The 72089-nt window shown below is 43.3% G+C and overlaps 2 protein-coding genes across 2 annotated transcripts; one reads left to right on the top strand and one right to left on the bottom strand.

The window, feature by feature from the left end:
- Positions 1-16168: 16168 nt before the first annotated feature.
- On the top strand, positions 16169-32703 carry LOC308268208 (cytochrome P450 2B4-like; the record flags this gene model as incomplete). The annotated part of the gene is made up of 9 exons (XM_080703314.1): positions 16169-16339; positions 22727-22889; positions 23030-23179; positions 26806-26966; positions 27731-27907; positions 28558-28699; positions 31363-31550; positions 31969-32110; positions 32522-32703. 9 exons carry the CDS (start codon positions 16169-16171, stop codon positions 32701-32703), a joined length of 1476 nt encoding a protein of 491 aa, XP_080559440.1.
- Positions 32704-49903: 17200 nt separating this feature from the next.
- LOC308268474 (putative inactive cytochrome P450 2G1) lies at positions 49904-70157 on the bottom strand (the record flags this gene model as incomplete). Its single annotated transcript, XM_080703598.1, has 5 exons — positions 49904-50085; positions 54114-54255; positions 54448-54635; positions 60476-60527; positions 69987-70157. 5 exons carry the CDS (start codon positions 70155-70157, stop codon positions 49904-49906), a joined length of 735 nt encoding a protein of 244 aa, XP_080559724.1.
- Positions 70158-72089: the final 1932 nt, after the last annotated feature.

Here is a 72089-nt window from a genome sequence, read left to right as displayed (position 1 = left end):
TGAGACTGTCTGCGAACCACAATCCTCCTGTCCTGTCTCAGCCTCTCAAATGCTGGGATTACAAGTGTGCGCCACCACGCCCGGCTCATACTGACTTCTGTAGTGGCTACACTAATAGACAGTCTCATCAACAGTGCATAGGAGTCCTCTGTTCTCCTTCATCCTTGCCAACATTTATTGTTATTTATTTATTATTTATTTATTGGTTACTGGTGACTGAAGCCAGGAGTGCCACCACTGCTCCATTTACTTTTTTATTTTGAGACAGCGTCTTGCTAAGTTGCTCGGGCTGGCCTCAGATTCGACCCTCTGGCCTCAGCCTCCAGGGTTGCTGGGATTACAGGCAGGCACCACCGTGCCCGGCTTATTATTTTTACTGTTGGTGATTGCCATTTTCTCATATGTGGAAGGCGGGGGGCGGGGAAGGGACTCATGAAAATGGAAGGGAAACCATTCGGATAGAGGAAAGAAATGGGGGGGGGGGGAGGAAAGGAAGATAGGAGTTACTGGGGAGGGAAATGGATGAAATAATGTTATGTGCATGTACCAGTACATCACACTGAAAACTACTCTTCTGTACAATGATATGTACCAACAAAACAAAACTAAACTAAACCGAGAGTTGCTGTTGCCTGGATGGCAGTTTTTGTTTTTTTGTTTTTGGCACCAGGGATGGATCCCAGAAGTATTTTACCTCCAAGCTACACCCCCAACCTAATTATTTTTTATTTAGAAACGGAGTCTCACTAAGTTGCTGAAGGTCTTGCTAAGTTGCTGAGACGGGACTCAAAATGATGATCCTCCTGTCTTAGCCTCCCAAGTACTGGGATTATAGGTGAGAGCCACCATGTCTGGCTCCAGCTCAATTTTTTTTTTTTTTTTTTGCACTCCTAGGGATGGAACCCAGGGGCATTCTACCTCCGAGGTATACCCTCCTCTTCTATATTTTATTCTTTATTTTGAAGCAGGGTCTCACTGAGTTGCAAACAGCCTCGCCTAAGTAGCTGAGGCTGGCCATGAAAATGAATCCTCTTGTCTCAGCCTCCCAAATGCTGGGATTACAAGTGTGCGCCACTGTGCCTGGTTTTCCAGCTCAATTTTTAAAATTAAATTTACGCAGGGTGTGGTAGCGCACATGTGTAATCTTAGTACTTGGGTGGCTGAGACCACAGGATCTGGGTTCACGGCCAGCCTCAGCTACTTAGAGAGGCCCTCTGCAACTAAAGTGAGGCCCTGTTTCAAAATAAAGAATGAGACTTTCAGGAAGATGGCGACGGAGAAAAGCGGGTCTTACGAGCCCCGCTAACAACCAATCTCTATTACCACAAAATCAGCACCTTTCATAGCCAGAAAACACCATCAGCAGAGAAACAAAAAAGGTAAATACAAGGGACAGAGAAAAAGAGGGCTGAAGAAACGAGACACCAGAAAGAAACCAGACCGCAGTGCTGCAGCCGGAGCCACGGCGCAGAGCCACGTGGACGCCATCTTTCCTTCTAGCACCAGGCTCCAGAGAGGAGGGGACTTAGAATGGAGCTCAGAGCCAGAGAGGAGATATGCCGGCCTCATGGCTGAGGATGCAGCAGCAGTGCCATACTGCCGGCGGCAGCGGTGACTTCACCGGATGGCACCAGACCAACGAATTCAACAGCCCACCAGGCTCCAGAGAGGAGCGGCGGACAGCAAGCCGAGGTGAGCCGCTGCGGATCAGCCGGGAGGAATTCAGCAGATTTCTCGGCGCAGGGAGCATCTAAAGCTCCCAGGGGCTGGGCTCAGCGCGCCCTGCAGGGACTCAGAACGGAGCTCAAAAATAGAGAAGAAATAAGCCAGCCTCATGGCCAAGGGCGTGGCAGCGGCACCATATTGCCACCAGGGTGGCAGCAGCGAATTCACCAAGTCCACTACAGCTTCATCAGTGCACTCAGCAACAGTGAGTCAAATTGCGGCCCCTAGAGGAGAAATCCCAGTACTGACTCCCAGGGACTTGACCCAGTGGGGGAGTGGCAGTGGCAGAGATATCACACTATAGTCACAGCTCCATGCAGGAGAACGCCCAGCCTGGCACCCCCCATGGTCTAAAGCAGCCTCTATTGACTCCCTGGGTCTGAGACTTTGTGATACAACCCAGTAAAGGAGTAGTGGTGACTGAGATACCACAGACTCAAGATCCAGAGCACCTTAAGTGAAGTCATAGTGACCCAGGGAAGAACCCAGAGAAGGCACAAACTTCCAAAATCATGGGAAAGAGAAATAACAATGGAGCAGTGAATGCTCACAACCGAACAACATCAGAACCTGATAAAACAGAAATTCAGAGATTTCTAGAAGATCAAATCAGGAAAATAACTGCAGAAATAATAGAGGTGTTTCGAAAAGAATTCAGAGGGAGCCAAAAGGAGATAAATGATTTAATTAATGAAGTAAAGGCCTCAATTCAAAGTATAAACAACCGATTAGACCACATGGAGAACAGAATCTCGCTCTTAGAAGATGATCATTCCAAAAATGAACGCATAGTTTCTAATCTAGAAAAAAATATCTGATAGCAGGAATCTGACATTGAAGAAATATGGGCCCATTTTAATAGAGCTAACCTAAGAATAATTGGAATAGAGGAGGGAAAAGAAGGTGAAACCAAAGGGATCAACAATCTCTTCAAGGAAGTAATAGCAGAAAATTTCCCAAACATAGAGCAAGAGGTTGATACACAGGTCCAGGAAACTTATAGAACTCCATTTAGACAGGATTGGAGAAGAGGATCCGCACGCCACATAATTGTCAAAATGACCAATGTGGAAGCCAAGCAGAGAAACTTAAAGGCAAAAGGCCAAGTGACATTCAGAGGCAAACCAATTAGAATCACTCCAGACTTCCCAAACCAAGTCATGAGAGCCAGAAGGGCTTGGAGTAACATATTCCAAACTCTGAAAGAAAACAACTTCCAGCCAAAAATTTCCTACCCAGCAAAACTTTCTATCATATTAGATGGGGAAATAAGAAGCTTCCATGACAAACAGAAACTGAAGGAATTGATGTCTTCAAAACCAGCGCTAGAGAAAATACTCAAAGAGATTAACTACAAAGAAGAAAGAGGTAACACGCACCAGAACCAGAGAAACAAGATTTTCAATCCAACAGACAACTAAGATTGGTTATCTGTGGAGATTCATTATTTATGTTAGTCTTTTACCTATCTCTAAATTGTATTGTTTGCTTTTATTGTTGCTAATTTTTAGGATTTCTATTTGTAATATTAATATACCTTCAGATATAGCATTTGGAAATATTTTATCCCATTCTATCAGTTACTTTTAACTCTGTTTACATTGTCTTTGGATATACAATATTTTTTTATTTTCTAGGGAGTTTGTTTACCCTTCTGTGGCCAGTGCCATTGAAATCATATCCAAGAAAACAGTGCCAATTTCAATGTCATGAGGTTTTATGACCCAGATTTTCTTCTAAAAGTTTATAGTCTTAAGATTTATATTTAGGTCTTTTATCTATTTTGAGTTAATATTTGTATATGGTGTTAGGTAAGGGTCCAATTTATTCTTCTCATGTAATTATTATTTTTCAACAATATTTAGTTAAAAGATTATTATTTCCTCCACCAAATGTCTGTGGAAACTTTGTCAAAAATACCTTGACAATATATGGAAGAATTTATCTATAGGCTTTTATTTTTTTTTTTTTTATTTTTTGGTGGTACTGGGGTTCCTGGAAGCCCTTCTACTTCCGGGCTACACTCCCAGACCTATTTTTACATTTTTATTTGGAAACAGGGTCTCCTAAGCCAGTGCACGCGGCTGGCTTCGAACCTGCGCGATCCTCCTGTCTCTGCCTCCCAAGCGCGGGGATTACAAGCGTGTGCCACCACGCCCGGCTATCTATAGGCTTTTATTTAACTCCAATGGTTTATATATCTGCCTTTATAACAGTACTACACTGTTTCAACTATTGTAGCTTTATAACATTTGAAATTAGAAAATATACATCTTCTAGCTTTGTTCTTTTTCGAGATCGTTTTGTGTATCTAGAGTCCATATTCCATATTAGGATAGATTTTTTGTGAAAAATAAATAAATAAATGTGTGATAGTTTCACCTAAAAAAAGAAAAAGAAAAAAATATTCTCTGGTAAGAAAGAAAGCAAAAAGAAATATTGAAATGTTATCTTTAAGTCATCAAAAGCTTGGTATCAGACAAATGAAACTGTTATGTGAGATTATCATTGTTAATTTTAGATAAATTGCTATAATACTAGATGTCAAACACTAAGCCAAGCATGGGAAGGAGGGATGGGGAGGGAACGGGGTGGGGATCGGGTAGGGGCTAACTGGGTGATATGTGCATGCATGTCTACAAAAGTTTTTTTTTATACCATTATGATGTATGAATACAGTGCACCAATAAAAAAAAAGTAAAAAAAAAAGAAAGAAACAAGAGCAGATAACCACTAAAAAAACAAAAAACAAAAAATAATAAAAAATAAAAAAAGAATGAAAAATCAGGCACAAAATAAATAAAATAAATAAATAAAATTAAATTTAAGTTTGATAGATTACACTACATTTAAGTGTTTAATGGCCATGTGTGGCAAATACCTATCAGATTGGAAAATATAGTCTTACGTGCTATGTGACCTTGGATAAGACTCTCAAGCTCTCCGTGCCTCACTCTCGCCATCTGTTCAATGGGGATTACAACAATACCTCCCTTGAAGGACGAGGACTCAGTTAATTTCTCTGTGGAAACCACCTCATCCTCCCATCAGTGCTTCCCAGGGTTAAATGGGACCCAGGCTCAGGGGCAGCTGACCCAGTGCAGAGGGAGCAAGGTCCCGTGTCAGGATCGTTCATGGTGGCAGCTCGCCAAGGTCAGCAGCGAACAGGGTGAACTTTGTTGCTCCCGTTCTCCTGGGTCAGAGGATGGCAGGGTGAGGCTGGGCCTGGCAGCTTGACTTTCATTCAGATAGAGCGTTGCCTTCACCTCTCCCTTGTGCGTGTCGGGTACTAAGCTCCCCTGTCCCCTAAATCGGGATCTTTGATGGTGACATGTGGTTTATTTAGTTTTGCAAGCAAGATGCTGGCTCCACTTTTTTTTTTTTTTGTGGTACTGGGGGTGGAACCCAGGGGCTTTTCTACCTCAGGGCTACACTCCCAGACCTATTTTATATTTTTATTTGGAAACAGGGTTTCTTAAGCCAGCGAGGTTGGCTTCGAAGCTGCGCGATCCTCCTGTCTCCGCCTCCCAAGGGCGGGGATGACAAGCGTGCGCCACCACGCCCTGCCTCTCTCAGACCTTTTTTATACTTTATATGGAAACAGTATTTTATACTTTATACTTTATTTGGAACAGGGTCCTCAGCTACTAAGTGAGATCCTCACTTAGTAGCTGAGGCTGGCTTTGGACCTGTGCGATCCTCCTGTCGCAGCCTCCAAGCACTGGGATTAGAAGCATACACCACCAGACTCAGACAGATGTGAACACATTAAAGCCTGACCCCTGCTGGGGGCAGGGCGGGTGCCAGCTCACAGTGATAGTGGGGACAGACCTGAGCCTGGTGAACATCAGTAACATTCAACAAAACTCTGTTCCCAGAGCTCAGAGACTAGAAAAACACAATGCACACAAAGAAGGAGGGAGGACAGAGAGAGAGAAAGAGAAAGGGGGGGATGAATGGGAGAGAATAAAAAGCACTTAGGGAGAGACACAGACAGAAAACGACAGGGAGACAAGTGTCCAGCTCGATCAGAGAGACGCAGAGGAATCCAGGAGACACAGGACTCTCTACCACTGTGTCCTGACTTCCCCAGATCACAGCCTTACTGCCGTCAGTCATCTGTAATACTCCTGCCTCCGAGTCTCAGCAGTTATATTTTCTCATCCTTTCTGTTTCTGAAAAAAATGGATGGAGAAGAAAGACGCTGAACATCTTCAGGTCACACAAAGGTAGAGACCAGGACACACACATACACATGTACAGGCAGGAGTAGACACATGCAAGGGGCAACACAGCTTACCACCACACAAATACAAACACCCTTCACATATAAACCAGGTAGGCACATATAGATACATATTAACTAATGTACTAGGTACGATGTACATCACCACCATCACACAGGACTGTACATCACCACCATCACACAGGACGTGTACGGCCAAGATGGAGTCATTGTGACCAGACCAGTCTTCCCACAGAAACAACCACAAAATAGAGAATATGTAAAGAAATACAGTTTTCAAGGTGCAGAGCAGCAGGCGGTGAAGGACAGTGACCCCTGAGAGATGGGAAACAAGAGAGGAGCCTGCAGTGGCCTCAGTCAGTGGCCTCAGGAGGGTTCCAGGCTGCAGGGTAGAGAGGAGGAAGCCAGCGGAACCCACTGTTCTTCCTGAATTGAGAGAACATGGAAGAGTCTTCAGGGACCAAGGCAGCCAGAGTTCTCAGGACAGAGTGCAGCTTTGGAGCTGCACAGGAGGGAATTTGTGAGCTCTTCAGAGCATCCCTTGGAGTGGGCAGCTGGATACTGTCAGTGCAGGTGTGTGAGGAAATCTCCTGAGGCCTGGGAAAGACTCCTCTGAAAGGATTTTAGGAAACAGGGCCAGTTGATCTCATAGGGCCAAGAATAATGCCGGTTGCCTCCATCCACACTGCACAAAGTTCACAATTCATGGGGCGCTGGGAATCAGGAGTGTCTTGCCTAGTGGTTGGGAATAATTAGCTATAGGCTGAACACTCTCAAAACTCACTGAACAAGCCGAGACAGGAAGATCATGGTTCGAGGGGGGCCCTCTACAAGTTAGTGAGATCCTGTTTCAAAATAAAGAATAAAAAAGAGTAGGGCTGGGGGTGTAGCTCAGAGGTAGAATGTCCCTGGGTTCTATCCCCAGTACTGCAAAAAAACCAACCCCCTCAAAAAAACCCAGCCCCCCCCCTCCAAACTCACCGAACAAATATTAAAAACAAGAAGCGAAAGGAGGTTACCGAATAACCAGCAATATTTATATGTCTACAAAAATCCAGCAGGGCGTGGTGGCGCACGCTTGTAATCCCAGTACTTGGGAGGCTGAGACAGGGGGATTGCAGATTCGTGGCCAGCCTCAGCTACTTAGTGAGGCCTTCTGCAACTTAGTGAGACCCTGTTTCAAAATAGAGAATGAGAAATAACACTGGGAGTATAGCTTGGAGGTAGAATATCCTGGGTTCGATCCCCAATACCACAAGAGACAAACAAATATATAACACCTAACAAATTCATCTTCCTGATGACTGGAATTCAACACAAAATTATCATGCATGCAAAAAAGCAGAAATATGTGATCCAGAATAATGAGGGAAAAATCGATCAAAACCGATAAATAGAGATGGGCATGGTGGTGCAAGCTTGAAATCCCAGTATTTGGGAGGCTGAGACAGGAGGAGGATTGCAGGTTAATGGCCAGCCTCAGCTACTTAGCGAGGCTCTCAGCAACTCAGTGAGACCTTGTTTAAAAAAAAAAGAATAAAAAATAGGGCTGGGGTGTAGCTCAGAGGTAGAATGCCCCTGGGTTCAATTTCCAGTACTGCAAAAAAAAAAAAAAAAAGATAATTTTAGAATTAGAAGAAAAGAGCATTAAAAAATTACAAGAGTCAGGCATGGTGGTGCACACCTGTAATTTCAGTACTAGGGTGGCTGAGACAGGAGGGTCACTGGTTTGAGGACAGCCTCAGCAATTAGCAATACCCTATTTAAAATATAAATAAAAAGGGCTCTGAGTGTAGGTTTGAGGTAAAATGCTCCTTGGCGTATGGATATGAAAATGTGGTGTATATGCATAATGGAACTTTACTCAGCCATAAAAGAGGAAAATTATGTCATTTGCAGGAAGATGAATGGAACCAGATAATATTATGCTAAGTATGATCATCCAGTCTCAGAAAGTCAAGGGTAGAATGTTTTCTCTCATGTGGAGGGAAGCTAGGGAGAAATAGAAAGCAAAAGGGACTTTTGATGATGGAGGAGAGAGACCAGAAGAATAGTGGAAGGGGATAGGAGGAGGGAAGACGGGGATTGGAAAAGAAAACAAAGAAACAATCCAAATTGTGCTGTGCCCGTATATGAAGGTATCACTACCAATACCACTATTATGGATGGGGAGGGAGGGAGGGGTAGCTTCATGGGACCTGACGGGAAACACAGGACCTGTGTGCATGTTTGTAAGACTTTGAACCTCAGTATAATGTATAATTACTATATACCAATAAAAGTACAAAAGGAGAGAAAGAAAAGAAAAAAAGTGAGGAAAAAACAATGCATCAACATCTTTAAAATACTGAAATAACAAATTAACTTAGAATTCTATGCCCAGCAAAGATTTCTTTAAAAAAACAAAACAAAACAATAATAATAAAATACAAAGGCAAAATAAATATTTTTCAGATATACAAAAATTTATGGAATTTATGGTAGCAGACCTACACTACAGGAAATGGTAAAAGAAGTCCTTTAGGTAGAATGCAAATGATAGTAGACGGAAATATAAATCTACACAAATGAATGAAGAGCATTGTAAATTATAACTAAATAGATAACTACATATGTTTTCCCCTATTTAACCTTTTTTTTTTTTTTTGCGGTACTGGGGATTGAACCCAGGGACATTTACCTCTGACCTATACCCTCAGCCCTAATTTTTATTTTTTATTTTGAAACAGGGTCTCACTGAGTTGCAAAGGGCCTCACTAAGTAGTGGAGGCTGTCCATGAATCATGATCCTTCTGTCTCAGCTTCCTAAATGCTGGGATTACACGCATGCACCACTACACCTGGCCCTATTTTTTAATTCTTTATTTTGAAACAGGGTCTCACTAAGTTGCAGAGAGCCTCACTAAGTAGTTGAGGCTGGCTGAGAATCTGTGATCCTCCTGTCTCAGCCTCCTAAATACTGGGATTACAAGAGTGTGCCACCACACCCAGTTTATTTAAACCTTTAAAAAAGATGTTGACTCTTGTTTTCTGAGTTACACTCCTGATCCTATATATATATATATATATATATTTTTTTTTAAATTTTGAAGCAGGGTCTTGTTAGGTTGATAAGAGTTTCACTATTTGCTGAGGCTGTCCTCACATGTGTGATCCTCCTATCTCAGCCTCTCAAGTACTGGGATTGTAGGTGTGGGCCACCATGCTGGTTTAGATGTTGACTGTTTAAGTAAAAATAGTAACAACTGAGGGTGAGGTTTATAGCATATGTATGAGTAATAGCGGTCCAAGTAGACTATAGTAACGTTCTTATATTTGTGTGATGTGGACTATTACTTAAAGTTAGACTGATAAGTAAGTTATGTATACTCTGAACCCTAAAGCAGCCACAAAAATACAAACCAGAGTTATAGTTCATAAGCCAATAAGGGAGATAAAATGGATCATAAAATATGTAATAAGTTAAATATGTATCGTGAGTATCGTAAAGTAATCACAAACAACAAAACAAAGACAAAATGAAACCATGAGAAAGATTTCATCTAAATGGAAGAAGCCGGGCATGGTGGCGCACGCTTGTAATCCTAGTACTTGAGGGGCTGAGACAGGAAGATCGAAGGTTTGCGGCCACCCTCAGCTACTTAGTGAGGTTCTCAGCAATTTAGTATGACTCTGTTTCAAAAGAAAGAATGGAAAACAGAGGTGGGGGTATAGTTCTAAGGTAGAGTGCCCCTGGGTTCAATCCCCAATTCTGAAAAAAAAAGAAGGCAAAAAGGGAAGTAAAATAAAATAAGGAAGAGAGAGGAGGAATAAATTACACATAGACTTAAACCTAACATCTAAGCCAGGTGTGGTGATGTACGCTTGTAATCCCAGTACTGGGGAGGCTGAGACAGGAGGATGGCAGGTTCATGACCAGCCTCAGCTACTTAGTGAGGCCCTCTGCAACTTGGTGAGACCTTGTTTCAGAATAAAAAATAAAAAACAGGGCTGGAGATATAGCTCAGATGTAGACTACCCCTGGGTTCACACTCCAGTATAGCAAAAGATAAAACAAAACAAGACAAAAACCTATAATCAAATTAGATGCAATTTTTTGTGGTACTGGGGATGGAACCCAGGGGCATTCTACCTACAAGCTATACCCCTAGCCCCATTTTTATTCTTTATTTTGAAACAAGGTCTTACTGAGTTGTAAAGGCCTCACTAAGTAGCTGAGACTATCCAAGAACTACGATCCTCCTGTCTCAGTCTCCCAAATGCTGGAATTACAAGCGTGCACCACCACACCCAGCTTTAGATGCAAATTTTCTAAGCTCCCTTAGGTTGGAGAAAAAGAAAAGCAGTTTTAGGTATATGTTACTTATGACAAACACACTTAAATTCAAAGACACAATAAGTTATTCAGCAAACTAGGAATAAAGAAATATTTTCAACCTGATAAAAGACATCAATCTATAAAAATCTTGCAGCTAGCTGGGCGTGGTGGCGCACGCTTGTAATCCTTGTGCTTGGGAGGTGGAGACAGGAGGATCGCTCAGGTTTGAAGCCAATCTTGCTGGCTTAATAGACCCTGTTTTCAAATAAAAATATAAAAATGGGTCTGGGAGTGTAGCCTGGAGGTAGAACGGTTTCCAGGAACCCCATTACCACCAAAAACAAAAAACAAAAAACAAAAAACAAAAACAAACAAACAAACAAAAAAACCCCAAAAATCTTGCAGCAAACATCATACTGAATTGTGAAAGCTTAGGAGCAAGTCAACATTGTCTAGTTGCTGGGTGTGGTAGTGCACGCTTGTAATCCCAGCATTCAGGAGGCTGAGACCAGAGGATCGTGGTTTGCGGACAGCCTCAGCTACTTAGTGAGACCCTTTGCAACTCAGTGAGACCCTGTTTCAAAGTAAAGAATTAAAAATAGGGCAGAATTTGACCTGATCGGAGGTCAAATTCCTCTGGGTTCCATCCCCAGATCCACCCACACACACACAAATAAGAATGTCTAGTTTACTATTCCTCTTCAAGACTGTACTGAGCCGAGTATAATGGAGCATGTCTGTAACCCCAGTATTTAGGAGACTGAGACAGCAGGGTCACAGGTTACAGCTAAGCCTCAGAAACTTGGACTGATCCTCAGCAACTTAGTAAGAACCTGTTTCAAAAATAAAAGATATGGCGAGGCCGGTACCAGGGCCAATGAGGTTGGAATCAGAGCCTGCCAGGAGGTGAGGCCAGTGCCGGTGCCAGCGAGGCCGGGATTGGAGCCTGCCTTGTGGTGAGGCCGGTGCCGGGGCCTGACAGGCTGGGATTGGAGCCTACAAGGTGGCGAGGCTCGTGCCGGGGCCAGGGAGGCCAGGATAGGAGCTTGCCATAAGGCCGGTGCTGGGGCCTCTGAGACCTGGATTGGAGCCTGCCATGTGGTGAAGCTGGTGCCAGGGCCAGGAAGCCCGGGATCGTAGTCTGCTGTAAGGCAAGGCTGGTATTGGGGCCTCCAAGGAACGGGATTGGAGCCTGCTGTGTTACGAGGCTGGTACTGAGGCCTGTGAGGCCAGGATAGGAGACTGCCATAAGGCAAGGCCGGTGCTGGGGCCTCTGAGGTTGGGATCGGAGCCTGCCATGTGGTGAGGCCGGTTCTGAGGCCAGAGAGGCCGGGATTGGAGCCTGCCATGAGACGAGGCGGTGCCGGGGCCTTCGAGAGTGGGATCAGAGCCCGCAATGCGGCATCCACAGGGAAATATCACAGAAAATAAAAAATCATATGCTTTCCCCAATATGCAAAAACTGGGAAGAAATGGGTGATAGGAGGAAATTAGTTGAAGAAAGGGCCCTTTGGAGGAGCAATTAAGGTGACCTATCAGAGGGGATGGGAGGGGGGAAGATGGAATCTCTTTAAAGCACATGATGTACTTAAACAGATATATCAAAGTCAATCACTAAATCAATCATGGGATTGAGGGAGGGGGAGGGAATGGGATGGGGATTGGATAAGGGCTAACTGGGTGATGTGTGCTTGTATATCCTCACAAATCTTGTATTCCATTGGATGTTTGCCTACAATGCATCAATGAAAATATATTTAAAATAAATTATAAAAATTATAGAATGCTAAAGAAATAAATTGAAAAAGATCTTAGAAAAAAAAGAAACCAATTAGTAATTAAAATTTTTTTTATTTATTTATGTTTTTTTGGTGGTACTGGGTTCCTGGAAACCCTTCTACCTTCGGGCTACACTCCCAGACCTATTTTATACTTTTTTATTTTTGGAAACAGGGTCTCTTAAGTCAGTGCAGCTGGCTTCGAACGTGCGTGATCCTCCTGTCTCCGCCTTCCAAGTGTGGGGATTACAAGCATGCACCACCAGGCCCGGCATACCAATTAGTAATTTGAGGATAAAAAAATAATAAAATAAAAGATAGTCAGGCATGGTGGCACATGCATGTAATCCCAGTGCTTGGGAGGTAGAAAAGCCTCTGGGTTCCACCCCAAGTACCACAAAAATAAAATAAAATAAAATAAAAATACATGGTGGTGCATGCTTGTAATCCCAGCATTTGGGAGAGTGAGACAGGATGATCGTGGCTTGAGGACAGCCTCAGCTACTACTTAGTGAGGTCTTTTGCAACTCAGTAAAACCCTGTTTCAAAAATAAAAGAGTAAAAAATAGGGCTGGGAGTGTAGCTCAGAGGTAGAATGCCCCTGGGTTCCATCCTCAGTACCGCAAAAAAAGAAAAAAAAATATAGAGCTGGGGTATAGCTTGGAGATAGAATGCCCTTAGATTCAATCCTCAATATCCAACAACCAAGCAACCAAGCAACCAAACAATCATCAAGAAACAAGCAAACAAAAAAACAAGAAAAGGAAAAAAAAAAAACCAAACAAACTCTCTGCAACTTAGTGAGACCTTGTTTCAAGATAAAGAGTGATATAGGGCCAGGCGTGGTGGCGCACGCTTGTAATCCCCGCACTTGGGAGGCGGAGACAGGAGGATCGCGCAGGTTCGAAGCCAGCCTTGCTGGTTTAAGAGACCCTGTTTCCAAATAAAGAATATAAAATAGGTCTGGGAGTGTAGCCTGGAGGTAGAAGGGTTCCATCCCTAGTACCACCACCAAAAAAAAAAAAAAAAAAAAAAAAAAAAAATTGCGGAGGCTGGCCTTGAAGGAGCAATCCTCCTGTTTTAGGCTCTCAAGTACTGGGATTACAGGAATGCACCACTGAACCCAGCTAGATCACTTTGTTTTGACAGACAAGGTATAATAAATACACTAGAGAATGCACAAGTGGTTGAGTCACTGAGAAATGTCAATGAGATCTTGAGGAAGGTAGGTAAATACAGAGTGCAGTAAAGGAGTGGACCTGCTGTGGACTGCTCAGGCTTTCCTGGTGCTGCCGTTTTTGTTTCCTCTTCATCAAACAGAGAAGTGCCAACATCCATGTTGTTGAGCAGGATAAGGAAAATAAAAACCATTCTACCATCACCAAGCATCTCCTTGGCCTGTCCAGCCTGCTGTTGATGAGCTGAACCTTGGCTGCAACGTAAGCTCAGGATCTAAAATCAAGAGGCTGGCCGGGCGTGGTTCATGGTCAGCCTTAGCTACTTAGTAAGGCCCTTTGCAACTCAGCGACACCCTGTTTCAAAATAAAAAATAAAAAGTAGTTCTGGGAGTGTATCTCAGAGGTAGAATACCCCTGGGTTCCATCCCAGTACTGCAAAAAAAAAAAAAAAAAAAAAAAAAGATCAAGAGGCTGATGTAAGAGGATCACAAGTGTGAGGCCAGTCTGGACAATTTAGCAAGACCCTGTCTCAAAATAAAATAAGAAGGGCTGGGGATGTAACCTAGGGAAGAGAACTTGCCTAGGCCCTGGGTTGAGTCCTCGGTGCCACCAAAACAAAAGAGAACAGCAGCCAAAAGAAGTCAAGGTCTCTTTTTTATTTTTTATTTTTATTTTTTGTGGAACTAGGGATTGAACCCAGGGGCATTCTACTTCTGGGTTACATTCCCACCCCATAAATAAATAAATAAATACTTTTTTTTGTTGTTGTTTTGACACAGGGCCTGGTTAAGTTGCTGTGGTCCTCTTATCTCAGCCTCCCAAATACTGCCGGCACCACCATGCCTGGCAATGTCCCTATACTTTTAACTCATGAGATTGTTCCTGTAGACATCATAACCTCCATAAGGGTGGTTTCTAAGGCTGCATTCTATGTAACACTGAATTCCATACTTTTGTCTTTTCATTGTGAAATACAAATGCAAATTTCTACTTTTTTTTATTTGCGGTACCCAGAGATGGAATCCAGGGGCATTGTACCTCCGAGCTACACCCCCAGACCTATTTTTTAGTCTTTTTAATTAATTAATTAATTAATTAATTTGTGGTACTGGGGATGGAACCCAGGGGCATTCTACCTCTGAGCTACACGTCCTGCCCTATTTTTTTTATTCTTTTATTTTGAAACAGGGTCTCACTGATTTGCAAAGGGCCTTACTAAGTAGTGGCTGACTCTGTCCGTGAACCGCGCTCTTCCTGTCTCAGCCCCCTTTTTGTAAATTTTTGCAACAGGGTCTCATTGAGTTGCGAAGGGCCTCTCTAAATAGCTGAGGCTGTCTTCGAACCACGATCTTCCAGTCTCCCCCTCCCGAATGCTGGGATTACAAGCATGCATCACCAGGCCAGGCTCAAACGCAAATTTAAGTAGTGTTCCCATTCCTCTTCAATTTCTTCTTGATTTCCCTCTCCCTCCATAGATGACTCAACAAAGTCTGGATGAGTCATGCCTTTTAAGTGATCCTCATTTGTAATGAAGAAGAGACTTTGGACTTTGGAGTTGGTGCTGACACCAGTTAAGACTTTGGGGTGATTGGGACAGAATGGGTATCTTCTGTATGTGAGAAAGGCATGATTTTTTGGGGGGTGGATGTGAAATACTATGTTTGTATGTCCCCTCCAGAACTCATGTTCAGATGTAACTGTCATTGCAGCAATATTAAGAGGAGAGAGATTTAGGAGACGATCAGATTAATATCATCATTGTGGGAGTGGGTTGGCATCCAGAGTGTTTGCCCCTGCCCCCTTTTCTCTCCCCTGTCTTAGGCATTCTCTCTTCCCCTTCCGTGGGGAAGAGAAATGTGATGACATATCACAAAGGACCTCACCAATGACAGTGCCAGTCTCTTGGACTACTCAGCCCTCAGAGACATGAACCAGACAAATTTCTGTTCATTATCAATTACCCAGACTTTGGCATTCAGTTACAGCAAAACAGATTAAGATACCATCTGCTTTTCTGGAGCTCAGAGTCTAAAGGGGGAAGCAGAGACCCTGAGTCCAGAGAGAGATAGCAAGAGAGAGTCAGAGAATTTTCTGCAGTGTGAAGACGGCCAAAGGTGGGGAGGGAACTTCCCAGCCCTGGTCCCAGATCAGAGGCCAAGAGGACCCAACGGCTTCACCCGCTGGATCTCGGCCTCCCTGTCGTTCTCCACCTGACCTCCTCCTCCTCATCATTTCTGCATCTCTTGCTCCTCCTTCTGACTCTCCATCACACCCATCTGTGGCTGTCACAGGGGAGAGAATGAAAGCCTTACAAAGACACGTCTGCAAGCCTTACAAAGGCAGGGTCTTGGAGATGCACAGACACACAAGCACAAACATAGCCAGCACACACAGACCACACGCAGGGACACACATCACTAGCACCTGCATGACTAGTGCAAACACAGCTTCACATATGCAGAGAGATCAACACGTAGAATCCCACGTGCAAAGAGAGACCCAGATCCAGAAACACTGGGAAATATCCCTTCACATACAAAAGCATGAAAGCAGGCCAGGAAAAATGCATGCCAGCACAAAGAGACAGGCAGACAAACCAAAGTAGCCAAGTGTATGCTTACACGTACCCACTAAAATAAACAGCACAGAAGCACACACAATCACACCCTCCAGCACACTTTGGTATCACTTTCACGGTCTCACTGCCAACACGTAGGGAGGGGTGAAGGGATAGGCAGGGGTGAGGAGGTGAAGAGGGGTTACCGTGAGGCTGCCCAAGCAGGAAGTGTAGGTGGCCAGCCCTTCTCTCCTCATAGTGATGGATGGGAGGCGGGGCATGGGTGAAGTTGCATAACTGGGTGGGGAGGCGGCTCAGGATAAAAGGTCCAGCTGGAGGCTGCAGCAGGTGGACGGCGGTCAGACCATGGAGCTCAGCGTCCTCCTCTTCCTTGCCCTCCTCATGGGCTTCTTGCTTCTCCTGGTCAGGGGGCGCCCGAAAACCCGTGGCTACCTCCCTCCTGGTCCCCGTCCTCTGCCCTTCTTGGGGAACCTTCTGCAGATGGGCAGAGGAGGCCTCCTCAAATTCTTCCTACAGGTGAGACACTGATGATGGGGCCCCAGGCTGGTCTCTGCCTTGTGAATTTGGGCTGACTCAGCAGAAACAGCCAGGCCTCCTTCCACAATCGGTGGTCATGAGGGGAAGGTTGGCGAGAGAAAGGCGTGGAGCTGAGAATGTGGTCATATTGTCAGAGCATCCTCACCCAGTTGGAATTGTGTGGGCATTGTCCATGAAGGGGGTGTGTGGCCTTGTGGAGAGGTGTGGGTGTGAGCCACAGAGGTAGAATTGCACTCTCCTCTACCACTCTCTGCCCTGTCCTTGGGTGCTTGCCTGTCTTGGAAAGAGCAGAAGCACCGAACAGATTTCGCTTCTGCCAAAGGCTGAAGAGAGCAAAGTCTGGCCTGAGTCAGCGCTGGGACAAAGGAGAGGAGAGGAGAGGGGAGGGCAGGGAAAGAGGCAAGCGGGGAGAGCTGATCAATAATAAATGTCATGCACCCCGTGGCAGCCGATGCTCCCCATTATTTACCAGGTTCTGTGACTCTGCTTTGGTGTAGAATTTTATGCTTAGTTGTCTGCTTATTTATTTATTTATTTATTTAATTTATTATTTTTATGGTACTGGGGATGGAACCCAGGGGCTTTCTACCTCAAAGCTACACTCCCAGATCTAGTTTATATTTTATTTGGAAACAGGGTCTCGCTATGTTTCAGAGAGCCTGGCTTTGAACCTGCGTAATCCTCATGTCTCAGCCTCCCAAGTACTGGGATTACAAGTGTGCACCACCAGGCCCGGCCTGTTTATTTATTAATAATGAAATAACATCCATAACCCCAATTCCCAGTGGAGAACTGGAACACCCACAGCCAGTTCTAGCTGCTCTGCCCCAGCCCTGCCATGGAGACCACGCTTGGGCTTATTATCCCTTCCTCCCTTTTAAAAAAATTTATTTGCAGTACTGGGGGTGGAACCCAGAGGCATTCTACCTCCGTGCTACATCCCCATCCCTATTTTTTATTCTTTATTTTGAAACAGGGTCTCACTGAGTTACAAAGGGCCTTACTGTGTAAATGAGACTGTCTGTGAACCGCGATCCTCCTGTCTCAGCCTCCCAAATGCTGGGATTACAAGCATGTACCACCATGCCCAGCGTTATCTCTTTCCTTTTAATAGATTGCTTTTTTCTGATCAATGGTCTTTGGTCACAATGTGTGTGTGTGTGTGTGTGTGTGTGTGTGTGTGTGTGTGTATGTGTGTGTGTGTGTTATACAAAGTCAAGTCAAAACACATGCACTTTGATTATTAGAGGTTGCTTGCTTTACTTGAGAAATACACTGTATTTAGATCACAGATTCCCACATTTTGGAACATTTTTTGATTTTTCAGAGGACTTAAAGAGAAAAAAGTCTTGTGATTCACTATGACGTTATTTGAGTTGTATCATAGCTAGGCGGTGCTCATAATCTTCTGCAGCGTGAGCAGTGATGAGCTTTGCTAAAGTGGGAATAACCTAAGTGGATTTAAATTCTAGACAAAGACATCCTCGGCTACAGTATTCACTGACCACCCCCTTTAATGGAGTCTCCCAAGCCCCGAAGAGCTGACCAGCCCCCACCATGCCTCCACCAACAGAATTTGCTGCCCCCTCAGCTCTTGGGGTCTTCCTGCCTCCTTTCTTCATGAGAGGTGGGGGAGGTAATTGTTAATCACAATACTTTACAAATTTGGAAACAAGTGCAATGAACATGAAATTCTAGTCTGCCTAAAGGGTTTCCAGTGGCCGTGTCACTAGATTGTACAAACCTGGGACTTATTGGGAAGCGTCTTAAAGAAACTTTTTTTTATTGAGCGGAGAAAAGTTGGAGGATCTCTGACGTCTATTTTCATCGCAAGCTTCTATGATTCTATGTATCCTGTGTATTTAATAAAAGCAGTCTGAAATTAGTTAATTAATATATGTATGTATTTATGTATTTATTTATTAGAACTAAGGATGGAAACCAGAGGCATTCTACCTCTGAGCTACACCCCTGGCCCTATTTTATTCTTATTTGGAAACAGGTCTCACTAGGTTGATGAGAGTCTCACTACTTGCTGAGACTATCCTATGGTCTGAATGCATCCCTCAAAATTCACATGTGGGCAAGTTAATCCCAATGCAACAGTGTTGAGATGTGGGACTTTGAGAGGTACTTAGGCCTGGAGGGTTCTGACTTGTGAATGAATTAGTGCCACTGTCATGAGATGAACCGGCTAGGGAAGTGAGTTTAGCCCCCTCCATTCTGTGCATTTTCTTTTGCCCTTCTGTCTTCTGCTATGGGGTGGGGGGCACGGCCAGAAGACACTGCCAGATGCAGACAGCCTTCACCTTGGGCTTCCGACCTGCAAGAACTGTAAGAAATCTCTGTTTTTCATAAATTATCCAATGTCCAGCATTGTTTTACAGCAGCACAAAACGGTGTAAGACAGATAAGGAGGCTCAGGCTAGGGAAGGCACCTATCCACAGGTGCACAGGTGGTAAGAAGGACGTTGACATCTAGCAGGTGGAGGTCTCTCATCTCCAAAATTTCCCTAGACTAATATCATTCAATAATCTAGGGGTCGCTTAATGTGAGAATTTGACTAAGATGTGGGTGACCCCTCTCCAATTAGGCGTACACACACTTTGCAGAACATTTTGAAGAGTCACAGGCCCTGAGAACTCTTTCATGGACCCTCCAAGGATCTTCTAGGTATCCATGATCCTCCACTTGATTTGTCTGCGTAACAGAGGGAGAGAGTGGGCATAAGGGTCATGATGGGAAGGGCAGGAGAGGGAGCCACTGCTTTTCTTCCATTTCCCAATATGTCCCCAAGTTCTTTTGCAGTCAAAGAGATGTGGTTATGTGTCAACGATTCAACTCCTCTTGAATCTCAGTTATTTCTTCTGTAAAATGAGAAGTTGATTATAAAAATCTGTGGCTCTTAGCCATGTGTGGTGGTACACACTGGTGAGCCCAGTACTGGGGAGGCTGAGACAGGATGATGACAGGTTTGAGGACAGCCTTAGCAATGTAGCTAGACTTTCACAACCTAGTGAGACTCTATTTCAAAACAAAAAACAAAGCCGGGCATGGTGGCGCACGCTTGTAATCCCCGCGCTTGGGAGGCGGAGGCTAGAGGATCGTGCTGGTTCAGAGCCAGCCTTGTTGGCTTAAGAGATCCTGTTTCCACATAAAAAGTAAAAATAATGGGTCTGGGAGTGTAGCCCGTGGGAGTGTAGCCCGGAGGTAGAAGGGCTTCCAGGAACTCCAGTACCACCACAAAAAAAAAAGAAAAAAAAATGGGGCTGACATTACATAGAGAGAGCTGGCGTATAGTAAGTGCTCATTCAGTAACTGCTACTGTGACATCTATTCATCAGCTCATCAACTCAGATATTCATAAATTCAATACTAATTCATTAGGCACCATTTATGTGCTGGGGATTATTCTAGGTACTGATGATATGGCATCTTGGACAGGCATCAAGTTCACCTTGCTCATGGACATTCCATTGGGAAAGACAAGTGGACAAAAGAAAATAAACAGATAGGGCAATGTTAGGTAGACTAGAATTATGATTAAAATAAAGCTGTATAGGCCGGGCGTGGTGGCGCACGCTTGTAATCCCCGCGCGTGGGAGGCAGAGACAGGAGGATCGCGTAGGTTTGAAGCCAGCCACGCTGGCTTAAGAGACCCTGTTTCCAAAAATAAAATAGGTCTGGGAGTGTAGCCCGGAGATAGACGGGCTTCCAGGAACCCCAGTACCACCAAAAAAAAAAATAAAAAAAATAAATAAATAAAGCTGTATATCTGGGTGTGGTGGCATACACTTGTAATCCCAGTTCTTGAGAGGTTGAGAGGAGAGAAGAAATACCACAAAAGTAAAAAAAAGTCTCTAAAATAAGCGGTGTGATACTTTATTTACTAATTTTTTTGTGATACTGAGGATTAAACCCCTATTCTCACCCTCCCACCCCTGTCAATGGTGTCTGTTGGTATTGGACATATAATGCTTTCTCTTTGGTTTTATTCCCTAAACAATACAGTACAACTTTTACCCAGTGTTCACATTTCATTGGGTATGTAAGTAATCTAGAGATGATGGACTCAGGAGGATGAATGTATAGGCAAATGCTAATTCTTTGCCTTATTTTGGTTGTTGTACTAGGGACTGAACCCAGGAGCATTCTACATCGAGCTACCCCTCTGCTCTTTTTTTTTTTTTTTTTTTTTTTTTTTTTTTTGGTGGTACTGTGGGGTGGAACCCAGAGGCTTTCTACCTCCAGGCTATACTCCCAGACCTATTTTATATTTTATTTGGAAACGGGGTTTCACTAAGTTGCTGAGAGCCTCACTAAGTAGCTGAGGCTGGCTTCTAACCTGTGTGATCCTCCTGTCTCAGCTTCCCAAGCACGGGGATTACAAGCGTGTGCCACCATGCTTTACCCCTCTGCTCTTTTTAATTTTTTTTTATATGGTACTGGGGGTGGGACCCAGGGCTTTTCTACCTCCAGGCTATACTCCCAGCCCTATTTTTTTGGGGGGGTGTTTGGGGATGGAATCTAGGGGCATTTGACCTCTGAGCTACACCCCCTGCTCTATTTTTTATTCTTTATTTTGAAACCGGGTCTCACTGAGTTGCAGAGGGCCTCACTAAGTAGCTGAGGCTGTCCACAAACCGCAGTCCTCTAGGTCTCAGCCTTCCGAATGCTGGGATTACAAGCGTGTGCCACCATGCCCGGCAACTCCCAGCCCTATTTTACATTATATTTGGAAATAGGGTCTCACTAAGTTTCTGAGAGCCTCACTAAGTAGCTGGGGCTGGCTTCGAAACCTGTGATCCTGCTATCTCAGCCTCTCAAGTACTGGGATGACAAGCTTGCACCACCACGCCCCGCTTAATTTTTTGTTTTATTATTAATTTTTGTGGGTTAGGGGATGAAACCCAAGGGTATTTGACCTCCTAGCTATACCCCTTGACCTATTTTTTATTCTTTATTTTATTTTTTATTTTTGGTGGTACTGGGGTTCCTAGAAACCTTTCTAACTCCGGGCTACACTTCCAGACCTATTTTTTAAATATATCTTTTTATTTGGAAACAGGGTCTCTTAAGCCAGCGAGGCTGGCTCTGAACCTGCGCGATCCTCCTGTCTCCGCCTCCCAAGCGTGGGGATTACAAGCATGCACCACCACGCCCGGCTATTCTTTATTTTTGAAACAGGGTCTCACTAAGTTACAGAGAACTGCGATCCTCCCGTCTCAGCCTCCCGAATGCTGGGACTACAAGTGTGCGCCACCACGCCTGGCTAATTTTTTTGTTTTAAAACAGGGTCTTACTGGTTGCCAAGAGTCTCGCTAAGTTGCTGCCTTAATCTCACAAGCATTGGGATTACAGGTGTGTGCCACCATGCCGGGCTTACTTTGCCATTTTAAATAATGAAGTAGAGCCGGGCGTGGTGGCGCACGCTTGTAATCCCCGCGCTTGGGAGGCTGAGACAGGAGGATTGCACAGATTTGAAGCCAGCCTCAGCTACTTAGTGAGGCTCTCAGTAACTTAGTGAGATCCTGTTTCCAAAAATAGGTCTGGGAGTATAGTCCGGAGGTAGAAAGCCTCTGGGTTCCACCCCCAGTACCACACACACACAAAAATAATGAAGTAGAGTATCTGAGGGTTTTGGTATCTGAGGGGGTCCTTGAACCAGTTCCCACAGATGCCATCTGGTGACTGTAGTGCCTGGAAGTTTACCAAGTGGCTGGACTGATATGCTGGTCTTTCACTTTTCATGGTCACCTCTAGACAGCCATCACTGTCCCTTCATATCGACCAACTGGGTGGTGGGTCCAAGTCATCTTAGGAAATGGTCAGGAAGCTGAGAACATACTGAAGCTGGGTCACAAGAAAGATTCATTGGTTGAGATGCCAGGAAGATGAAGCCAGATCCAAGAGTATGAGAGGGAACAATATTAAAAATATTTTACCATCTGTACTGCTTAGGGTTCAGCAAATCAGCGCAGATCTTGACTGGCCCATGGGTTAACTCACTCTTTCGTTCTTTTTTTTTGTGTGGTACTGGTGATTGAACCCTTGGGCTTTCTACCTCCAAGCTATACCCCCCAGCCCCATTTTTTATTCTTTTTTTTTTTTTTGAAATAGGGCTTCACTAAGTTGTGGAGGGCCTCACTAAGAAGCTGAGGCTGGCCCTGAACCTGTGATCCTCCTGTCTCAGCCCAGATGGGTTAACCTTTTAGTTGCTGAGTCCTGGGAAGTGGGATGGACAGCCTAGGGAGGAGGGTCTTGTGGGAGGTACCTAATTACCAGTCTGCATTTAAGCATTTTAATGGTTTAACAACTGAGGTATACATTGAATAATATCAGTGTATATTGTGTGTGCTTGGCAGCAACGAGAGAAATATGGGGACGTGTTCACAGTGTACCTTGGATCAAAGCCTGTGGTCATGCTGTGTGGTACAGAAACCATCCGGGAGGCTCTGGTGGATCAAGCTGAGGTTTTCTCTGGACGGGGGAAAATTGCAATCGTCGACCCAGTCTTCCAGGGATATGGTGAGGGCCTCAAAGGCATTGGGCTGGTCAGGATGGAGTGTGGGACTGGGAAGATGGGTCTAAGAGAGGGACAAGCAGTGGGAAGGGACCCAGCCTTCTTCAAACATCTCCAGCAACCCAGCCTTCTTCTATACCCTCAGGTGTGATCTTTGCTTCTGGGGAACGCTGGAAAGCCCTTCGTCGATTCTCTGTGACCACCATGAGGGACTTTGGGATGGGCAAGCGAAGTGTGGAGGAGCGGATTCAGGAGGAGGCTCAGTTCCTGGTGGAGGAGCTGCGGAAGTCCCAGGGTGAGCTCCGGGAATAAGAAAGAAAGAAAGAAAGAAGGAAAGAAAGAAAGAAAGAAAGAAAGAAAGAAAGAAAGAGAAAGAGAGAAAGAGAGAAAGAAAGAGAGAAAGAGAAAGAGAGAAAGAGAGAAAGAGAGAAAGAAAGAACCAAAACAGTGAAACAAGGACACACCCAGAGTACACAGCAATAGAAAGACAGAAAGGTGTACATGGACAGAGAAAGATAGAGAACACAGAGCTGGTCTTGTTAACTCCTTATTGCATGTGGCCCTACCATAGCACACAAGCATCTGGTAGTCTCAGACCCATGAATGTGCCCTCTCTGAGCTCCATAATCTCCTCTGTAAAAACAGAGATGAAATAAGATGGTTGGAGCTGAGCAAGGTGGTGCATGCCTGTAATCACAGTACTTGGGAGGTTGAGACAGGAGGATCCTGGTTCGCAGACAGCCTCAGCTACTTAGGGAGGCCCTCCTCCTCAATTTAGTGAGACCCTGTTTCAAAATAAAGAATAAAAAATAAGGCTGGGGGTGTAGCTTGAAGGTAGAATACCCCTGGGTTTCATCCCCAGTATTGCCAAAAAAAAAAAAAAAAAAAGACAGAGAACACAGAAATTTTGCGACAGGCAGAGAGATGGGAGTGGAGATCAACAGAGATGTGTAGAAGAGAAACATAGAGAGCTAAAGAGAGAGGGGCAAGGTTTACAGTGTCCAAGAATGACTCAGAGACATAAACTATTTCCTTGTGTCCATTGAAATAAATTCGTGGATTAATTGTATGGGTCGAGGGCAGAAACTGGACTCATGTAACAGGAAGCAAAGAGGAAGGATGGCAGGCATCTGGACAGTAAGGACTGGTATTTTCCTATCCTTGGATGGAATGCCAATGAACAGGCGGTGAGCAAAGGGCAGGTGGGGTGTTCTGCACTTTGGGTTCTTTTGGATTCTCCATGAGGGGGCATAGAGGAACCGGGCCCTTTGTTAGCCTGTCCCTCTCACTGAAGCCAGGTCTTTTTTTTTTTTTGGTGGTACTAGGGTTCCTGGAAGCCCTTCTACCTCCGGGATACACTCCCAGACACCTATTTTATACTTTTTACTTGGAAACAGGGTCTCTTAAACCAGCATGGCTGGCTTCGAACCTGCACGATCCTCCTGTCTCCGCCTTCCAAGCGTGGGGATTACAAGCGTGCGCCACCACGCCCGGCTGAAGCCAGGTTTTTAAACCATGTCTTTTAGTAACATTTCTCAGGAGACTCTGAGAAGCCAAGGTAGAGTCTGGGAGGGAGTGATAGGAACAGAGACAGAAAGCAGGGCACAATGAGGGAGGAAAGAAGAAAGAGAAGAAGAGATCAAATCAAAGAGGAGAGAGAGAGAGAGGGAGGGAGGGAGAGAGAGAGAAAGAGGGAGGGAGAGAGAGAGAGGGAGAGAGAGAGGGAGAGAGAAAGAGGGAGGGAGAGAAAGAGGGAGGGAGAGAAAGAGGGAGGGAGAGAGAGAAAGAGGGAGGGAGAGAGAGAAAGAGAGAGAGTGAGAGAGAAAGAGGGAGGGAGAGAGAGAGAGGGAGGAAGAGAGGGAGGGAGGGAGGGAGAGAGAGAAAGAGGGAGGGAGAGAGAGAAAGAGGGAGGGAGAGAGAGAGGAAGAGAGAGGGAGAGAGAGAGAAAGAGGGAGGGAGAGAGAGAGGGAGAGAGAAAGAGAGAGGGAGATAGAGATAGATTGAGACAACAGTTGGGCAGACAGACTAGGCTCAGAGATGGGACGGCAGAGCAGATGGACAGGGAGGCCCAGAGAGGGGGGCAGAAGCTGCCTGATGCTTGTGGGCTCACAGCCTCCTCTTCTGTACACTCAGGGACCAGGCTTGAGCCTGGCATACACAAGTGGCAACGAACAAGTGAAGAACGTATTTAAAAATATGCTTTTAGCCGGGCGTGGTGGCGCGCGCTTGTAATCCCCGTGCTTGGGAGGCGGAGACAGGAGGATCGCGCAGGTTCGAAGCCAGTCTTGCTGACTTAAGAGACCCTGTTTCCAAAAATAAAAATAAAAATAGGTCTGGGAGTGTAGCCCGGAGGTAGAAGGGCTTCCAGGAACCCCAGTATCACACACACAAAAAATATCCTTTTAGTGGTGCATTGTCATTATACATCAGAGTGAGGTTCGACGTTGCACAAGCATACGTGTACGCAGCAGCCCTTGCGTGCTTCTCTCCAGATCCCACTCTGTTCCCGCCCCTCACATGTCAGTGAGATTGGTAGTGAGACCTCCATGTGTGGACATAGCATTATTGGAACTGTTTCCCTTACCAAGCCTCCGTTCCCCCTTCCCACCTCCCTCTCCCAACCCCCTTCCATTACTTTACTGGTCTCCTCGTCTCTCTGAAGTTCTTTTTGTTTCCTATTTCCTCTCTAGCTTCCACATATGAGAAAAAAAACACACCACCCTTGGCTTTCTGAGACTGGCTGATCTCCTTTAGCATAAATTCTCTAGTTCCTAATATCTAGAATATACAAAGAACTTAAAAAACTTATCTCCACCAAAATAAGTAAGCCAATTAAAAAAAAAACTGGCAATTCAACTGACAGACACTTCTCAAGAGAAGAAGTAGAAATGTTCAGCTTGAGAGGAGGAGACAGGATCACGCTGGTTCGAAGCCAGCCTTGCTGGCTTAAGAGACCCTGTTTCCAAATAAAAAATATAAAATGGGTCTGGGAGTATAGCCCGGAGGAAGAAGGGTTTCCAGGAACCCCAGTACCACCAAATAAAAAAAAAAAAAAGAAATGTCCAGTAAGTATATATATAATGTTGGATATCATTAACAGTCAGCAGAATGCAAATTAAAACTCCACTGAGATTCCATTTAACTCCAGGACTGGAGACAGGGCTCAGAGGTAGAGCTCTTGATAGCACGCGCAAGGCCTTGAGTTCAATCCCCAGCACTGCAAACAAAACAAAACAAAACAAAACCATGGCTAGGAATAGAACCACATGGCCCAGCCATACTATTCTGAACTGTCTTTTCAAAAGAATGTTTTGATTCCAAGAAGGCCAGACAGCCCTAGAGATGGAGAGAGGAGAGGAAGCAGGAATGACAGATAGGGATGGAGCCATCTGGGCTTTTAAATTTTTACAAGCAATTGATTTGAGTAAATCAATTTTTAAACTGGTGCAAGCTCTGCTCTGCACCTGCCCTGCCTTGGGGTCATGGCTGTTCCATCTCGCAGAGTCAAAGCTGGGGCCCCAGAGGAGATGCAGCGTAGGGAACAGCTGCAGCAGCTCTGTCTCTGGGCTGCCTGGGTCTGAATCCTGACCTCAGGAATGAGTGACTGTGTAACCTCGGTCAAATTACTTAACATGTCTCTCTGCACATCCTTGTGTGTGTGTGTGTGCGTGTGTGTGTGAGGTAGCTGTTAATAGAATTGCATCTTCTTTACAATGCTGCCATAAAATTAAGTGAAATAACACGTGGAGTGCTTGGAATAGGCCTGGTACATAACATGGGCTGCTGAGGGTGAGTTGTCATTGCTCTTCTCTTTGATTACTGAGTGGTGGTGGAAAGTCACACAGAGATGGGACAGCAGCCAGACATTCCCAGACTCCTGAGTTTGTGCCGTGACCTGTTGCCTCCTCCTCCTCATCCCAGGAGCCCTCCTGGACCCCGCCTTCCTCCTCCAGGCCATCACTGCCAACATCATCTGCTCCATTGTCTTTGGACAACGCTTTGACTACAAAGATCGCCAGTTCCTGCGGCTGCTGGAATTGTTCTATAAGAGCTTTGGGCTCATCAGCTCCTTCTACAGCCAGGTAAGAGAGAGGGAGGGGGCGGTCTGCCTTGGAAAACCAGAAATGCACTCAGGGTTGGAAGAGAGGAAGAGATCACATAGTCAGACAGGTGGGGTGCTGAGACCTGGAGGGAGGGAGGGAGGGAGGGAGGGAGGGAGGGAGAGAGAACAGGAAAAAGAAACTGAAAGAAATAAGGGGGAGATGTGGGGGAGAGAGAGAGAATGTGAGAATGAACATACTCAAAGGAGAGAACAAGAGAGGAAAGAAGAGAAATGAGAGTGAGGGTGGCCTGGTGTGGTGGTCACATCTGTAATTCCAGTACTTGAGAGGCCAAGAGGGAAAAGTCTCTGGTTTGAGGACAGCTTTACCAACATAGCAAGACTCTCAGCAACCTAGTGAGGTCCATTTTCAGCAACCATGGCTGGGGGTGTAGCTCTGAGGTGGAATGCCATTGTGTTCAACACCCATTACCAAAATAAGTAAGTAAGTAAGTAAGTAAATACATAAATAAACAAAGGCTTGGGAGAGGGAAGTGAGGAAAAGAGAAAACAGGTCAAAGGACGAAGATAGAGTTTGATAAAACTGTGTGTATAAGAGAGGGATATAGAGAGTGAGAGAGGGAGGAAAGGACACACACACACACACACACACACACACACACGCGCGCGCGCGTGCGTGCGCGCGCACTCCCCACAGAAGTACAGAAGGACCGGGGCCCAGGGTAGCTGCCTCCTGTGACACTTGGTCAATCTCAGGGTCCCTCACTATCCTCTTCCCTCTTGCAGGTGTTCGAGTTCTTCTCAGGCTTCCTGAAGCACTTTCCTGGCACACACAGGCAAATCTACAACAACCTTCAGGAAATCATCACCTTCTGCAAACACTGTGTGGAGAAGCACCGGGAAACCCTGGACCCCAGCGCCCCCAGGGACTTCATTGATACCTACCTGCTCCGCATGGACAAAGTGCGCGGTGTGGGAGAGGAAGGGAAGGGTGGGAGGGGACGGGGCAGAAGGGAAGAGAAGGGAACAGAAGGGGAAGGAGGGGAGGGAAGAGCAGTAGCGGAGGACAGAAGAGGGAAGGGGACGGGAGAAGATGCAAAGGGAGAGGAAGATGGAGTGAAATGAAGAAGAAAGAGGAACCAAAATGGGGAGGAGAGAGAGTAGGGCAGCTGGCCGAGGAAGAAATAGAGGGTGGGGACAAAAGGCAGCCACAGGAGAAAAGACCCACAGAAGCAGAAAGAGAATGGGTGACAGAAAGCCAGAAAGGAGAGAGAGAGAGAGAGAGAGAGAGAGAGAGAGAGAGAGAGAGAGAGAGAGAGAGAGAGAGAGAGAGAAAAGAAGAAGAAGAAGAAGAAGAAGGAGGAGGAGGAGGAGGAGGAGGAGGAGGAGGAGGAGGAAAGAGAAGAGGGGAGGGGAGGGGAGGGGAGGGAAAGAGAAGAGAAGAGAAGAGAAGAGAAGAGAGAGAGAAACAGAGGGAGAGGGAGAGAGGGATTGAGGGAGGGAGAGAGAGACAGAGACAGAGACAGAAAATAAACACACAGTGAACCAGGTAGTGCGAGACCCAGAAGCAGAAGGAGGTGCTTCCGCTGACCCTCCCTCCCTCTGCTGACCAGGAGAAGTCCAACCCGCACAGCGAGTTCCACCACAAGAACCTCAGTGTGACTTTGCTGTCACTCTTCTTTGCTGGCACGGAGACCACCAGCACCACCCTCCGCTATGGCTTCCTGATCATGCTCAAATACCCCCACATCGTAGGTGAGCCAGAGGCTGACAGTAAGGAGGGTCTTCAGATCCCTGTGTGGAGGTGGGGTTAGGGTCTGGCATGGGGGAGACAGGCAACACTAGCCTCGTATTCCAGGGGATCTGCAGCTTTGCACTAGCTCCCCACTAAGCCATGCTGTTGGTGGATGGTGGGCGAAGGGACTGACCACCTGGAATTCCAGTTCTCTCCCCTCCCTCCATTTATTTATTGTCGATTAATTCACCCGCATACTTCATAATTCTTTCATGTATGATTCATCCAAGAACATATCCTTTCATTCATTTATTTAGATTAATTTATTCATGAGTTGATCCTTAGAATAGTGATGGTGAATGAACTATGTGATTCATTGTCTCAGACATTTATTCATGCTTTCATCAGCCTATAAACCAGATATCTCTCTCTCTCTCTCTCTCTCTCTCTCTCTCTCTCTCTCCTCTCTCTCTCCTCTCTCTCTCTCTCTCTCTCTCTCTCTCTCTCTCTCTCTCTCTCTCTCTCTCCTCTCTCTGGTGAAACTAAGGATTTAGCTCAGCAGCAATCTATTTTTGAGCTACAACCCAGCCCTGATTTGAAATTAATCAATTAACTGATTGATTTTTTGCAGTATTGGGGATGGAACCCAGGGGCATTTTATCTCCAAGCTACACTCCCATCCCTTTTTTAAAAAAATTCTTTATTTTGAAAAAGGGTCTCATTGAGTTGCAAAGGGCCTCACTAAGTAGCTGAGGCTGGCCGCGAACCGCGATCCTTCCATCTCAGCCTCCCAAATGCTGGGATTACAAGCATGCACCACCATGCCCAGCTTCCTTATTTTATTTAATATTATTTATTTGTTTATTTATTTTTGTGGTGCTGGGGATTGAACCCAGGACCATTCTGCCCCCAAACTACACCCCCAACCTGAATTTTCATTCTTTGTTTTTGAAACAGGGTCTCACTAAGTTGCAGAGGGCCATACTAAGTAGCTGAGGCTGGCCATGAACCCGGATCCTATTTCAGCCTCCCATATACTGGGATTACAAGCGTGCACCACCATGCCTGGCTTACTTTTATTTTTAATCAGGGTCTCACTAGGTTGATGAGAATCTCTCTACTTTCTAAGGCTGTCCTCAAACCTTTGATCCACCTGTCTCAGCCTCCCAAGTACTGAGATAACAAGCGTGCACCACTACGCCCAGCTTAGATTCAAATTTTTAGCATTTCTCCCAACCAGTCTTCCAATTTATTCCTCATTCATCCATCTATTCATTCACTTATCTACTTAATAAATCAATAATTTTTAAATCCCTGATTTATCATTCAATCAACCAATCCATTTATTCTTTTATTTAATTTGGACTTCTTTTATTTGTCCATTTTTGTATTCCTATACCAATCTAGTATTTATATGATTATTGAATAATCAGCTTAATTAATTTATTTGTCTAAGAACCATTTATTGATTCATCTCTTGACTGACGAATTAAATACGTACGTTCACTAATTTGCTCATTTTATTCTTTCAAAAGTCATTTCATTTATGAATTGATATATTGATTGATTAATGTGTTCATTTCTTTATCCACTTGTTCATGGATTAATCTCTTGACCTATTCCACTGTTACTTCTGATAGCCTAGCACAACATTGCACCTGTAATGCACAAATAGGAAATATTAGCTAATTTTCTATTCTTCTTAGAGAAGAAGTTTTGACAGGTTCTTAGATTAAAGTTTTTTTTTTTTTTGGTACTGGGGATTGAACTCAGGGGTATTCTACCACTGAGCTACATCCCCTGCACCATTTGTTTATTTTTTATTTTGAAACAGGGTCTCACTAAGTAGCAGAGGGCCTCACTAAGTAGCTGAGGCTGTCTGCGAATCTGGATCCTCCTGTCTCAGCCTCCAAGTACTGGGATGACAAGTGTGTGCCACCATGCCTGGCTAAGATTGAAGTTTTAAAGCTAAAATTTCATGCAAGATTGAGTGTGTGTGTGTGTGTGTGTGTGTGTGTGTGTGTGTGTTACTGTGTGCCCATGGACTACCTGTGCATGTGAGAGACATTCATTGGATTTCAAAGGGTAGAATTCTCATTGCCTTCTCCCCACTTCCCTCATCACAAGCTGATTGCTCTGAGTGATAGCAATGATCTTGGCTATGGGTCTTCACTGAACTAGGATCCGGGTTCATGGCCAGCCTCAGCTACTTAGTATGGCCCTTTGCAACTTAGTGAGACCCTGTTTCAAAAACAAAGAATGAAAAAATTCAGGTTGGGGGTGTAGTTTGGGGGCAGAATGGTCCTGGGTTCAATCCCCAGCACCACAAAAATAAATAAACAAATAAATAATATTAAATAAAATAAGGAAGCTGGGCATGGTGGTACATGCTTGTAATCCCAGCATTTGGGAGGCTGAGACAGGAGGATCGTGCTTTGCGGCCAGCCTCAGCTACTTAGTGAAGCCCTTTGCAACTCAACGAGACCCTTTTTCAAAATAAAGAATTAAAAAAAAAAAAAGGATGGGAGTGTAGCTTGGAGATAAAATGCCCCTGGGTTCCATCCCCAGTACTGCAAAAAAAAAAAAAATCAATCAATCAATTAATTGATTGACCTATGGGAAACAGTGTTGCTGATGAAATGCCTCTGGGAAGTGGGGCTCATGGGTCCCCTTTTCTGTGCAGAGAGAGTCCAAAAGGAGATTGAGCAGGTGATTGGCTCACACCGCCCACCAGCCCTTGAGGACCGCACCAAAATGCCATACACTGATGCAGTACTCCACGAGATTCAGAGATTTGCGGACCTTATCCCTTTTGCTGTGCCCCACGTGGTCACCAAAGACACTCATTTCCAAGGATATATCATCCCCAAGGTGAGACCAGCTGGGGTCCCACAACTCTTTTGTGTGTGTGCCCTCAGTTCTCTTAACCCCCAATCTCAACCTCTCATGGATTTTTCTTTTCTTTTTTGTGGCACTAAGGATTGAACCCAGAGGTATTTTATCTCTGAGCTAAACCTCCAGCCCAATTTTATTTTTTATTTGAAAACAGGATCCCACTAAATTGTGGAGGGGCTCGCTAAGTTGTCGAAGGTAGCTTTGAATCTGTGATCCTCCTGTCTCAGCCTCCCAAGTACTGGGATTACAAGCATCTGCCACCCCACCAGCCTTCTCATGGATTTTTCAATGGGGCTCCCTTTTTTTTTCTTTTGTGTTTTACCTACTTATTATTTTTTTTGTACATGGGGAACTGGAAATAGAAATAGCTTTTGATCATGTAACCTTTCCTCAGAACACTGAAGTATACCCTATCCTGAGCTCTGCTCTCCACGATCCACGTTACTTTGAAAAACCAGATGCCTTCAATCCTGACCACTTTCTGGATGCCAATGGGGCATTCAAGAAGAATGAAGCTTTTATTCCCTTCTCCATAGGTAAGCTAGACCTGCAATCCCTTCCCCAGATATCAGAGGGCAGGGCCTGTCCTTTCCTTGACAGAAAACAATGATAAGTCTTTCTTTCTTGAACCCTTGGTATATGCCGGGTGAACTGACCGACCTTATACACATATTTACCTACATACACCATCACACTAAGCACACCTTTTTTTCCTAACAGAAGCTACAAACTCTCTCCTAAAAATTGAGCATAGGACACTACATGCTCAAAGATCTTCATAGTTTCAGAGGGTTTGGGAACTCCCTAACGGTCCACCCTGAATTGCTGGCTAAAAGTCAAGCCATGCAAATACGTTGCAGTGGGTGCAGCTGCCTGGCATAGGGCTGTGGCAGGGCAGAGCAAGTGCCCTGGCCCAGAGCCCACACAGTCATCGTCTGTGCCCACAGGGAAGCGCATTTGTCTTGGAGAAGGCATCGCCCGCAACGAACTGTTCCTCTTCTTCACCACCGTCCTCCAGAACTTCTCCGTGGCCAGCCCTGTGGATCCTGCGGACATCGACCTCACGCCCAAGGAGAGTGGTGTGGGCAAAGTAGCCCCAACTTATCAAATCCGCTTCTTGCCCCGCTGAATGGGCTGAAGGAAGAGGTCAGAGGAGCCCGGGCCATTAAGTGCCCCCACCTCTGTAGGGAATGGCCCCTGGCTTCATTCCCCTCTTCCTGCCTCAGAGAAACTTGCTGGAAACTCCGTCCTTCCCACTCTTTCTTGCTGCTCCATGGGAAAGCCCTTCTAGTAGCCTCACGCCTTCCATTAAGTGACATCAAGCTCTTCCAAAGCTCTCAGACACGTCCTTTTCCTTTTTTAATAGACTTGCAGGGGTTAGAAGCGAATATATATTCACTATATTTTTAGTGAATATACAGAGGAGGCTAAAGGGAAACTTGGCTCGAGATCCTGCAGTTCTGTCTCCCAGGCCACAGCTCACGCTGAGTGACTCTCGATTGCTCAGAACAGCCGCAGTCTCCATGAATCAACTCATGTTATGTGCATAGGATCTGCCTGAATCCTCCCCAGTTGCCCCTGGAGTGTGTGTGGCAATCATCCCGTTTCACAGATGAGTGGCAGGGGCCAGAGATGGCATCAGCTGCCTGAGGCCACAGAGCCAGTGAGTGCAGGAGCAGGACCACACTGGTGCTAGAACCCAGACTCTCCCTGTATGAATTCATATTCAGAGGAAACTCACAAAACATTGGCCATTTTAAAGTTCACGATTCAGTGCTATTTAGTTCATTTACAATGTTGAACAACTGCCACCACCTCTTTCCAGACTTTTTGTCATCCCCCCATTTCTAGATGGCCCTCTCCAGTGCTGCTGTCCATGAAGTGGCCTCCTCAGCCCACATCTCCTGAGGGGTATGACTTCCTTCTCCCACCTTGGATTCCCCGAAATTTCCTTCTGAATATCTTGAGAATCACATGAACATCCAAAGTCTGTGTGACCTTCAGGCTCAGGAGGGGTCCCCACCTTTTGTCAGGTATCTCTTCAGAAGGCATGTTGGGGAGAACTCACCCTAACTGGGTTGCCAGCTCTGTGAAAGGCCAACAACTTTCTCATTCACTGCTGTAATCTCAGTGCCTGGAGCAGTGTGTGGCTTTGACAGGTTAGCAAAATCCCTATTAAGAAATGAGTGAATAAGTGAAAGAATGTTTAAGTCAGCCACCTCTTAGTCCCACCCCAAATGGAACCAGACATCTTTCATCAGACCATGTCAGCTTCTCCATATGTCACTTTCTTCAGGTGCCCAGAGTAAACTCCTGCCCACAAAGGGCACAGGAATCCCCCTGCCTGCTGACTATTCCTGATCTCTTGTGCTGATCCATGGCATCCTATGGCAAAACTGGCTGAGAGCCACTTTACAGTGGGAACACTTGAAACCAGCCCACACGTCTCACCTGTCAACACCGCCACTCTTTCATGTGGGATGTGCTGCCCATACAAGGGCTTCTCTAGGAAGACATATCCAGCCAGCCTGTGGCCAATGGGAAGCAGGCTCTGGGACTCAATCCTGAGACTATAAACATCTGTCCTCTGCAGTGCCTGTAGCCTCTTGAGAGTTACCAGAAGCTCTGACAGGGCAGATTCATGGCACACCCTCTTCCACCAACCACAGAAATAAAGCAACAAACAGAGCAGCCTGACTTGCAAGAGGGAAAAAGAGTGGATCACGGGTAGAGAGAGGACGGACCGGATGGTGGGGATGTCTTCACCGTCTTCATTGTTCTCCCCAGCCTCTTGCTACTCTGGATCTGGGGCCACCCCACCTCCAAGGATGGCCTCCCTCTCTCCCTCCCCCCTCGCTGCCTCTCTTCCTGGCCTCTGCCCTTCCTGGGGAACATGTTGCAAATAGACCCCAAGGGCTTTCTCAAGTTCTTCCAGGAGCTGAGATTGGTTGGGGAAGGGTGGAAGCTTGGAAAGGATGTCAGTACTTTTCTCTGGCAGAAAGTAGGTAGTGAGTGGAGGGGAAATAGAACCCACAGTCTGGACCAATGTGTCCACTAGAGAAGCTTCTGGAACTCCTATGGAATTCATGGAAGGAGGGTAGACTGCAGGGAGAAATCCTGACAGAACTGAGGCTTTGAGTTTTGTCAGCTGTGGGGAAGAGGGGACCTAGAGATGGGATATGTGTGAGTCAGCACAATTCATACTGTGACACTGTGCCCACTGAACAAAATTTCTTTGTGTTAAATCTGTGTAACTGCGGAGTCATTCCTTTGTTCCCCAAACCCAAGAAACAAGTCCAGCATGGTGGTGCAAATTTATAATCCCCATGCTTGGGAGGATGAGACAGGAAGATTGCACAGGTTCAAAGCCAGCCTCAGCTACTTAGTGAGGCTCTCAGCAACTTAGTGAAACCCTTTTTTCAAAGAAATTATAAAATAGGGCTGGGGGTGTAGCCTGGAGGTAGAAAGCCACTGGGTTCCACCTCCAGTACCACAAAAAATAAAATAAAATAAAAAAATAAAAAAAGGCCAAGAAACAGAAAGGCTGGTCTACTCTTTCTCCTGCTTCCAAAAAAAAAAAAAAAGAAAAGAAAAGAAAAAAGAAAAAAAGAAAACATTTCTGTGATTGGTTAGTTTAAAAACACCCTGTGAAATCTTGCTCCCATACATAGCTCACACCATAAAAGAGGGTCTGTGAGTTGATGCAACTTACTGTCATTTTCTGCCTAGCTCAGAGGACGGCAGTCGCCGTGTGGCTAATTAAAGCCTCTTGCCGTAACCATTTGGTGGTCTTGATTTCTTTGTTCTGTGCTCATGGTATAACAATGCAGTTAGTTCAAAGCTGGGAAGGTTCTTGGGAAAGGACACCTGGGGAAGGACGTGTGTGAGAGGCTTGGACAAAGCCACCAAATTCAAGATCAGTTCTTCCCTGATGGGTTGCAGCCAAGGGGGCTCAGGTGACACTGGAAGGTGTGATGTAGGCGTGAGAACAGGAGACTCTCCTCCTGGGTTAGACAGTGAGACAAAGACTCTTTCTCCACAGATGTGTGGGAAATGTGGGGATGTCTTCACCGTCTACCTGGGGCCCCGCCTGCCATCCTGCTGTGTGGAGGATACAAGGCCATGCGAGAGGCTCTGTTGGATCAAGGTGAGGCTTTCTCTGGCTGAAGGCCCATTACCATGATGAGCTCCATCTCCCAGAGAAATGATGAGTGAGGGCTGAGGAGGAGGAGTAGGAGTAGGAGGAGGAGGGAGGACTATCCATGAATTCTCACAACCTTCCCGCCATGCCTTGTCAGTCAGGTGTGGCCTTTGCCAATGAAAGAGTTGAAAAGCCCTTCACTAGCTCAGTCTGACCATCCTGAAGGACATAGGGACAGGGAAGTGGAGCATATAAGAGAGAATCAGGGCTGGGTGTGGTGGCACTCGTTTGTAATCCTAGTACTTGGGAGGCTGAGATGGTAGGATCACAAGTTGTGGCCAGCCTCAGCTACTTAGTGATGCCCTCCGCAACTTAATGAGACTCTGACTCAAAATAAAGAATAAAAAATAGGGCTGGGGGTGTAGCTCGGAGGTAGAATGCCCTGGAGTTCCATACCTATTCACACACACACACACACACACACACACACACACACACACACATAAAAAAAAGGAGAAGAAGAATCAAGGAGGAGGCACAGAACTTGGTGGCACATGCCTGTAATCCCAGTACTTGGGAGGCTGAGACAAGAGGATCACAAGCTTGAGGCCCCGTGTGGTAATTAGTGAGATCCTGTTTCAAAATAAAAAAGGGCTGAGGGTATAGCTCAGTGGTACCATGCCCTTGGGTTCAATTCCCAGTACACACACACACACACACACACACACAGTCAGGGGAGACACTAAATGTCAGTAATGTAATGACCTAGAGGAGAAGGGCACATAAAGACAAAGAATATAAAAAAGATATAAAATAAAATAGGCAGAGTCTTAGAGAAAAAGAGACAAGAACAGAGACAGACAAGGATGCACAAAGAAAGTCAGGCCAAGACAGACACCTAGAGACCAGGAGACACAGAAAGATACATGCGAAGAAATAAAAAAGCTTAGATGCAAAGGCCTTGTGAAAGATAGGCTGGCCAAGATACAGAAACACCAACCACACAAGTGAAGATGGCACCAGTCAGGTCAGAGTCACCCACAAGGACAATGTGGGGAGCACAGACCTCCATGATGGCCCCTCATTCCCAGGGAATTATCTGGACCCAACCATCTCTTCTAGTCCATCACAGCCAACATCATCTGATCCATTGCCTTTGGGTAGAGCTTATTATCAGGACTCCAAATACTTACATCCGCTAAATTTATTCAGTAAAATCCTCAGTAGACATAGAGAGGAACACCATGGCTGATAGACACTTAGAGACAGAGACAGATGAAAAGACAAGTTCAGGGAGAGATAAGAGAGGGAAGCAGAGACATAAAAAGGAAGGCGCGCACGCACACACACACACACACACACACACAGAATGGAGTGACAGAGGGATAGAGATGGAAAGTAAGATAGAGAAAACCTCTGAGTACAGACCATTGTTGGCTTTAGAAACAGGAATTTCAAGGTCACATTTGTGCGGTGTTGTGGGTTGCACAACCACGAGGTTCCCAGGGGGAAGATTCTGGCCCTCAGCTGTAGACCAGACAGAGTAGAACAGGTTCTGGGCTTTTCCCTGCCTCCCCTAGGTGTTTGAGCTTCTCTTGGGAATCCTGAAACACCTTCCTGGCCCCCATTCTTGCATGTGGAGCAACATTCAAGAACTGAAAGATTTTATCACTGAGAACATCAAGAGGGACCAGGAGAGATTGGACTCCACACCTCCCCCTCCCCAAACTTCATTGACTCCTTCCTGCTCTGCATGGACAAGGCAAGGGTCAGCCTGGATGGGGGTGGTATGAATAAGAGTGCCGGGCACAGTACTGACACTGAGATAGTACGTTTGAATACAGGTGTGTACGTTCAGTATTGAATACTCCTTTATAGATTGGTAAGAGAGCTACTTGCCCTGCCTTATCTCCCACCTTATTGCTTGCTCAGCCTCCCCAGGAATGTCTGCTAAGATATAATAACTAAAGAGTTACCCTCTGGTCCTGAGGCACTTTTCTCTCCCCTTCCTGTCATTCACTGGTCAGAGACCCTTCTGCTGTGTCCTTACAGGTCCCAGCCCTTATCTGATCTGACTGGTCTGGCAAGTGCCTTAACAGTTGTTAATTATTTTCATTATCATCTCTGAATAGATAGATTCCAGGGTCAACCAAGAAAGTAAAGACACCTTAGGACAGGATAGGTAACAATATTTTCTTGAGTACTCAAATTACTACTATTAAAACAACACAAGATGATCAATTCAGGCAAAGAGTAGTTAAATCCTTGCCCCCAAACCCACAGCTCTAGGAGAGGGTAGGACTGACTTTGAATCCAGGAATTGTGACTTCACAGCTGGCCCTATTGCCTCTCTGTTGACCCTGAGTAAAGAGGAAATAAGGAAAAGGAAAAACTGGTATAATGGTATAGAGTAACTTGGGGGTGGGAGGGTAGAGAAGACTCCAATCTGGATTTTTTTTTTTTTGCAAGAAGAGATGTTAATGACTGTCCACCATCATCCACGGGAGTGGTGCCTTCCTGGCAGTGAGTTTCACCTTATGAATCTCATCCACACCGTGCTGTCACTGTTTTCTACTGGCACAGAGACCTCTGGCACCACCCTCTGCTACTGCTCTTACTGCTTCTTAGGAACCCAGATGTAGCCAGGCATGGTGGCACAGGCTTGTAATCCTAGTACTTGGGAGGCTGAGAGAGGAGTTCATGTCCAGCTTCAGCTACTTAGTGAGCTCCTCCACAAATTAGTGAGACCCTGTTTCAAAATAAAGAATAAAAATAAGTCTGAGGGTGTAGCTCAGAGGTAGAATACCCCTGGGTCCAATCTCCAGTACCAAAGGGGAGGGAAAAAAAAAAGAACCCAAATGTCCTGGGTGAGCCAGGCTTAAGGTGTGTGGGGGCGAGGGAGGAGGCCCAGGATGCATGCGCCTCTGGTGGAAGGTGATTGGTTGATGGGTAAGAACAGACAACTTCTGTTCTGACCAACCAGGAATAAAGAAAAATCCACCAACAGATGTTTATTACTTATAATAAAGTTTAACTGCCAAAAGCACTCTTCAAAGTTGACAAGGTACTTTATAAAATATTTTCATTCAAATGTGGTTTAGAATGTGCTTTTGTTATAACATGAGTCTTGTGAGAAAGCTCTGAGAAGAAGGATAAAGGTCTTTTACTCAGTGTGCCTTAGATGAAGATATGGCTTTGGCTGTGTTCTTGTGCTTCCCACCAAATCAGTATGTTTTAGTCTGATAGCCCTAGAAACACATATACTTACCAAATCAGTATGTTTTAGTCTAATAGCCCTAGAAACACATATACTTACCAAATCAGTATGTTTTAATCTAACAGCCCTAGAAACATATATACTACACATATATTACTTGTAACCAGATATAATTTTTTGCAGAAGACTTTGACTTGGCTATTTCTGAGACTGTAATCTTTTGTGCCATGTGTCTTTTGCTGTCATGTAGTCTTTAACCTCTAATAACCTCCTGGGTCCCAATAAGCTATAAGAGCCTCTCAGGTTGTAGAATAATGACTATTACTTTAAGACTTATTCCTCTCATCTATCCGGCTTCGCAGTCCAGGTTCAACACTGACTTAGAGAGTAATGGTCTATAATGACACATCCCGGCAGGTGGCACAACGGGTACAGAAAAGGTCTCAAAAAGTTTATAAGAATAACCCTGAGAATACTTAACTGCCTTAACATCAAACTTTTATAAAAATTTCTGTTTGTCCATCACATGACTATATAACTTTATAGTGAGAGGTGAGATGCAATTTTGACTGGTGCCTGCAGAGGGGAGGATGGGAATATTGATAATTAGCACAGGTTCTACACAATCTCTGGGAGAAGTTCATCTGAGAAAGCAAGAGAACCATACTTTCACCCTCTTTCTGTGAATAAACAGCACCAGTCTCTCTCTCTCTCTCTCTCTCTCTCTCTCTCTCTCTCTCTCTCTCTCTCTCTCTCTCTCTCTCTCTGTTACCTCTCTTCCACAGGTGGGTGGGGCTGTTGGGTATCAGGATTTATCTTTGACCAGGGTGGCTTTTCAGGTCTTAGGGTGAGGGAGGAAGGGAATGCTATTCTAATATGCCATTAAAATTGTAAGGTCTTTTGGAATGGCTGGCACATTGAAAAGACTGCTGCCTGCAAAAACACCTGGTTGTCATACTATCTCATGAGATACGAATTACTGGCACATTGGAAAGACTTTGCCACCTGCAAAAACACTTGGTTTTCATACTATCTCATGGGTTACACACTACTTTGGAGTTTACAGATCACATTTTTTAATTCTTTATTTTAAACAGGGTTTTGCTAAATTGTGAAGGGTTTCACTAAGAGGTTGAGGCTGGCCACAAACCTGAGATTCTCCTGTCTCAGCCTCTCAAGTACTGGAATTACAAGTGTGTGCACCATGCCTGGCAGCAAATCACATTTTTTTTTTTTTGTGGTACTAGGGATGGAACCCAGGGGCATTCTACCTCTAGCTACACCCCCAGCCCTATTTCATTTTCTTTCTTTCTTTCTTTCTTTCTTTCTTTCTTTCTTTCTTTCTTTCTTTCTTTCTTTCTTTCTTTCTTTCCTTCCTTCCTTCCTTTCTTTCCTTCCCTCCTTCCTTCCTTCCTTTCTCTTTCTTTCTTTCTTTCTTTCTTTCTTTCTTTCTTTCTTTCGTACGGGGGTTCCTGGAAACCCTTCTGCTTCCGGGCTACACTCCCAGATCTATATTCTTTATTTTATTTTATTTTTTCAATCTTCCAAATTTTATAAAAATAAAGAGATGCAAAATAATATGCAAATTATAAATCTGTTCATACAAAGTTCAAAACCAATTCTTAACACTTATTTTCAAATGGTTCAGCAAATTAAATGCATGTATCCACTTATGAAGATATAAGAAGACAAAGTAAAATGTTAACAATTAGGAATTTAGGTGAAGAGACACAAAAGTTCATTGTATTACTTTGTTACTTTTATGTGGGGTTTGGGATTTTTGAAAATAAAAAGATAGGAAATAATTAAAAAATAAGACAGAAAAAAGCTAACATATTGTTTGAGAGTACAAATGTGGGTAGTACAATGATAAGGAAAATAGTTATCAAGCCAGGTGCAGAGTGCAGATCTGTAATCCCGTACTTAAGAGGGTGAGACTGGAGGATTGCGTGTTCAAGACCTATGTCTCATGACAGTTTTATAACTTTCCTCTTGTATATATAAGTCAGGCATGGTGGATTACGCTTGTAATCCCAGCATTTGGGAGGCTGAGACAGGAGGATTGCGAATCGACAGCCTCAGCTATTTAGTGAGGTTCCTTGCAACTCAGTGAGATCTTATTTCAAAATAAAGAATAAAAAAATAGATCTGGGGGTGTAGCTCAGAGTTAGAATGCCCCTGGGTTCCATCCCCAGTGCCACAAAAAAGAAAAAAAGAAAAAAAAGAAAAAATATATCCAGAAAAGTCCGTAGTTTTTAAATTAAATTTAATTAAAACATTTTTTTATTGGTGCACTGTATTCATACATTGTAATGGGGTAAAAAACTTCTGTAGACATACATGCACACATTGCCCAGTTAGCCCCTACCCAATCCTCACCCCATTCCCTCCCCATCCCTCCTTCCCATGCTTGGCTTAGTGGTTGATATCTATTATCATAGCAATTTATCCAAAATTAACAATGATAATCTCACATAACAGATTCATTTGTCTGACATCAAGCTTTTGATCACTTAGAGATAACATTTCAATATTTCTTTTTGTTTTCTTTCTTACCAGAGGATATTTTCTTTCTTTTTTTAAAGGTGAAACTATCATAAATTTACTTATTTCTTTTTCAGAGAAAATCTATCCTAACATGAAATATGAACTCTAAATACCCAAAATAATCTCGAAAAAGAACAAAGCTAGAAGATGTACATTTTCTGATTTCAAACCTTGTAAAGCTACAATAATTGAAACAGTGTAGTACTGCTATAAGGCAGATATATAAACCAGTGGACTAAAATAAAAAGCCTCGAAATAAATTCTTCCATATATGGTCAAGTTATTTTTGACAAGGTTTCCAAGAACATTTGGTGAAGGAAATAATAATCTTTTCACTAAATATTGTTGAAAAATAATAATTACATGAAAAAGAATAAAATTGGACCCTTACCTAACACCATATACAAATATTAACTCAAAGTAGATAAAACACCTAAATGTAAATCTTAAGACTATAAACTTTTAGAAGAAAACCTGGGTCAAAAAACTTCACAACACTGAAATTGGCAGTGATTTCTTGGATATGATTTCAAAGGAACAGGCAACAAAAGAATAAACAAACAAACTTTCTTTTTTTTTTTTTGGTGGTACTGGGGTTCCTGGAAGCCCTTGAACCTTCGGGCTACACTCCCAGACCTATTCTATCTATCTATCTATCTATCTATCTATCTATCTATCTATCTATCTCTCTCTCTCTCTCTCTCTCTATATATATATATATATATATATATATATATATATATATATATATATAATTTTTTTTTGGTGGTACTGGGGTTCCTGGAAGCCCTTCTATCTCCGGGCTACACTCCCAGACCTATTTTTCTACATTTTTATTTGGAAACAGGGTCTCCTAAGCCAACGCGCGCGGCTGGCTTCGAACCTGCGCGATCCTCCTGTCTCTGCCTCCCAAGCGTGGGGATTACAAGCGTGCGCCACCACGCCCGACTAACAAACTTTCTAAAAAATAAAAAATATTGTACATCCAAGGACAATGTAAACAGAGTTAAAAGTTACTTATAGAATGGGATAAAATATTTCCAAATGCTATATCTGAAGGTATATTAATAATCCAAATAGAAATCCTAAAAATTAGCTACAATAAAAGCAAACAATACAATTTAGAAATAGGTAAAAGACTAAAATAAATAATGAATTTCCAATGATAACCAATCTTAGTTGTCTGCTGGATGGAAAATCTTGTTTTCTGGTTCTGGTGTTTATTACCTATTTCTTCTTTGTAGTTAATCTCTTTGAGTATTTTCTCTAGCCCTGGTTTTGAAGACATAAATTCCTTCAGCTTCTGTTTGTCATGAAAGCTTCTTATTTCCCCCATCTAATTTGATAGAAAGTTTTGCTGGGTAGGAAATTTTTGGCTGGAAGTTGTTTTCTTTCAGAGTTTGGAATATGTTACTCCAAGCCCTTCTGGCTTTCATGACTTGGTTTGGGAAGTCTGTAGCGATTCTAATTGATTTGCCTGTGAATGTCACTTGGCCTTTTGTTTTTGTTGCTTTTAAGATTCTCTGCTTGGCTTCCACATTGGTCATTTTGACAATTATGTGGTGTGGGGATCCTCTTCTCTGATCCTGTCTAAAGGGAGTTCTATAAGTTTCCTGGAGCTGTGTATCAACCTCTTGCTCTATGTTTGGAAAATTTTCTACTATTACTTCCTTGAAGAGATTATTGATCCCTTTGGTTTCACCTTCTTTTCCCTCCTCTATTCTGATTATTCTTAGGTTAGCTCTTTTAAAATGGGCCCATATTTCTTCAATGTTAGATTCCTGCTGTCAGATTTTTTTTTCTATGTTATAAATTATGCGTTCATTTTTGGAGTGATCTTCTTCTAGGAGTGAAATTCTATTCTCCATTTGGTCTAATCGATTGTTTATACTTTGAATTAAGGCCTTTACCTCAATGATCACATCCTTTATTTCTTTTAGACTCTCTCTAAATTCTTTTTGAAGGTCCTGTATTATTTCTACAGTTATATTCCTGATTTGATCTTCTGAATTTCTGTGTTATCAGGTTCTGATGATATGGTGTTGTGGGCATTCATTGCTCTATTGTTCCTCTTTCCCATGATTTCAGAATTTTGTGCCTTCTCTGGGTCACTACGACTTCACTTAGGGTGCTCTGTATCTTGACTCTGTGGTAATCTCAGCCGCCACTATCTCCAAGGAGATTATCAAAGCTGCGCAAGTCCCTGGGAGTGCAGTACAGGTATTTCTCCTTTAGGGGGCGCAGTTTTACTCACGGTTATTGTGCACACTGATAAGGAGCTGTCGCAGGGTGCGGTGAACTCTCTGTAGCTGCTGGCAATATGGTGCCGCTGCCACACCCTTGGCTGTGAGGCTGGCACTGCTGGCAAAATGGCGCCACTGTCATGCCCTCGACCGTGAGGCTGGCATATTTTTTTTCTGGTTTTGAACTTCGTTCTGAGTCCCTGGAGGGCGTGATGAGCTTGGCCACTGGGAGGTTTAGACATTCTTTGTGCTGAAAGAACTGCTGAATTACAGTCGAATGATCCGCAGCTGCTCACTTCAGCTCCTTGTTTACCTTTCCTCTCTGGAGCCTGGTGCCATGAGGGAAGATGGTGCCGGCATGGCTCCACTACTGCATTGTGGGCTTGATTTCTTTTCTGGTTTCTGGTTGTTCTTCTAGTCTTTTTTTCTCTGTCCCTTGTGTTTACACCCCCCCCCCCTCTGTTGCTAGTGTTTTCTGGCTATGAAAAGTGCTGATTTTGTGGCAATAGAGATTGAGTTTTACAAAAGTGCATAGTTTGTATGTACAATTTAGTACATAATTTTAAGAGGCAGTTCATACATTTACACCTGGGTGAAGAATCTGACAGACCAGAAGCTCCCCAAGAGGCCTTTCCTCATCAGGAGTTCATCTTTCTCCCCAGAACTGTCACTCTCTTGGATTGGGCAATCATTTTATTGGTTTGTTTTTGTGTGCTTGTGTGTAGTACTAAGGATTGAAATCCTGAGCTATACTCCAGAACTATTTCACTTTTTATTTTGAAATGGGCTATTGCTATTCTTTATTTTTTGAAACAGGGTCTCACTGAGTTGCAAAGGGCCTCACTTAAGTAGCTGAGGCTGTCTGCAAACCGTGATCCTCCTATCTCAGCTTCCCAAATGCTGTGATTTTAAGTGTGCGCCATCATGCCCAGCTATAGCAAATCACACTTTTTAATATACAAAGTAATTTATAATTTATAAGAACTTTTGTTACAAGGTTTTTAATCTGTCCCAGATTCTTTTCAGTATTGCAAATATTTGAAAATGTTAACTATGTTATATTTTAAAATTTAATGTAGAACATAAGGAGGTAGAGGAAAACAGAAGCTGAGTCAGATTCTCTAATGAGCATCTCCCTAAAGACACTACTTTAAACCTCTATTTTCTTTTTTTTGGTATTGAGCATTGAACCAAGGGGGATTCTACTTCCCAGCTGCATCCCCAGCCCTTTGTGTTTTTTATTTTGAGACAAGGTCTTGCTAAGTAGCTGAGGGTCTCGCTAATTTGGTGAGGCAGCCCTCAAACGTGCAATTCTCCTATCTTAGCCTTCTAAGTACTGGAATTACATGTGCAGAACACTATGTTTCAGAATATTGTTATGGGCAAGGACTTTTTGGATAAGACCCCAAAAGCATAGGGAACAAATGGAAAAATAAATAAACAGGATTATATCAAGCTAACGATGTACTATACTGCAAAGGAAACAATTATTAGAGTGAAGAAACAATGGACAGGATGGGAGAAACTATATATGATGAGGATCAGATAAGTAGAATATATGCAAATCTCAGTAGCAGGCATTCTATCTCTGATCTACATCTCCAGCTGACTTTTTATTTTTTACTTGGAAACAGAACCTCACTGGGTTGCTGAGAGCCTCACTAAATTGCTGAAGCTGACACTGAACCTGTGATCCTCCTGTTTCAGGATTATAAGTGTGTGCTGCCAGGTCTGGCTGTAATCTGACTTTATAAAGGAAAAATAGAGCTGGGCATGGTGGCGCACGCTTGTAATCTCAGTACATTGGAGGCTAAAACAGAAAGATTGGAGCTTTGCAGCCAGCCTCAGCTACTTAATGAGACCCTCCAAAATTTAGTGAGACCTTGTTTCAGAAATAAAGAATAAGGCCAGGTGTGGTGGCACATGCTTATAATCCCAGTACTTGGGAGGCTGAGACAAGGATTGCGCAGGTTTGAAGCCAGCCTCAACTACTTAGTAAAGTTATCAGCAGCTTAGTGAGACCTTGTTTCCAAATTAAAAAAAAATAGGTCTGGGAGTGTAGCCTGGAGGTAGAAGGCCCCTGGGTTTTATCCCCAGCAACACACACACACACACACACACACACACACACACACACACACACCACGGAAATAGACCTCAATAGATATTCCTTAAAAGAAGGCATACAAATGGCCAATGGGTATATGAAAAAAAATTCCTCACCATCTCCAATCATTAGGAAAAATGCAAATTAAATATCTCGCTGCAGAGAAAGAATAACCATTCTAGGACAAAAAAAAAAAAGAAAGAAAAGAAAAAAATAGATGGACATAGTGGTGCTTTCCTATAGTCCCAGTACTTGGGAAGTCTGCCAGCCTCAGCAATTTAGCAAGACAAGTCCCTTAGAAAGTTAATGAGATTCTGTTAAAAAAAAAAAAGCCAGGATGAAGGGAAGATGGTGACGGCTGCAGTTGCAGCTACCACGGCTGCCAAAAAGGACATACATTCCTTGGAGAAGCCCTGGACACCAGATTTTGGTTTAATATCTGATTGGGACAACTTAAGGAGACATTTCTAGCTCTGACTTCCTATCTAGAATACAGGAGAGAGAGTGGGTAATGGTGAAATTAGAAGCAAGATGACAAGGAAGTGCCTGCCACGCAAACATACCTAGTAAGAAAAATGATACGGGCGTGGTGGAGGGAGCCCAGAATGCCAGGAAGGAAGCCCAGCTGCGCGACCCAGGGAGCTCAGCGCGCCTGGCTGCCATGCTCCTCTATGTTGTGTTGAGGGCCATGGTGTGCTCGGAACAGCCGATCCTGCTCTACGCAGTGAGGCTGTGGCTTCCACTCGTGGAGGGGAGATAAAATTCATTGCGGCTGAATGCTCGATCTCACAACCTCTTCAAAACACACATACTGTTTTCTCTTATTAAAAAATATTGAAGCTGGGAGTGGTGGCACATGCTTGTAATCCCCACGCTTGGGAGGCAGAGACAGGAGGATCATGCAGGTTTGAGGCCAGCCACACTGGCTTAAAATACCTATAAAATAGGTCTGAAAGTGTAGCCCAGAGGTAGACGGGCTTCCAGGAACCCCAGTACCACCAAAAACAAAACAAAACAAAACAAACAAACAAACAAAAAATGGAAGGATGCTGGGCATGGTGGCAAATGCTTATAATCCCCGTGCTTGGGAGGCAGAGACAGGAGGATCACGCAGGTGCGAAGCCAGCCTTGCTGGCTTAAGAGACCCTGTTTCCAAATAAAAATATATATAAAATATAGGTCTCCAGGAGTGTAGCCCGGAGATAGAAGGGTTTCCAGGAACCCCAGTAAGACCAAAAATAAAAAAAAAGAAAGGAAGACCAGTAGATGACCTGCTTGCTTGTAGTGATAGAGACCAGAGCCCGATGCACAGCAAGGCTGGTGCTGAGGCCCCTGAGGTTAGGATCGGAGCTTGCCATGAGGTGAGGCCTGTGCTGGGGCCAGTGAGGCCAGGATAGGAGCCTGCCATGAAGCAAGGCCAGTGCTGGACCTCCGAGGCTGGTATCAGAGCCTGCTGAAGGGTGAGGCCAGTGCCGGGGCCAGCGAGGCTGGGATCGGAGCCTGTCGTGAGGCAAGGCTAGTTCTGGGGCCTCCGATGCCGGTATTGGAGCTTTCTGAAGCGTGAGGCCAGTGCTGGGGCCAACAAGACCGGGATTGGAGCCTGCCATGCGGCGAGGCCAGTGCTGGAGTCAGCAAGGCCAGGATCTGAGTCTGCCATGTGATGAGGCCACTTCTGGAGCCAGCAAGGCTGGGATAGGAGCCTGCTTTAAGGCAAGGCCTGTGCTGGGGCCAGCAAGGCCGGGATTGGAGCCTGCCATGAGGCAAGGCCAGTGCTGGAGCCAGCTAGGCTGAGATCAGAGTCTGCCGTGTGGCCAGGCCAGTGCTGGGACCTTCAAGAGTGGGATTGGCACCTGCAATGCAGCATACACAGAGAAATATCACAGAAAATGAAAAATCAGATGCTTTCCCTAATATGCAAAAACTAGGAAGAAATGGGTAATAGGAGAAAATCTAGTTGAAGAAAGGGCCCTATGGAGGAGCAATTAAGGTGACCTATCAGAGGGGATGGGGTGGGGGAAGATGGAATCTCTTTAAAGCACATGATGTACTTAAACAAATATATCAAAGTCAATCACTAAATCAAGCATGGGATCAAGGGAGGGGGAGGGAATGGGATGGGTATTGGATAAAGGATAATTGGATGATGTGTGCTTTTATATCCTCACACGTCTTGTATGCCATTGAGATGTTTGACTACAATGCACCAATAAGAATATATTAAATAAAAAAATCCAGGGATGGTGGCAAAAGCTTGATTACAGGTTCAAAGCCAGCCTTGGCAACATAGTGAGGCTCTCAGAAACCTAGCGGGCCCGGCACACGCTATGTAATTTCCGCGCTTGGGAGGCGGAGACAGGAGGATTGTGCAGGTTCGAAGCCAGCTTCGCTGGCTTAAGAGATCCTGTTTCCAAATAAAAAATATAAAATAGGTCTGGGAGTGTAGCCTGGAGGTAGAAGGGTTTCCAGGGACCCCAGTGCCACAAGAGAAAAGAAAAGAAAAGAAACCTAGCGAGACCCTGTTTCCAAATAAAGAAATAAAACTAGGCTGCGAGTGTAGCTTGGAAGTAGAATGCCTCTAAGGTTCAATTCCTAGTACAAATAAATAAATAGGACTACAGATAGTCCTATCTCCACTCGTAGATAGAATGCCCAGAGGTTCAATAACCAGTACCCCCCACCCCCCCCCCCCAAAAAAAAAGAAAAAAGATTGCAGGTAAGCCGGGTGTGGTGACACACATTTGTATTTCCAGCATCTGGGAGACTGAGAGCAGAGGATCATGGTTTGTGGACTCCTCAGCTAATTAGGCCCTCCATAATTTAGTGAGACCCATTTTCAAACTAAAGAATAAAAAATAGGGCAGGGAGTTTAGCTAGAGATCAAATGCCTCTGGGATCTATCCCTAGACCCACAAAAAAAGTAAAAAGAAAAAAAGAAAAGATTACAGGTAATGGCAGGGGCAAGGATGTGAAGAAAAGGACCTCTTGTATCGTGTTGATGGGAATGTAATTTAGTACAGTCATTCTGGATAATGGTTTGGAGGGTGCCTTATAAAGTTAGATATAGAATAGCTATATTATCCAATAATCTCATTCCTGAGTATATATACAGGAAAGGATATCTATGTTGAGGCGATGCTGGCATTCCCATGTTTATTACATCACTATTCACGAAAGCAAAAAAAATGCGAACAACCTAAGTCCGTGAGAAATATTGCGTGAAATAAAAGAACCAGACACAATGATCACAAAAGTGTATGATTCCATTTACATAAAACTTGCAGAATAAATAAACCCATAGAGACAGCAATCAGACTGGTTGTGTGCAGGGGGAAAGGAGGCTGGGGAGTGACTGCACAGGTACAAGTATTTTTGGGTGTCTCCATAATGTCTGGAACAAGGCACTGATAGTTGTACAACATGATGGATGAACTATTGGCACAGAGTTGTTAAGTGAGTTTCCTCTTAATATGAATCCATAGGGGCAGGAGGTGCCACGGGGAGAGTCTGGGTTCTAGCACCAGTGTGGTCCTGCTCCTGCACTCACTGGCTCTGCGGCCTCAGGCAGCCGATGCCATCGCCTGGCCCCTGCCACTCATCTGTGAAACGGGATGATTGCCACACACACTCCAGGGGCAACTGGGGAGGATTCAGGCAGATCCTATGCACATAACATGAGCTGATTCACGGGGACTGTGGCTGTTCTGAGCAATCGAGTCACTCAGCGTGAGCTGTGGCCTGGGAGACAGAACTGCAGGATCTCGAGCCAAGTTTCCCTTTAGCCTCTGTATATTCACTAAAAATATAGTGAATATATATTCGCTTCTAACCCCTGCAAGTCTATTAAAAAAGGAAAAGGACGTGTCTGAGAGCTTTGGAAGAGCTTGATGTCACTTGATGGAAGGCGTGAGGCTACTAGAAGGGCTTTCCCATGGAGCAGCAAGAAAGAGTGGGAAGGACGGAGTTTCCAGCAAGTTTCTCTGAGGCAGGAAGAGGGGAAGGGAGCCAGGGGCCATTCCCTACAGAGGTGGGGGCACTTAATGGCCCGGGCTCCTCTGACCTCTCCCTTCAGCCCATTCAGCGGGGCAAGAAGCGGATCTGATAAGTTGGGGCTACTTTGCCCACACCACTCCCCTTGGGCGTGAGGTCGATGTCCGCAGGATCCACAGGGCTGGCCACGGAGAAGTTCTGGAGGACGGTGGTGAAGAAGAGGAACAGTTCGTTGCGGGCGATGCCTTCTCCAAGACAAATGCGCTTCCCTGTGGGCACAGACGATGACCGTGTGGGCTCTGGGCCAGGGCACTTGTTCTGCCCTGCCACAGCCCTATGCCAGGCACCTGCACCCACTGCAACAGATTTGCATGGCTTGACTTTTAGCCAGCAATTCAGGGTGGGCCATTAGGGAGTATCTACCTACAATCTTTCTTCAAAGTCCTGCCCAGCTCAGCTCTTCACCTAATCCCCTCACTTCATCTGCACCCCACAGCTCTTTATAGGTTCTCAAGCAGGCTGTGTGATCCCCCACTTCAAACTTTCCCTTGCTGTTTCCTCTGCCTGGAATACTCTCTTCAGTGGCTGATCAAGACTTGCTCAGACCTCAGCTGGGAAGTCAGTTTCTCAGGTAAGCTTTCCCTCACCTGCCCACCCAAATTAGTAATTCCTATTTTGTGCTCCAAAAGCCTGTAATAATCATAATTTCCCCTGTGAGTACTTACTTTGCTTCTGGCAAGTCCTAAGTCCATGACTGTGGTGAGCCGCCATTGAAAGATGGCGCCGGCTTCCTGCCTCTGAGCTTGATTAGGCACATGGCTGTGCAGGAAGCAACTCCATATTTGGAGGCTAGGGTTGCGTAACACATGACGTGGTGGTGACCTGACGAGCGTGAGCCAGTGAGTGAGTGAGATGTGGCAAGAAGTGATTGGGAGAGTTAATGTTTATAATGCCCTGCACGAGGCAGGTCTTCGCCATTCCGCCATTACTAGTATCCTGAATAAACGGCTTGCAAGAAGAGCTTCATGTCGTGTATTAATCGCTGGTCGAGGGACGCGACAACTGGTGGCCCGTACGGGGAAAAATCAGCTCCCGTGCGTGAAGCTCAGAACTTGCTGTCGTCAGGGAAGGTGCACCGGTAAGTCCCCTGGTAGATTAGGGGGTCCGCGAAAAATGCGGGTAACTGCTCTCACCCGTGGATAAGGGGAGAGCAAATCAAGTAGAGCTGCGATCAAAGCAGACACGGGAAAGTAAAAGTAGAGCTGCGATCAAAGCAGACACAGGAAAGTAAAAGTAGAGCTGCGATCAAAGCAGACACGGGAAAGTAAAAGTAGAGCTGCAGTCAAAGCAGACGCGGGAAAGTGGAAGTAGAACCGTGGTCAAGCAGACCCGGGAAAGTGAAAGTGGAGTTGCGGTCAAAGCAGACGCGGAAACGCGAAGGTAGAGCCGCGATCAAAGCGGACCATTTTTGAATTTCATTTTGAGCTTAGTTTTGGGATGGGGGCTTCGCAGTCTCATCCAATTTTTTTGGCTCTCCAGGAGCTACTTTATTCTAGAAGTTTAGAATTTAGAGAGTCTACTTTAGAGAAATTTTTAAATGATTGTGACAGCGCCGCTCCATGGTTTGCTGTCTCAGGTAACCTGACAGTTCCTAGTTGGGAAAAGCTTGGTTGAGATCTTGAATATGCCAAGCAACAGGGAAGCCTTAATCCCTGTGTTCTACCTATTTGGAAATTGGTCAGAGGTTGTTTAGAAGATCAAAAATATCACGATGCTATTAAGGAAGGGCAAACCGCCCTTGAATTACTCAAAGAACAGAAATCTGAGGAATCTCGGTTCAGATGAAATGGAGATGGGGAATTCTATCGGCATTTCTGGTAAGAAAATTAATCTACCCTACCTCCCGTTAGAGCTTTTCCTTTTGTTATAGTTTGTGCTGGAATAATAGAAGTTTTTCTTGTGCTATGATTGCTCGAATTCCTCGCTGGGTTCCAGTCCCAGTGGATGCTCCCAATTCCATGGTTTTATTTAGGCCTAAACGAGATTTTGGCATCACAGCTGCCATTGTAGCCGCGATTGCTGCCGCTGCTGATGTGGGCACTGCAGCTGCAATTGCCTTAACTCAGACAGTACAGACAGCAGAGACTTTAATTAATATGTCCTCCACTGTGGCACAGGCCTTAGATACTCAAACAACGCTGAATAGTCAACTTAAAGGCGGCCTTATGGTAGTCAATCAGCGCACTGATTTAGTACAAGAACAAATTGAGATATTATGGCAGCTTGCTCAGCTTGGATGTGAATGGAGATATCCTGGTCTCTGTGTTACCAGCGTTCAATATGAAAACTTTACAAAAGCCGCTAACCTATCTCGGTAGTTGTCAATTTATCTTTTAGGCAACTGGACGGGAGAATTTGAAACCCAACTAGAGAGATTACGCACTGCCGTGGTCACCGTCAACTCGACTCGTGTGGACATCAGTTTGGCCGAAGGACTGTCATCTTGGATAACTCATGCCATGAATCATCTAAAGGAATGGGCTGGATTGGGGGCCTTGATGGGATTATTGGTTGTGGCTGTGTTGTTTTGTGTCTGGTGCATTGCTCGTCTTCGCCAAAGTTTTAATCATAATACAGCCATGTTTATACAGGCCTGTGTGGCTATCGAGGCGGGACAATCACCCCAAGCCTGGCTCACGGCAGCTAAGGCATAATGGCTCAGGTTGCAAGGCAAAGCACTGCAGCTGAGGGCACAAGTTTGGTCCTCAGGAAGAGTACGCTTGACTGCACACGGGTTAGGCACCCAAGTACCCGTCCCTAGAAAAAGGTGCCAGTGATTAATAGGGGTCGAACCTCTGCTCTTACCTGTTGCCTATAAAAACAAAAAGGGGGAATTGTGGTGAGCCGCCATTGAAAGATGGCGCCGGCTTCCTGCCTCTGAGCTTGATTAGGCACATGGCTGTGCAAAAAGCAACTCCATATTTGGAGGCTAGGGTTGCGTAACACATGACGTGGTGGTGACCTGACGAGCGTGAGCCAGTGAGTGAGTGAGATGTGGCAAGAAGTGATTGGGAGAGTTAATGTTTATAATGCCCTGCACGAGGCAGATCTTCGCCATTCCGCCATTACTAGTATCCTGAATAAACGGCTTGCAAGAAGAGCTTCGTGTCGTGTCTTAATCGCTGGTCGAGGGACGCGACACATGACAGACACGAAAGCATGCAATTAATTACATCAGAATTCAGTGACTATTTGATGAATGTCTACCTGCTTTTATGGAATAAGTTTCCTGAGGCAGCGACTCTGTCTTTATGAGATTTTTTTTTTGTTTGTGTGATGGTGTTGGGGATGGAACCCAGGGGCTTTCTACCTTTGGGCTACACTCCCAGACCTGTTTTCTATTTTATTTGGAAACAGGTCTCACTACATTGCAAAGGGCCTTACTAAGTAGCTAAGGCTGGCTTCGAACCTGTGCAATTATCCTCTCTCAGCTTCCAAAGTACTGGCATTACAGCGTGTGCCACACCCACTTTCAATGGGATTTTTTTTTTTTGTGGTACTGGGGTTCTTGGAAACCCTTCTACCTCTGGGCTATACTCCCAGGCGCCTATTTTTTTATATTTTTATTTGGAAACAGGGTCTCTTAAGCCAGTGAGGCTGGCTTGGAACCTGCACAATCCTTCTGTCTCTGCCTCCCATGCACGGGGATTACAACCGTGTGCCATATCCGGCTTTCTATGGGATTTTTTTAAATGCATTATCTTTAGCTCTCAACAGAGAGCTGGGGTTAGAGTAGTACTAATAGATTGATTTTGGTTATTTTGTTGTGATTTCAGAAAATGAATTTGCTTAGATCTAGAAAGAATTTTTTTTTTGTAGTAGAGACTAAACTCAGAGAGGCATTCTACCACTGAGTTATATTCTAGCCCATTTTGATTATTTTGTTTTGTTTTGAAACAGGAGTTTGTTAGGTTGCTAAGAATCTCATTAAGTTGCTGAGGCTGGTCTTGAATCTTTAATTCTCTTGTCTCAGCCTCCCAAGTACTGGGATTATAGGTGTGTGCCACCTTTGCTAACTAGATCCAGAAATTTTAAACCCCTTCCTCAGAACCTGCTTGCTGAGATAAGCCTTAGAAGGCAATCTTGCTTCTCTTGTCCTCTAACAGGGTTGTAGTGAAGATGGAAAAGATAGATCAGGGTAACTGAAATATACTAAATGCTTAAGAAACAAAGACCTATCATTGTGTTTGCCCAGGGGAGGACAGGACCTGCCCTAGGATGTCTGGGGAGGGATTACCTATGGAGAAGGGGATAAAAGCTTCATTCTTCTTCAGTGCTCCATTGGCATCCAGAAAGTGGTCAGGATTGAAGGCTTCTGGTTTCTCAAAGTATCGTGGGTCACAGAGGGCGGAGCCCAGGAGCGGGTATACTTCAGTGTTCTGAGAAAAGTTTACATGATCAAAAGATATGGCCATTCCCTGGACCCACATGCAAAAATAAGTAAGTAGATAAAATAACACAAAACTAAAAATAAGGGGTCTCTATGAGAAACCAGTGAGAGGTTGAGGTTGGGGGTTAGGAGAACTGAGGATGCCTGTACAGAGGAGATGTGGGAGTCCAGCTGGTCTCACCTTGGGGATAATGTATCCTCGGAAGTGAGTGTCTTTGGTGACCATGTGGGGCAAACCAACGGGGATAAGGTCCACAAATCTCTGAATCTCGTGGATGACTGCATTAGTGTATGGCATTTTGGTGTGGTCCTCAGGGGATGGTGGGCGGTGTGAGCCAATCACCTGCTCAATCTCCTTTTGGACTCTCTCTGCACAGAAAAAGGGGACCCATGAGCCCCACTTCCCAGAGGCATTTCATCAGCAACACTGTTTTCCATAGGTCAATGAGCCAGTGAAGACCCATGCCTATGGGTGAGATCATTGATATGAGCAATCAGCTTGTGATGAGGAAAGGAGGGAGAAGGCAATGAAAATTCTACCCTTTGCAATCCAATGAATGTGATGAATTGTCTCTTACATGCACAGGTAGTCCACGGGTACACAGAAACACAGACACATACACACACATATAAACACTCATAATCTTGTATGGGATTTTAGATTAAACACCAGAGTTAAGAACTTGTTAAAACTGTTCTTTTAAGGTGAGTAGATAATATGTATTTTGCATAATACATAAATATCACGAGGCACTGTGCTCAAGAATATAATAATAGATCAGTAGATTAATTTATGAATAACAGAATAAAGAAGTTAATATATAAACCATTCAATTGATAATTCATGAATGGAAAAGTTGATGAATGAATAAAATAGACATACAAATGCATGATGTATTAATTTATCAATCAATAGATCAACTAATGAATCAGTCAATAAAAGATTGTTAGATAAAGAGATCAATAAATTCATATAATCATATGAATGTTAGATTTATTTGAAAATATACAATGAATATATTAGTGAAGACAGTAACTAAGGGAATAAATGAATGGGAAAATTGATATATAAATTAGGGACAAATAAGTGATTGCATTTTATTTATTTATTTATTTATTTATTTATTTATTTATTATTTATTTTTATTTTTTATTGGTGCACTGTATTCATACATCATAATGGGATAAAAAAAAACTTTTGTAGACATACATGCACACATCGCCTTGTTAGCCCCTACCTGATCCCCACCCTGTTCTCTCCCTTATCCCTCCTTCCCATGCTTGGCTTAGTGGTTGACATCTAGTATTATAGCAATTTATCCAAAATTAGCAATGGTAATCTCACATAACAGTTTCATTTGTCTAATACCAAGCTTTTGAAGACTTAAAGATAACATTTCAGTATTTCTTTTTGCTTTCTTTCTTACCAGAGAATATATTTTTCTTTTTTTTTAGGTGAAACTATCATACATTTACTTATTTATTTTTCAGAAAAAAATCTATCCTAATATGGAATATGGACTCTAGATACCCAAAATGATCTTGAAAAAGAATAAAGCTAGAAGATGTATATTTTCTGATTTCAAACCATATAAAGCTACAATAATTGATACAGTGTAGTACTGTTATAAAGGCAATATATATAAACCATTGAATTTAAATAAAAGCCTAGAGATAAATTCTTCCATATATTGTCAAGTTATTTTTGACAAGGTTTCCACAAACATTTGGTGGAGGAAATAATAATCTTTTAACTAAATATTGTTGAAAAATAATAATTACATAAAAAAGAATAAAATTGGACCCTTACCTAACACCATATACAAATATTAACTCAAAATAGGTAAAAGACCTAAATATAAATCTTAGGACTATAAACTTTTAGAAGAAAATCTGGGTCATAAAACCTCACAACAATGAAATTGGCAGTGATTTCTTGGATATGATTTCAATGGCATAGGCAACTGAAGGGTAAACAAACTCCCTAAAAATTAAAAAAAATATTGTATATCCAAAGACAATGTAACTGTTCCTAATACTTAGTAAAGTAATAATTAAATAATTTTTTGTTTGGAAGCAGTTATAGATATAAGGCCAACCAGACAATCTCCTCAGAGCAGCACTGGCAGTAATATCCTGGCCACTCCATGTTCTCTAACTTTTAGTAATCTCCTTCACTCAATACCTAATGAATGCTGTTACTACAGGAGCAAGAAGTAAAATCCTTGTGTTATTATGATGGAATGCTAACTTGGCCTTTCTGACAAATGACAAGCACAGGTGAAAACACTGCTAGATGTTCTGGACTTCTTTAATTAAATATTCAGGATGCCTAGAATCATAGGTACATATAATGAAAGGGGGATTTAGAGATTGGTTAGTATCTGTTTTTTACCCACTGAGTAAAAATATTTCTTCAATTCCCTTTCTAGTAATATCAGGTTTGTATAATCTAGCAACATGACCACCAAGTTGTTTTAGAAAAGACTTTTTAGGGTGGGTGTGATGATACACAGTTGTAATCCCAGTACTTGCTGGCTGAAACAGGAGGATAGCAGGTTTGAGACCAGCCTCAGAAAGTTAGTGAGACTCTGTTTCAAAAAACAAAATTAGGGGAAGATGGTGATCGAGAAAAGCAGCATTTACGAGTCCTGCTACCACTTGATCTACATTGCTACAAAATCAGTGCTTTACATAGCCAGAAAACACCATCAGTAGAGAAATAAAAACTATAAATACAAGAAACAGAGAAAAAGAAGACTAGAAGAAGAACCAGAGAGCTGAAAAGAAGCCTGCCTGCCTTGAGGCAGTGGATGTTGTGCTGGTGCCATCTTGCCTCACAGCACCAGACTCTAAATAGGAAAAGGAAAACAAGGAGCTGAAGTGAGCAGCTGCAGATCAGTCAGTTGTAATTCACCAGTTCTTCCTGCTTAAAGTCCGGCTAAAACTTCTAGTGGCCAAGCCCATCACACACTTCAGGGATCCAGAGCAGGGCTCAACACCAGAAAAGAAATACGCCAGCCTCATGGCCAAAGGCGCTGTGGCGGCACCATCTTGCCAGCAGCGGCTGATTTTACACCTGCTAGAGATCCAGACCAGTTGTGCACCAAAATCGTAAGTGAAACTGTGGCAACTGCAGGAGAAATACCAGCACAGTGCCTCCAGGGACTCGTGCAGCTTTGATAAACTCCCTGGGTCTGAGATCTTTCAGTTCAACCCAGTGAAGGAGTAGTGGTGGTGGAGATTACCACACTCTAGTTGCAGTTCCGCGTGGGAAAATGCCCAGCCTGGTGCCACTAGTATCTTGTGCAGCTGTGATTAACTCCGTGGGTCTGAGACTTTGCGATACAACCCAGTAAAGAAGTAGTGGTGACTGAGACTACCACACCCTCCAGAGATCCAGGTCACCATAAGTGAAGTCATGGTGACCTGGAGAAGAACCCAGAGAAGGTGGTAGTGGGTTCTGCTGTGGATTATATCAGAAGCTCAGACAGACTCAGGCTCTGATCAGTGGAAAGTGTGAAGGGAGTCCTATGCTTAACACTAAATGCAATGAATAGGATCTCTGGGAACATCACAGACCTCCCAATTGTGGTGAACAGGGAGAAGTCAGATTAGCCCAGCCCTAGCTGTTGAGAACAGAGATTCTTACATTTAGTTTGGTCTCAGAGGCATATGGTACCAACAGAGTCAGGGAGAGACCTAGACTCCAAATCTGTGGAAAGTGTGGAGGGTGACCTTCACACAATATTAAATCCAGGCCCATTGATACTGACCATCTGCATAGACTGAGAAGATTCAGACAACCAGACCCACAGAGGGAAAGTTGCTGGAGGCACCCAGCATCTTCACAGAGAGAGAGACTAGAGAGGACCTATCCACTGAATAGTCATTTATTTGTAGAGTCACATTAATTTGTTGTTGGAGTTGTTTTTTTTTTTTTGTTCTCTTTTTGTGTGTGACAGTGTATGCCTGGCTGTTTTTTTGTTTTTGTTTGTTTGGATTTTTTTTTTTGCTTTTTTATTAACTCTCTTCCCACACCGTCTCCCAAGCTTCTTCTCTTGTTCATACCTACTCTCTTCTTTCTATCCCTTTTCTATCTTTTCTTCTTTTTATCTCTTCCTTGTCTTGTATTAAATCCACTTTATATCAGTATACCCGAAACTCTATATTGGTTACTAGAATACTACTACATTTTTACTATCTCTAATCTCTACTATATACTACCTTACCAAATTCATATTCTCATACTATTCAACCCTATCTGAGACCTTACCCTATTCTTCCATTTACTCCTTCACTTCCCTCCTTACTCAACCTTCACTGTTGAATATAATACAACTTGCCCTTGGATTTACCAGCTGACACCTAGAGACTGAAGAAATCTATCAAAAACAACAGGTACACACTTCTGAAATCATGGGAAGGAGGACCCACAACAGAGCAATGAGCTCCCACAACCCCTCAATAACAGAATCTGATAACACAGAATTACAGAGATCTCTAGAAGATCGAATCAGAAATGTAACTGTAAAAATAATACAGGATTTTCAAAAAGAATTTAGAGAGAGTCTGAAAGAAATAAAGGATGGTTTCATTGAAGTAAAGCATCAGTTCAAGCGATAAACAATCAATTAGACCACATGGACAATAGAATGTCGCTCCTAGAAGATGATCACTCCAAAAATGAGTGCATAGTTTATAACTTAGAAAAAACAATTCAATGGGAGGAATTGGACATTAAAGAATTATGGGCCCATCTTAAGAGAGGTAACCTAATAATAATTGGTATAGAGGAGGGAAAAGAAGGTGAAACCAAAGGGATCAATAATCTCTTCAAGGAAGTAATAGCAGAAAATTTTCCAAACATAGAAAAAGAGGTCGATACACAGGTTCAGGAAACTTATAGAACTCCCTTTAGACAAGATCTGAGAAAATGTTCGCCATGCCACATAATAGTCAAAATGATGAATGTAGAAGCCCAGAGAGAATTTTAAAGGCAACTAAAATGAAAGGCCAAGTGACATTCAGAGGCAAACCAATTAGAATCACTCAAGACTTCGCAAACCAAGTCATGAAAGCCAGAAGGGCCTGGAGTAAAATACTCCAAACTCTGAAAGAAAACAACTTCCAGCCAAAAATTTTCAACTCAGCAAAACTATCAAATTAGATGGGGAAATAAGAGCTTTCATGAGAAACAGAAGCTGAAGGAATTTATGTCTTCAAACCCAGCACTAGAGAAAATACTCAAGGAGATTGACTACAAAGAATAAATAAGTAATACATGCCAGAACCAGAGAAACAAGAATTTCTATCCAGTACACAACTAAGCAAAGAAGAAGAAACAGTATTTCAAACAGACGTAAAATCTCAACATGTCGGGAATTAAAAATAATCTCTCAATAATCACAATGACTGTAAATGGCCTCACTTCCCCAACAAAAAGACATAAAGTGGCAAAATGGATTAAAAAACAGAACCATCTATCTGCTGCTTGCAAGAAACACACCTTACAAGCAATGATACTAACAAACTTAAGGTAAAGGCCTGGAGCAAGGTAATCCATGGAATGGAACTCGAAGGCAAGCAAGCTTAGCAACTATGATATCAGACAAGTTAGACTTCAAGTCCAAGCTTATTAGAAGAGACAAAGCAGGTCATTTTTACTGGTAAAAGGAATAATCTAGTGAGAAGAAATAACAACAATCAACATTTATGGCCCAAACATAGGTGCAGGTATTTTCATAAAACAAACTCTCTGTGACACATAAATCCCAATACAAAAATGCTGGAAGACTTCAACACCTTTGGGGAGCCATTAAGGTTTTCCCCTAAAAGAATACTTCTGACTGTCCTTTGCCCAGAGTCAATAAGGTTTGGGGTCATGCAAAGTTTAAAGTAAAAGGTCTGAGAGAAGCTCAGGTGGTGATGGCACGAGACATTGATTGACCTGACTGTTATGCGCTCAGGTGGTGATGGCACGAGGGATTGATTGACCTGACTGTTATGTGCACAGGTGGTGATGTAATGAGGGATTGATTAACCTGGAACTGTATAAATAGGACAAGAGAGATAAACCCAGGATCGGCCAGTAGAGATGTCTACCCGGTAGTGGACTGGTGATCCTTCCATACTTGAATTGAAATTCTTTGAATTAAATTTTTAGAATTGAATTCTTTCATCCTCACTCCTCTCTTTGGAACCCATACTTTTGCTGGTTGGCTCTGGCAAATACTCCTCTTGCACCATTAGATCCATCTTCTAGACAAAACGTCAGTAAAGATGACTTAAACTTAAAGAATACCATTAACCAAATGGACTTGTTGGAAACATAGACTATTTCACCCAACTACAGCAGAGTTTACATTTTTCTCAATTGCTCATGGAATCTTCTCCAAAAGAGATCACATCCTGGGCCACAAAGTGAGCACTAGCAAATTAAAAAAATCTGACATACTTCCCTGTGTCTTTTCGGACTATAGTGGAAGGAAACTAGAAATCAATCATAATAAGACCCAGAAAACCACATAAACATGTGGAGACTGAATATCACACTTCTGAATGAAGAATGGGTCATACAAGATGTAAGAGGTGAAATCAAGAAATTTCTAGAAACAAATGAAAATAAAGAAACAACATATCAAAACCTCTGGGACACATTGAAGACAGTATTAAGAGGAAAATTTATAGCACTGAGTGCTCACATAAGAAAAACAGAAAATCATCAAATAAATAACCTAATGACACACCTCAACGCCCTTGAAAACAAGAAAAATCTAACCCCAAAGCCAGTAGAAGACAGGAAATTATTAAAATCAGAGGAGAAATTAACGAAGTAGAGAAAAAAAATACAGAATATCAACAAAACCAAAATCTGGTTTCTCAAAAAATAAAATTAACAAGATAAACCAGTAGCCAACCTAACTAAAAAAAAGAGAATCAACCCAAATTATGAAGATAAGAGATGAAAAAGGAGATATTACTACTGACAGTGTAGAAATCCAGAGGATTATCAGAAACTACTTTGAAAAACTATACTCCAACAAAACGGAAACTCTGGAGGAAATCAGCAAATTTCTAGATAAATACAACCTTGCTAAACTGAGTCAAGAAGATATAGAAAATTTGAACCAAACAATAACAATCAAAGATTGAAACAGCAATCAAGAGCTTACCATCTAAAAAGCCAAGGACCAGATGCTTTCCCAAGTGAATTCTGTAAAACCTTTAGAGAAAAGCTAATCCCAATACTCTGCAATCTATTTCGTGAAGTAGAAAAAAACTTCTCCAAAATACATTCTATGAAGCCAACATCACACTAAAACCAAAACCAAATAAAGACAGTTCAAGGAAGAAAATCTACAGGCCAATATCCCTGATGAAGTTGGATGCAAAACTGGTAAGCAAAATATTAGCAACATGCATTCAAAACCACATAAAGAAAATCATACACCATGACCAGCTAGGGTTCATCCCAGGGATGCAAGGCTGGTTCAACATACAAAAATCAATACATGTAATTCATCATATAAATAGAACCAAAGAAAAAAAATCACAGGATCATTTCAATAGATTCTGAAAAGCATTGGATAAAATCCAACATCCATTTATTCTAAAAGCACTGCAGAGAATTGGACTAGAAGGAACATAAAGGTCGTCTACAATAAGTCCACAGCCAACATTATATTAAATGGGGAAAAACTTCAAGAATTCCCCCTCAAAACAGGAACAAGTAAAGGATGTCCATTATCATCACTTCTCTTCAATAAGTACTTGAGACTCTAGCCAGAGCAATAAGGCAAGAAAAAGAAATCAAAGGAGTACAAATAGGAAAAGAAGAACTCAAACTTTCACTATTTACATATGACATAATACTATATGAAGAAAACACAATAAACTCAACCAAAAGGCTTATAGAACTGGTCAACAAATTCAGCAAATTGTCAGGATACAAAATTAATCTTAATAAATCAGAAGCTTTTCTGTACACCAGTCACAAATCTACTGAAAAGGAAATTCAGAAAACACTTCCACTCGGGATTTTCCACAAAATATAAAATACTTAAGAATAAACTTAACCAAGGAGGTAAAATACTTCACAAAGAAAATTATAAAACACTGAAAAAAGAAATCAATAAAGAGCTTAGAATATGGAAAGATCTTCCATGTTCCTGGATAGGTAGAATAAACATCATCAAGATGGCCATACTTCCAAAAGTGACCTACAGATTCAATGCAATACCCATTAAATTACCAACATCATACCTCACAGACAGAAAAATGAGTCCTTAAATTCATTTGGAACAACAAAAAGCCCAGAATAGACAAAGTAGTTCTCAGAAAAAAAAAAAAGCAGGAGGAACTACAACACCTTACTTTAAACCATACTACAAAGCCATTGTAATAAAAACAGCATGGTACTGGCACAAAAACAGACACATAGACCAATGGAGCAGAATAGAAGACCCAGAAACAAGTTCACACACTCACAGCCAATAGCTATTTGACAAAGGGGCCAAAAACATACACTGGAAAAAAGATAGCCTCTTCAACAAATGGTGTTGGCAAAACTGGTTAACTATATGCAGAATATTGGAAATTCATCCCACTTTCTTACCCTGCACAAGAGTCAATTCAAGATGGATCAAAGACTTAGAAATTAAACCAGAGACCTTGAGGCTTGTTGAAGAGGGCATAGGTCCAACATTGTAACACATAGGCCCAGATAAACACTTGCTCAACAAAACTCCAAAGGCACAACAAATTAAAAGGAGAATCAATACATGGGATTGCATGAAACTGAAGAGCTTCTGTTCAGCAAAGGAAACTATCAAGAATCTCAATCGAGAGCCAACAGAATGGGAGAAGATTTTTGCCACCTACACCTCCGAACGAGGACTAATATCTAGAATATACAGAGAACTCAAGAAACTCAACACTAAGAAAACAAAGCATCGAATCAAAAAATGGGCAAGTGAACTAAATAGACACTTCACAAAAGAAGAAATTCAAATGGCCAATAAATGCATGAAAAAATTCTCAACACCATTCGCAATCAGAGAGATGCAAATCAAAACTACCCTGAGATTTCACCTAACTCCAACTAGAATGGCAATCATTCAAAACACAAACAACAACAGATGCTGGAGAGGATGTGGAGAAGTGGGAACTCTAAGACATTGTTGGTGGGATTGCAAATTAGTGCAACCACTTTGGAAAACAGTATGGAGAATCCTCAGAAGAATGGGAACAAATCTACCATTTGATCCAGCAATACCATTTGTTGGGTATTTACCCAAAAGATTGGAAGCCAAACTACCAAACTAATGCATGTGTATCTATGTTCATAGCTGCACAATTCACCATAGCCAAACTATGGAACCAGCCAAGATGTCCAATGGATTACAAAACTGTGGGACATGTACACAGTGGAATTTTACCCAGCCTCCACCCCCCAAAAAAACAAAATTACATAATTTTCAGGGAAATGGATGGAACTGGAGGATATTATGCTAAGTGAGATTAATCACTCACGAAAAATAAGAAATCAGATGCTTTTCCTAATAGGTAAAGAGAAATGGGTTATAGGAGAAACTACAGGTTAAAAAGGAGATCCTATAGAGGAGCAAATAAACAACCTGAGGGAATTGGGGGGCAAAAAGGAAACTCTCTAAAGCAATGATGTACTTAAACATATATAAGTCTACCACTAGCCGAGCATGGGAAGGAAGGATGGGGAGGTAATGGGGTGGGAATGGGTAGGGGCTAAATGATTGATGTGTGCATGTATGTCTACACAAGTTTTTTTTTAACCACATTTAGTTGTATAAATACAATGCCCCAATAAAAACATAAAAAATAAAGCAAAATAAAAGAAACAAAAATAAAAACAAAAAAGGCTAGGAGGTGTAGCTTGGAGGTAAAGTGTCCCTAGTTTCAACCCTTGGTCTGGAAAAAAAAAGATAAAAGAACTTTTAGGCATACAGGAATTTCATGGTTATTTTCACTTGTTTAAGAATTTGTAAAGTGTTGTGATTAGCAATTAAATCCCCACCTCCCATGAAGAAAGAAGGAAGGAAGATCCCAAGAGCTGAAGGGGCAGCAAATTTTGTTGGTGGAGGCATGGTTGGGGCTGGTCAGCTCTTCAGGGCTTGGGAGACTCCATTACAGGGGATGTTCAGTGAATAATGTAGACAAGGATGTCTTTGTCTAGAATGTGAATCCACTTAGGTTACTCTAACTTTAGCAAAGCTCATCACTGCTCATACTGTAAATTATGAGTGCTGCCTAGTCATGAAACAACTCAAACAATATTGTATCTAATCATGAGACTTATCAGCTCCTTCACTGTAACTCCTCTGAAAAATAAAATAATGTTCCAAAATTTGGGAGTGTGTGCTCAGATACATTGAATCTCTCAAGTGAAGTGGGATATGTCTAATTAATAACAAAAAAGCATATATTTTGACTTTATTATTTCTTTTTCTTTTTCTTTTTTTTATTGGTGCACTGTATTCATACATCATAGTAGGATACATACTTTTGTAGGCATACATGCACACTTTTCCTAGTCAGCCCCCACCCAATCCCCACCCCATTCTCTCCCTATCCCTCCCTCCCATGCTTGGCTTAGTAGTTGACATCTAGTATTATGGCAATTTATCTAAAATTAAAAATGATAATCTCACATAACAGTTTCATTTGTCTGATACCAAGCTTTTCATGACTTAAAGATAACATTTCAATATTTCTTTTTGCTTTCTTTCTTACCAGAGAATATTTTTTTCTATTTTTTAGGTGAAACTATCATATATTTATATATTTATTTTTCAGAAAAAAATCTATCCTAATATGGAATATGGACTCTAGGTACCCAAAACGATCTTGAAAAAGAACAAAGCTAGAAGATATATATTTTCTGGTTTCAAACCATATAAAGCTATAATAATTGAAACAGTGTAGTACTATTCTAAAGGCAGATATATAAACATTTGGAGTTAAATAAACGCCTAGAGCTAAATTCTTCCCTATATTGTCAAGTTATTTTTGACAAGGTTTCCACAAACATTTGGTGGTAGAAATATTAATCTTTTAACTAAATATTGCTAAAAATAATAATTACATGGAAAAGAATAAAATTGGACCCTTACCTAATCCCATATACAAATATTAACAAAAAATAGATAATAGACCTAAATATAAATCTTAAGACTATAAACTTTTAGGAGAAAATCTGGGTCATTAAACCTCACAACATTGAAATTAGCAGTGATTTCTTGGTTATGATTTCAATGGCACAGGCAACAGAAGAGTATACAAACTCCCTAAAAAATAAAAAAAATTGTATATCCAAAGACAATGTAAACAGAGTTAACAGTTAGTAATAGAATGGGATAAAATATTTCCAATTGCTATATCTGAAGGTATATTAATATTCCAACTAGAAATCCTAAAAATTAACAACAATAAAGGCAAACAATACCCTTTAGAGATAGGTAAAAGACTAACATAAATAATGAATCTCCACAGATAACCAATCTTAGTTGTCTGTTGGATGGAAAATCTTGTTTCTCTAGTTCTGGAATATGTTACCTATTTCTTCTTTGTAGTTAATCTCTTTGAGTATTTTCTCTAGCGCTGGTTTTGAAGACATAAATTCCTTCAGTTTCTGTTTGTCATGGAAACTTCTTATTTCTCCATCTAATTTGATAGAAAGTTTTGCTGGGTAGGAAATTTTTGGCTGGAAGTTGTTTTCTTTCAAAATTGGGAATATGTTACTCCAAGTCCTTCTGGCTCTCATAACTTGGTTTGGGAAGTCTGGAGTGATTCTAATTGGTTTGCCTCTGAATGTCACTTGGCCCTTTGCTTTTGTTGCCTTTAAGATTCTCTCCTTGGCTTCCACATTGGTCATTTTGACAATTATGTGGCGTGGGGATCCTCTTCTCTGATCCTGTCTAAAGGGAGTTCTATAAGTTTCCTGGATCTGTGTATCAACCTCTTGCTCTATGTCTGGAAAATTTTCTGTTATTACTTCCTTGAAGAGATTGTTGATCCCTTTGGTTTCACTTTCTTTTCCCTCCTCTATTCCAATTATTCTTAGGTTAGCTCTCTTAAAATGGGCCCATATTTCTTCAATATCAGATTTCTGCTGTTGGATATTTTTTTTCTAGATTAGAAACTATGCATTCATTTTTGGATTGCTCATCTTCTAAGAGCGAGATTCTGTTCTCCATGTGGTCTAATCGGTTGTTTTTGCTTTGAATTGAGGCCTTTACTTCATTAATTGCATCCTTTATCTCTTTTTGGCTCTCTCTGAGTTCTTTTCGAAGCACCTCTATTATTTCTACAGTTATTTTCCTGATTTGATCTTCTTGAAATCTCTGAATTTCTCTTTTATCAGGTTCTGATGTTGTGGGGTTGTGGGCATTTATTGCTCCAGTATTATTCCTCTTTCCCATGATTTTGGAAGTTTGTGCCTTCTCTGGGTTCTTCCCTTGGGTCACTATGACTTCACGTAAGGTGTTCTGGATCTCGAGTCAGTAGTATCTCAGACCCCACTACTCCTTTACTGGGTTTTATCACAGAGTCTCCGACCCAGAGAGTCGATAGAGGCTGCTTTAGACTGTGGGGGGGTGCCAAGTTGCACGTTCTCCTATGGTGTGATATCTCTGCCACCGCCCCTCCCCCACTGGGTCAAGTCCCAGGGAGTACAGTACTGGGATTTCTCCTCTGTGGCCCGCAATTTGACTCACTGTTCTTGAGTACGCAGATGTAGCTGTACTGGATTCGGTGAATTCTCTGCTGCTGCCGCCGGTGGCAATATGGCGCCGCTGCTACGCCCTCGGCTGTGGGGCTGGCGTTTTTCTTCTTGGTTTTGATTTCCACTCTGAATCCCTGCAGCGTGTGCTGAGCTCGGCCACTGGGAGCTTTAGATGCTCTCTGCGCGGAGAAATCCCGCCTGGCTGTTCCGCAGTGGCTCACCTCGGCTTGCTGTAGCCGTCCTGTGAATTCGCCGGTGCCGCCAGCAGTATGGCGCTGCTGCCGCGTCTGCCGCGTCCTCGGGCGCGAGGCCGGTGTATCTCTTCTGTGGCTCTGTTCTCAGTCTGCTTTCTCTCTGGAGCCTGGTGATTTTTTGTTTCACTGGTGATGGTGTTTTCTGGCTATGAAAGGCGCTGATTTTGTGGTAATGGAGATTTGTTGTTAGTGGGGCTCTTAAGCCCCGCTTTTCTCAGTCGCCATCTTCCCGGAAGTTTCCGACTTTATTATTTATAATAGATATATATTATGGCCATTCATCATTTATATTTTTCTTAAGCAAATATATATTAATTAATTTTTTTGTACTGAGGATTATACCCAGAAGTATCTATCTATCTATCTGTCATCTTCTATTTTTTGTGGTACTGGGTTTTGAACTCAGGGGCATTCTACCTCCATGCCATACCTCCTATTTTATGTATTAACTTGAAACAGGATCTTGCTAAGTTGCTGAAGATCTTGTTAAGTTGCCAAGTCTGGCCTTGAACTTGGGATCCTCTTGTCTCAGACACCAAGTACTGGGATTTCAGGAGTATGCCATCATGTTCAGTATAATTTCAAAGCGTTATTGGCATATAAACCTGTACTTTGAAATTGTTGTTTGGTCAAAGACAATGTGCCACCGTCCTTTCTCGGCATATATGTGTGTGAGAAACACGTATTATCGGTAAAAATGCTTCATGGAAGCAAGCTCCGAGAAGGAAGCGTCATCTCTGGCAAAAATACTCCCTGCTCTTAGAATTCTATACTAATAAGCTCCAATGATGTAAAATGGGATCCCAAGAATTAGGACTGTGAAAGAAGTTGAGTCCATGAAAGATAAATTTTCTAGTAAAATGTCTGAGCCCTCAGGCTTTCTCTGTATTGTTCCAGCTGTAATAAAGGGCAGTCAGAATTCAGGGGCTGCAAAATTCCTCTCGGCCTTTCCGCAGCAGGTCCTATGATCTAAAGATTATCTCCCAGCACCTCTCTGCTAGCAGGGGAGGCTGAAAAAACAAATTTCTACCTTTTGCTCCATTTCCCAAAGAAATGTAAATTCTGGGCCATTTCCTTCCCTCTTAAGAGATGCTAATAAGCTCTCTTCTAGCTTTGACTTAACAAAAGCCTACTGTTTGTGACTCAGCAGCAGGACAGTAAAAAACCCAAAAGTGTGCTTCAAGATTATGCATTAAAGAACAATTATAGAAATCCAATCACCTGTGTTATAATGTTTTTTCCCTGTCTACTAACTGTAATATAAGTATTGCCTTATAGGGGATGGCGGAGCAGACAGGACCGGACAAATCCTCACCGCAGCCCTATGGATCTTGGGCAGAGGAGGGCATGGACTAAGCCCTAGGGACAAAAGACTCCAAAAGGATTAAAGGAGATCCTAGAAGACTGAATTTCTCCAAAACGTACTTTGGGTGTGACCCCTGCCTTTCCGGACTCCCCTTGCCCCCTAGGGTTCACCTGTGAGGCTAGAAACCTGATTTAAATAACAAAAAGCCTAGGGGGCTGACTGTAATTGCCAGGTCCCAGACGAATCTTAAACTGTGATGCCATGGATCTTCTTTCATCCTGTTTGTTTACACTTAATGCCTCACTATTGTCCTTTGGTGTTTACACTGGGGATAAGGGTATAAGTACCAGTTATGAAAATAAAACTTTGTCAATTGCACAAGAGGCATTTGTCCATGTCAGTCATTTTAGATTTTTCCTGGAGAGGAATCTCCACTTTTAGTGCCGTGAACAGGAACTTAAAGGAGTTTATTTCATAAAAAGGGAAAAATCGCTGCAGATAAGCGGCTGCAGAACTACAACTGAAGCCTTTGCCCACTTTTCAGAGAATCTCGGTCCTGAGCTGATCAGTGCCTGGATATATTGTGCCCAGAATTGAGCTAGCCATCGCGACAATGGTACAAGAATAGAGGGTGGAACTCAGAAATAGACTTGCCTTGCATGTTGAAGCCCTGGGTCTGAAGCCCAGCACAAAAAAGCAACAACGACAAAAAGGATAATGATGTTAATAAACAGACCATTGACTAAAAAAGCAATCTATTAAAAGGGAAGGGATAACAAGCCCACCATGCAGTTAGCAGTGTGATCTTCATGGCAAAGTTAGGGTTAGAGGAGCTGGAATTTACTGTGGGTGTTCTAGTTCTCCACTGAGAATTTGGGCCATGAGTGATGATTAATTATTAATAAGTAAATAGATAATTAAGCATAAAATCCTGCACACAGCTGCTGCTGTGGTGCATAAGGTTTATTACTGATCAGCTCTCCCCACCTGTCTCTTCCTGCCCTCCCCTCCTCTCCTTTGTCCCAGTGCTGACTCTTGCTTTCTCTTGTTGGCAGAAGCAAAACCTGTTTGATGGGTGCTGCTGCTGTCCTGTAGTTTCTTCCCCAGGGAAGTAGGCACCAAAGGGGGCAAAGGAGAGTGAAATCCCACACCCAAGGCTCACACACAGACCTCTCTGAGTGCTCACTTGCACCCTCTGAGGAGGACGTTGCCCACATGATTCCAACTGGGTGAGATGCTCTGACAATGTAACCATCGTCCATCCTGACTCAGTCTTATGCACTTTCCTTAACAACCTCTTTTCCCAACCACTGTGAGGTAGGAGGACTGATTCTTTCTGCTGGGTGTTCCCCAAGTCCCAAGGCAGGACCACTCAGAAGCCCCATCCATCTGCAACTCACCCGTAGGAAGAACTTGAGTAGGCCTCTTCTGTCTAGTTGTAGAAGGTTACCCAAGAAGGGCAGAGGATGGGGACCTGGTGGGAGGTGGCCATGGGCCTTTGGGTGACCCCTGACCAGGAGAAACCAGAGGCCTATGAGGACAGCAATGAAGAGGAGAATGCTGATCTCCATGGTCCAGGTCTGAACACCGTCCACCCTGCTGTAGCCTCCAGCGGGACGTTTTATCCTTAGCCTGCCTCCCATGTTATTTAAATTCAGCCATGCCCCACCTCCTCATCACTGTGCAGGAGACTGAACTTAGGACAGAGGGGCTGGATACCCATGCTTCCTGCTTGGGCAACCTGGTGACCTCCCTTACCCCCAGTTGCTTTTTCCTTTACAACTGCCTTAGATGCTGGCAGCAATGCTGTGAAATTGACACTGAGGTGCAGTGGAGGGTGATTGTGCATGTTTATTTTTGTGGGTATGTGGGTATTATTTTGTGGGTATGTGGCTACTTAGTGTTGTCTCTTTGTTTATGCTGGCGTTCATTTTTCCATGCCTGCTTGCATTCTTTTAGTATGCGAAGAGATGTTTTCTCTGTGTAGGTGTTGGTGTGTTTTTCTCCTTGAGTGCATGAGGGCTTCTCTGCATTTATCTGTCTGCACATGTGAAGCTGTGTTTGCACTGAGCTGTGGAGGTGTTGGTGAGGTGTGTTTTTGTGCATGGTTTGTGTGTGTTGCTTACATCTGTGCTGTGTGTCTGTGCATCTCCAAGCCCCTGACTTTGTAAGGCCGGTGGATGTTCAGTGCTGTTTTGTCTCATGTGCCCCCTTCACTCTCTGTTCTGTGACAGCCACACAGATTCAGAAGGAGAAGCAAGAGATGCAGGACTGGTGAGACCCTGAGGAGGAGGCATCAAGTAGAGAAAGAGAAAGAAGCTGATACCTGGTGGGTAGAGTATTGCACCCTCTTGGTCTCTGATCACTGTGACCTATGCTGTGAAGTTTATTTTTTTTTATTGGTGCATTATATTCATACAACTTATTGGGGTAAAAACTTGTGTGTACAAACATGTACTCATCGCTGATTTAACACCTACCCAATTCCCACCCCATTCCCTCCCCGTCCCTCCCTCCCTTGCTTGGCTTAGTGATTGACTTCGATATGTTTAAGTACATTGTGTGTTTTAGAGATTTTCCTCTTACCCCCTCCTTTCTCCTCCTTTAGGTTGTCTTGTTTGCTCCTCTATAGGATTTCCTCTTTCAAGAGTTCCTCCTATGACCCATTTCTCCCTAACTCTCACATATTAGAGAAAGCATCTGATTTCTTATTTTTTGTGACTGACTAATCTCACTTAGTATAATGTCCTCCAGTTCCATCCATTTCCCTGAAAATGATGTAATTGAGGTTTTTTTGATGGCTGAGTAAAATTCCATTGTGTACATATCCCACAGTTTTTTAATCCATTCATCTGTTGATGGACATCTTGGTCCGGTGAATTCGCCGCTGTCGCCGGCAGTAAGGCGGTGCTGTCACGTTCTAGGCTGTGAGACCGGCGTACCTCCTCTCTGGATTTTAGCTCTGTTCTGAGTCTCCCTCCTCTCTGGAGCCTGGTGCTGCGAGGGAAGATGTAGCCCACGCAGCTCCTCGCCGTGGCTCCGGCTGCTCCGCCCTGTGGCGGCCGCGGCACTGCGGGCTGGTTTCTTTCTGGTGTCTCATTTTTCCAGCCCTCTTTTTCTCTGTCCCTTGTATTTACAGTTTTATTTCTTTGCTGATGGTGTTTTCTGGCTCTGAAAGGTGCTGGTTTTGTGGTAATAGAGATCAATTGTTAGCAGGACTCGTAAGTGCCGCTTTTCTCCATCACCATCTTCCCGGAAGTCTCTATCTATCTATCTATCTATCTATCTATCTATCTATCATCTATCTATCACCTATCTCTCTATATCATCTATCTATCATTATTCTATTATCAATCATTTATTATTCTATCATCTACCTTTTATCTATATCTGTAACTTCATCTTGACTGGAAAGTTTGTGTAAATGTCATGTGTGGCATTGTGGTGTGGGTTCCTTTGTGTGTTTGCTTGTACTTGTCCTGTTTATAGGTGTGTGTGGGTGT

The sequence above is a fragment of the Muscardinus avellanarius genome (genome assembly GCF_963383645.1).
Source record: "Muscardinus avellanarius genome assembly, chromosome: 10".
In the NCBI taxonomy this organism is placed as follows: domain Eukaryota; kingdom Metazoa; phylum Chordata; class Mammalia; order Rodentia; family Gliridae; genus Muscardinus; species Muscardinus avellanarius.
Note: the sequence above shows the minus strand (reverse complement) of the source record. Positions and strands in the feature narration are given on the sequence as shown.